General features: G+C 44.1%; 4 protein-coding genes across 4 annotated transcripts; 2 read left to right on the plus strand and 2 right to left on the minus strand.

Annotated features, from left to right (window-relative positions):
• Positions 1-16,819: 16,819 nt before the first annotated feature.
• Positions 16,820-27,460, plus strand: RNF215 (ring finger protein 215). Its single transcript, XM_054996622.1, has 10 exons — positions 16,820-17,141; positions 19,604-19,732; positions 20,615-20,686; positions 20,787-20,872; positions 22,589-22,643; positions 23,339-23,443; positions 24,572-24,688; positions 24,798-24,935; positions 25,620-25,722; positions 26,776-27,460. Exons 1-10 carry the CDS (start codon positions 16,836-16,838, stop codon positions 26,796-26,798), a joined length of 1,134 nt encoding a protein of 377 aa, XP_054852597.1. The 5' UTR covers positions 16,820-16,835; the 3' UTR covers positions 26,799-27,460.
• Positions 27,461-27,721: 261 nt separating this feature from the next.
• LOC129341435 (coiled-coil domain-containing protein 157-like) lies at positions 27,722-30,391 on the minus strand. Its single transcript, XM_054996626.1, has 3 exons — positions 30,019-30,391; positions 29,215-29,291; positions 27,722-29,109 (listed from the first exon to the last, which is right to left on the minus strand). Exons 1-3 carry the CDS (start codon positions 30,154-30,156, stop codon positions 28,809-28,811), a joined length of 516 nt encoding a protein of 171 aa, XP_054852601.1. The 5' UTR covers positions 30,157-30,391; the 3' UTR covers positions 27,722-28,808.
• Positions 30,392-30,598: 207 nt separating this feature from the next.
• On the minus strand, positions 30,599-40,565 carry LOC129341434 (coiled-coil domain-containing protein 157-like). Its single transcript, XM_054996625.1, has 7 exons — positions 40,290-40,565; positions 38,910-39,081; positions 36,758-37,466; positions 34,298-34,375; positions 33,303-33,502; positions 31,435-31,611; positions 30,599-31,110 (listed from the first exon to the last, which is right to left on the minus strand). The coding sequence occupies exons 1-7, from the start codon at positions 40,535-40,537 to the stop codon at positions 30,871-30,873; spliced, it is 1,824 nt and encodes a 607-aa protein (XP_054852600.1). The 5' UTR covers positions 40,538-40,565; the 3' UTR covers positions 30,599-30,870.
• Positions 40,566-41,887: 1,322 nt separating this feature from the next.
• SF3A1 (splicing factor 3a subunit 1) lies at positions 41,888-59,012 on the plus strand. The gene is made up of 17 exons (XM_054996064.1): positions 41,888-42,040; positions 44,052-44,164; positions 44,791-44,995; positions 45,292-45,549; positions 46,864-46,938; positions 48,716-48,866; positions 49,494-49,687; positions 50,862-50,979; positions 51,067-51,252; positions 51,933-52,054; positions 52,185-52,427; positions 52,516-52,726; positions 54,220-54,249; positions 56,173-56,327; positions 57,022-57,123; positions 57,711-57,782; positions 58,112-59,012. The coding sequence occupies exons 1-17, from the start codon at positions 41,978-41,980 to the stop codon at positions 58,211-58,213; spliced, it is 2,400 nt and encodes a 799-aa protein (XP_054852039.1). The 5' UTR covers positions 41,888-41,977; the 3' UTR covers positions 58,214-59,012.
• Positions 59,013-65,742: the final 6,730 nt, after the last annotated feature.

Below are 65,742 nucleotides of genomic sequence, written 5' to 3' on the forward strand. Positions count from 1 at the left end.
TTATTATTATCCTCATGACAATCACCTGGTGAGATTGGTGGGGTGAGAGAGCTCTGGAAGAGCTGTAACTGACCCAAGGTCACTCCGCTGGCTTCAAGGAGTGGGGGATTGACTGTTTCAGTTTGTTAAAGCTGCTTCTGGAATGGTGAACCCAATCTAGTTAACTATTCCTAGTTAAGTATTCCTAGTTAACTATTTAAATGTATGGTAACAGTGGCAAGGGTAGTATGTGCAGCAAAATGGAAGGTAGAATGCTGTTCAGACTTGACAGAATGGACGAAAAAGTATACAGATATGCATCAATGGCAAAATTAACATCTTATATACAAAATAGGCCAATCCTAAAATTTCAGGAAAAAATGAAAGTTTTTTTGATCATGTAGCTGAAAATTAAGAATAACTAAGAACAACTATTAGTAAAATAGATTAGTTATGAAACTTGTAATTTAAAACATTGACTATAAATGTCTCCTAATATAAGCAAGTATCATTGTATCTCATAGAAAGTGTTGCAGAAAAAATTTAATGAAGGGGAAATACTTTGCATTTTATATATTCTGTTATATATAACTATCTATGTTTTAGACAATTATGTTACATAATCCCGTTTTTTCCTGTATCCCCTCTTTCTACTGTTCTGTTTTTCAAAATAAAAATATATTACAAAAAAGGAAGAAATATTACTTTAATTCTCTTAGAGGGTAATTTAAAAAGACAGAGCCAGTGGCAGGGCAAAGGCTTTGCTATACACTGGAGCTGTGTGAAGGGGCTGTGAAATGCCAGAAGGGAAACTTCAGCCCATTATAACTTCTTCAAGTCCAAGCCTGGCTCTGGAAGGCAGCTCCAGCCCCATTTCCATTCCTTGCTGCCCTCTGGTTGCAATCCCATAAGTTTTAGACTGGAGAAGTGAAACTGACAGAGCCTTGGGGAGGCAAAGATGAAATTAACAAACCCTCTGAGGAGTGATCTCCACCAGCTCTGTCTTTTTAAACTACCCTTACACTTGATAAACATGCACTGAGGCATCTCATGTAGAGAGACTCACTTTCATTGCTTGGAAAAGGGAAAAGGGTATGTTAACAGGATGTGTGTGTGTGTGTGTGTGTGTGTGTGTGTGAGAGAGAGAGAGAGAGAGAGAGAGAGCATAGTTCACACGTGGAAAGGCAATGATTTAGAGGAAGGACTGTAGGGCAATGATTTAGAGGAAGGACTGTGTTCTTCGTACTTTTTGTGCTGTTAAGTGAAAAAACAGCTGCCCGAGAGCCTCATTTCCCCAACCACCCTTGAAAAGAACTGCATGTGTGTGCATAGGAGCAGCCAACCCTTGCCTTTTGCATGCACAATGGGCCAAAGTGCATGATAAAGAAAAAAAAGAGTGGATCCAAACCAGCAACGGCCCATCTGGAACAAACCAATAATGGAATGGAGTTTGTTCAGAGCCCCCGGATCTGAAACTAAAAAGGAATTTTTCTCAGTGCACAGCCCTAGATATTACTACTTTATCAACAGGACAATCTTATGCAGAGTTACTCCAATCTAAATCCATTGATTTCAGTAGGCTTAGATTGGAGTATCTCTGAACAGGATTGCATTGCACGTGTCCTTATTTTTATCTATGGAATTCTGGAGGTGTTGCCTGGATTGCAAGATATTGCGATGGAGAAGTTAATATTGAATCTTGCAAAGCATCCAATACCTATAACAATATTTGCATGCCATTTAACAATGTGAAAACCCTACATATGATGACTCCATATCAACTGGGCAATCATGTTTATCTGTTACCTTCTACATTGTGTTTCAGGAATTCACCTAATTAAAGCAACAGTCGTGGCCATTTAAAAAGAGACCGATCTTTTCGCTCTTGCAAGAAGGGATAGAGAAAGGCACAAGATAAGATCAAAGCAGAGCTTGTCCAGGTTTGAGTGGGTTGGAATTAGAAGATTTTGGGAGGAGCCTTCCATTAATTTAACTGAAGTGGTTTCAGGAGAGGCCACACATTTGGTTTTACCTCCACCCTTATGAAGCTGATGTCCATTCCAAACGTGCAATTAACAATCCTTTGGGGATAGGGGTAGCAAAATGAAAGATTCTGAGTTTCAGCAAATCTATTTGCCTGGGCAGAGATGCTTAAAGGAACCTTAAACTGCTTCCACATGAGGACAATTCTGTGATATGCCCTTATTGCTGCATTCACGGTAGCAATGGAAAGTCCATGAGGGGGGATTCTACGGCTTTGCTGTTTTGGGAAAAATCACAGTAGAGCCAGGATGGATGCCATGGGGATGGGAAAGTCCAGACTTTCCTGAACCCACCCACTTCTGTGCAATTTTCCCTGCCCCAGACCCTGTGGAGGCCACCCCCACCCCCTTGCCACTAGGGACTTTTTTAAAAAATCAGTAATTGACATACAGATATGCTAATATAATGGTATATTGTTATATCTTTTTTACATTTTTAAAATCCTCAACTCCCCCCCCCCCAGTGGTATGAATAAAATAGCTACAGATAAGACTTGGGTAGGCAAAATGTGGGGAAGCCTGCCATCTGGCAACCCCATTGTCACTGTGCTGTATTATCAGCGGCAATGGCAATGGAGAAACCACACAAGCCTGTCCCTGTATGGAAAATACCTTGGGAAACAGCTCTGCGGAAAGGCACGAGAGCTAGTCAATCAGAGCTGTGCATGGCCAGTTTCTGCGGGAAACAAACAAAACAAGTTTCTTCTGAGCTCCATTCTGCAGGGAGCATATTACTGTCTGACCAAACCAGGATGAGTGCGGCTCCACAGTGGTTCGACCAGTCTAGTGATACATGTCTATATGCACCCTGAGCTATGAAGCAAGAAATCTCTGCTTTAAATCTTGCCTGTGTTATGAATTTGCTAGGTGAAATTCTCTTTGGCCAGGCAGCCAACCATCTGCATAAGAAGAAGAAGAAACTCACCTGCCTGACAGGGTTGTTGTAAGCATTCATTTTGGAACACTCTAAAGTGCTCTGTAAAGGCCTAGATGATTGTTGTCCCTGATAAATTACAGACCCTATTGGGTAGATTTTGAGGGTGCCTTTTAAAAATGCTGCTAGCATGGATATTTACTCTCTGTCTTTCTCTCTCTCTAATAGCACAGCTCCTAGCCTATAGGCTGTGAGCTAACCACACTGAACTGCAAAACAGAATTCCTCTTTCAAATATTTTATTTTCTATAATTTGTTTATTTAACGTTTCTTTAGATTCTCCTCTCATATTCAAACAAACCCAAGATAAATTTCACTACTGGGACTGTAATAGCTGGGTCAAAACCACCAAGCAAAAATTGGAGCTTTTTTTCTGCAGGTTTGTATATATTGGGAATTAACGGATCAATAATTGCTCATAATTGCTTATATGTCAATTCTTTTTTTTAATTTATATTTTATTCAGTAGTTTTTCAATTTTACAAACATTAACAAATAAAAACATTAAATAAGTTTAAAACTCTTGAAATAGTAGTTCCTATCTCTTTAACATATAGTTATAAGTATGCCAACAAAGCAATATACATTTCTTACAAACCATTTACAAATATACAGCTATACAATACCATCAGAAAGAGTAAATTAGTTCTAACAGTATGGTCAAAGATATACCAGCCTTTGATAATATTTCATTTGGGGGGATGTTTGGTTTGTGGAATCGTTGCTTAGATAATCCAAAACTGGAAACCATTGCTCCAAGAAATGGGAATTGTGTTTTTGCTGTTCAAATTGAGCTAAATGATCTGCAAGCTTTTCCATTATGAAGTAGTCCCATAGGCGGTCTTTCCAATTTGTGATTGTGGGCAAACTTTTTTGTTTCCATTTAGAAGCAATAATTTGGCTATTGATAGGAGGGTTAAGATAAGGTTGATTCTAATTCTTGGTACTGAAAGAACCGACCAAAGATTCAACAGTGTAACCTCTGGTGTTTTAGGTACCATATAACCAGTAATAGCTTTTATTGTTTTAATTATGTTATCCCAGAAGTTTTTTTATATGTTTGCAATACCACCAGCAGTGCATAAAGGTTCCTACTTCACCGCATTGTTTCCAACATTTAGGAGAGCATGTTTTGCTTATATGATGTAGTTTAACAGGTGTCAAATACTAGTGTGTAAGAATTTTAACTGTTTGCATTTTGATATTAATAATCTTGGATGTAAAGTGATGTGAGTGCCAGATCTCTTTCCAGTTATCCTCTGAAAGGCCAATGTTGCAATCTTTCTGCCAAATTCTTTGATAAAGAATCAAAGAATTTTACTTCTAATAGGATGTGGTGTATTTAGGTATCAGACCTTTATGACAACCTATATCCCAGCTTATCAATCTTTCAAAACGTGTAAGTGATTTTAAAAATTTTTTTTAATCTGTTCACTTTCTATAAGGTGCTTTACTTACAGATATTCAAATCACAGAATTTGCGATTTAGAATTTTTTTCCAAAAGTGATTTTCATGTATTAAGCCTTTTGCCGTCAAGTCCCTGAGAGTTGTTTTGTTGTTCTGCCTCTACCAAGAAAATGAATTTGAGTTTTCCACTGGCCTAAACCACATTTGCCCAACAAAAGGTGAAACTGAGGAGATGGATGAGACTAATCTGGCTCTATTGGTATCCCAGGTTTTAATATAGCCAGGGCTTTTTTTCTGGGAAAAGAGGTGGTGGAACTCAGTGGGTTGCCCTCGGAGAAAATGGTCACATGGCTGGTGGCCCCGCCCCCTTATCTCCAGACAGAAGGGAATTGAGATTGCCCTCTGCGCTGCTCAGCGGCGCAGAGGGCAATCTCAACTCCCCTCTGTCTGGAGATCAGGGGGCGGGGCCACCAGCCATGTGACCATTTTCAAGAGGTTCCGGAACTCCATTCCACCACGTTCCTGCTGAAAAAAAGCCCTGAATATAGCTATTGAGAAACTGGTTGGTTGTGATGGCTTGTGCTCTTTCTATATTTTTGTTCCAAATGTTTTCCTGAAGGGATTTCCTGTGTCTTTCCAATCAGTTTTTATAGAATTTTTCATCATCACTACGGTCGGGCATTCTTCATTCCCCTCCAGGTTTCTACAAGTTAAATCTTCCAGGTGAGGGGAATGGATACGCCTTCACTCTAGTGCTCATATGTGTGCATGTCAGGAATAAGCTGCATGAGCCTCTGAAATTTTTGTGTATCAGGCAACTGATACACAGCAGATCCAGTTTAAAGAGTTAGCCCCTCTAAAGGATGTTACATACTGCATCAATGATATTCATAAGCAAATATGTTGGAAAGCAAAAGGCATCATTAGCAATTCTTGAATGAAAAACACCTGCCTCTTGATAGTCAGTGGAACTTTAGGTGGGAGGGGGGCAAATTTGATGTACAGTTGTTACATGAGGATCATTTTAAGTTCCTGGCTTTAATTGGTTGCTCAGGTTTCTATTTCTGCACTTTCTTTCCATGCTTCAGTTGCAAGAATGCTGGCTTGCCTGTTCTTTCTAGTTCCTGAAATAAAGCAAGCCTTACACACCTCACAGACTAGTACTTGCAGCACAGTAGAATCGTAGGGTTGGAATGGACCTCTAGGGTCATCTAGTCCAACACCCTGCAAAATGCAGGAAATTCACAACTCCCCACACCCACTGTGACCTCTACTCCATGCCCAGAAGACGGCAAAACACCATCAGGATCCCTAGCCAAACTGGCCTGGGGAAAATTGCTACCTGACCCCAGGTATTAAATATTTAAATATTAAATGCAGCTAGAGTAAATGCAAGGTCTGTTTTCATCCTCCCTCCTGGCACCTTGTGAGCACTCAAGGAGACCTTACAAATGCAGACAGTAAGGTCTGCAAAAAATAACACTGGCAAAATGAGCCCAATGGCTATACCAAAAGATCACTACTGAATTAAAAGTTTAAGCTATGATCTTATTTATTTACAAAATGTATATCATGCCACCTTCCTAATGACATGTTAAAGGAGGCTCACAAAATAAAAACCACAATCAAATGCATCTTTGAATACCATGTGAACTGAAACATTCTCACCCATCTTCTATGGAACACTGAAAAGTGCTGCCTTGTTGCCATCTTTCTAGCCTCACTGTGTGTGTGTAACATGCTATCAAAGTTGTTTCTCACTTATGAAGACCTAATGACTTCTAAAATGTCCTATAACTGACAGCCTTAGTCAGATTTAGCAAACTGAAGGCTGTGGCTGTCTTTATTGTCAAGCCATCTCATTTTGCATCTTATAATAACAACATTCAATTTATATACCGCCCTTCAGGATGACTTAACATCCACTCAGAGTGGTGTACAAAGTATGATATTATCAGGGGTTTTTTTCAGCTGGAACGCGGTGGAATAGAGTTCCGGAACCTCTTGGTCACATGATCGGTGGCCCCTCCCCCTGATCTCCAGATAGAGGGGAGTTTAGCTGACCCAAAGTGACGTCATTGTGCAGTCCTGAGTTCCACCACCTCATTATCCCCACAACAACAAACACCCTGTGAGGTGGCTGGAGCTGAGAGAGCTCCTAGAAGCTGTGACTGACCCAAGGTCACACAGCTGACGTCAAGTGGAGGAGTGGGGAATCAAACACGGTTCTCCAGATTAGAGTCCTGTGCTCTTAACTACTACCCCAAACTGGCTTTCTTCCTAGTGCCTTCAGCTTTTCCTAGCATTATCGTCTTTTCCAGAGAGATCTTTTCATAATGATACCAAAGTACAATAGCCTCAGTATAGTCATTTTAGCTTCCAGGGAGAATTCAGCCTTGATTTGATCTAGAACTCATTTATTCATCTTTTTGGAAGTCCATAGTATCCATAAAACTCTTCTCCAGCACCGCATTTCAAATCAATCAGTTTCCTTCATATCCAGCCTCAGTGGCCTGGAGCAAAAGTTCAGTCTGTTTGGAGTGAGCTCATAGGCAAGTGAATGTTAAAGAGTTTCCCAGCCCCAGAACATAAACAGCCATTTAGGGGAGGGAAGCTGAATGCCTTTAAATCTTTTTTGACTTAATTGAAAGTAGGAAAAAGAAGTGTGAAGTAAGTTAAGGACTAGCAGTAATTAATCTATTAAGAGATCTTAAGAATACCTCCGATTACCTGCAGCTCCAAATTAAAGGAATGAATCACTCCGTTTTGCTCGCTAGAAAAACCCTGCAAGAAGGGGAACTGTTTAATGAGCAAGGTTTGGGGAGTACCAAATGAAGAACAAGGGAAATGGAGCAACAGAAACAGAACAGTGATGCTATGTGATAATTTTTATCACAACCAGGAAGTGTAACACAAAAGAGTGAGCAAGCTTTTGAGTTCTGCCACGTTCTGTCTCAGGCTAGATGTTTTGTTTTGTTTTAAGTGTCATGCATTTGTGTACGGAAAGATGTTTCAGACCCTGCTCTTCAGACCCTTTGCCTGGAGCCTGTGTAGAATGTCCTGCAGACTTGGGCTGCATCCTCATGTATATTTTTGCTGACCTCGCTTACCTTCCAGCAGTGCTGTTTTCTGGATCATGCACACAGCATAATCCACTATTTGTGCTGCTGCCATGTGTCCCCTCCCCCCACATACACACATTTTGTTGGATCTTTCCCAAATCAGGTTTGGTATGATCTTTTGGGAAAGATCAGTCAAAGCGCCTTTACACATTGCTTGGATGGGAAGGTGCACATTTTTGCAGGTTCCACCCACATTGGCATCATTTTTCTTGCCTCAGTGTTCTCCACAGTTGCCATTTCTCCCCCTCTACCGCAGGGCTCTTTTAAATGACTACACGTTATGACATCATAATGATCTATTGCTATGTTCTACCTGTTCCCTTCTAGTTCTAGCCCTCGCTGCACTAGCCCTTTTCATCACAAAGTACAGAACGTAAATGTAACAATGTGACTTTTCTGTGCACTGGGCAAATTGTAGTTGTAAATTGCAAATGGAAAATTCTCCAGAGTGCATCACACTCCACCTCTGCTGTGAACTCCTGAGAGCATTTTTTAAATCAGTAAAATAAAATAGGTACAAATATCCAATGATAAGGAATTCCAGAGGGGTGTGTGTGCGTGTGTGTGGATGTGAGCCAAAAAAACCCCAGAACCATGAATTATAATTGCCAGTCAGGTATAGTGATTAATGCAGGGGGGTCTCTGACCTTTTTGAACCTGTGGATACTTTTGGAACTTTGAAGACAGGTACTGGGTGACACCAGAAAATGGCTGATATGGGGAGTGGCGCTCAGTCACAAAGTGACTGGCATGGAGGCTTGATTAAATCACCGAACACTGGGAGTTTCCACACAGTATTAGGAGATTCCAAGCCAATCATCTTCCTATGATGGAGCCAGCTTTCTCCAAATGGATATTCCCTGTTATACAAAGATGATGCCTACTAGGCTCTTCCTATTCAAGTGAAGTTAATCCAATTTTGATTCTGTGCTTGAGGCACAGATACCTTGCAAAAGAAGCACCTGTGTGCCACGAAATACATCACCTGGTGCCATACTGGAGATAACTGGATTAGTGTGTCGGATTACAATTGAGGAGACTTAGGTCCAAATCCCCACTCCGCTGTGAAGTTTACTGGGGAACCTTGGGCCAGTTGCGCTCTCTCTCTGCCTCTCCCAGCCTAACCTACTTTACAGGACTGTTGTGAATATAAACCGGGGGAAGAAGGAACCATGAAAGCCGCCCTAAGCTCCTTGGAGGAAGTGTGGAATCAAATAGGATAGGCAGATAGGATATCTTGGTGGGAGGTTACAACAAACTCCTCCAAGAGACCAAGTGCCAAAGCAAGGAAAGAAGGTGGGTGGAAGTTCAGTCTACTAGAATGGGGAGCCTCCCTCTGAAAGTGCAAGAGTTGCAGGTCTTTGGTTTGTGAACCATAAGAGATTCAAACGGGTGTTAATCTTAGTGGGCGTAGCTGAGAACAATTTCAGATTGGGGTGTTTCAACATGATGGTTCTTCCCTAGAAACTGCACTAATCAATTTCATCTTATGGGCTGACCAACAGACATTTGTGGTTGCTACTAAGAACACAGTTGCCTCTGTGGGAGTTAGAAGTTGTCTTAAGGTTCTGCCCATCATGTGTGGGTGCAATACCACTCATTTAATGAAGCCACTCCCAAAACACTCTCCCACGATACAAAACAAGGGCTGGATAATCATTAGAAAATGTTGCTACACTTTGGCTTTGAGGGAGAGTAATTTTTATTTTGGACTGTTAGGAAGGACAACCGTGTCTTCAGAGAACAATCCAAAAAGAGACAGGAACAGCTCCTTTTTTAGGAGCAATTTAAAATATCTCAGCACAGTAAACTAACCATTGAGTTCCTCAAAAGAAGCAAAATCTATCACCTGTTATCTCACCCTTCCTCCATGGAGTGGCTCACATGGTTTTCCCCATGTTCAATTTATCCACACAGCAACAATCACCCTATGAGGTAGGTTAGGGCAAGAGAATGTGACTGGTCCAAGGTTGCTGGGGAGGGGGGATTCATGGATGAGTAGGGATTTGAAGTTGGGTCCCCCCAGTTCAAGTCCAATACTTGAACCACTACGGAGGGCGGGGGAGAGCCCAGACTACAAACAAACCATTACTTTAAGATGCTTTGTTTATGGCATTTCAGGAAAAAAAGACATTTTTTTCTTTCATGACTCATGAGATGTTAGGGGGACCTGTCTGCCAAGGCTGTGCCAGGCCTAGAGACATGACACTGGGGGGCCAAACTATATATGCTTGTTTTTAAAGAGTTTGGTCTGGTTTTCCCAAGACCCCACATGCACCTGTGGAAAGCAGCAAAAAAATGGGGAAATAACTCTCCCCCCAGCACTGTTTTGGCAAGAGAGGAAATAGCTCAAGGGGAAAGGAGCCCTTCTTCCCTCATGGTGGCATTCTAAGCCCAAATGGGCTCTGCATTATTTTTAAAAGCTATTCCCTCCAGCTGCTGTGTGGCTGTGGGGAACCCAGACTGGGTCTGGAAGATCTGGACCCAGCTCTTTACATACAGGCACATCTAGTTTGGCCCTGGGGCTCTGGCGTTGTCTGTTTTGTGAGTGAGCGCAACCTGGCGTCTTTTATAGCAGGCACTATTTACTCAAAAACAAGCATCTTCTTGATAGTATTAGCAATATTTAGCCTTTGTTCTGTACGCTATTTTGAGTACATTACATTATCTTACATTATCTCAATAACACTTACAACAGAGGGACATATTCTTATCCCCATATTTAAGACAGAGACTGAGAAAGACCAGTAGCTTGCCTGTGGCCATATTGTACACAAGTGCATGTCTTGGGCAACAATGGGATATTGTTGTTATTACTATCAGCATCAATCATTATTATTCATTAGCAAATGCAATTTACATTCTTCAAGCATAATATGCCCCTTGCTGCTAATCCCCATCTGCAATCACCTGGGTACAAGGATAATCCCGCAACCCACCACCCCAATCACTCATCATTTCATCCTGGATATGAACACAAATGGGTATGCTACAATGTCTGATTGTTTTGATGCACAACCTATGCTATGGACAAGAGGCTACTGTGAGGGCAGAATATGGGGAAACAGAATGGGTTCCAATTGGCAAAGCTGTCAGACAGGGATGTATATTATCTCCCTATCTGTTCATCTTATATGCAGAACATATCATAAGAAAAGCTGGTTAGATTTAGATGGTGGAGTGAAAATTTATGGAAGGAATATTAACAATTTGAGATATGCAGATGACACCACATTACTGGCAGAAAATAGTGAAGATTTGAAATGACTGTACTGATGAAGAGAAAGGAGAAAGTGCCAAAGCAGGGTTACAGCTGAACATTGAGAAGAAAAAGTAATGACCACTCAGGAATTATCAATTTTAAAGATGACAATGAAGAAACTGAAACTGGTAAGATTTTCTATTCTCTGGCACAGTCATCAACCAAAAGGGACAGGAAGAAAATGGATTCATTTGAAATATGGTGATGGACAAGTTTTATGGATACCATGGACTGTCAAAAAGACAAATAAGTGGGTTCCAAATCAAATCAAGCCTGAATTCTCCCTAGAAGCAGATATATACATATACACATGTATGTGTGTGTGTGAGATGTTTATGTATATATGTATGTATATGTGTGTGTGATGTTTAGCGATTAATTAATTTATAACTATGAATGCCAATTCACTAAGTAGGCAAATAGGCTTCCTATTTGACTCTGTGTAAGCTATTATCTCGAAAGTGAAAGGTTGGATGACCTTGTTGATTTGGCTGAACCTCTCTGTGGCCTGTGTCAGGAACAATGGTATCCTTCTTTGTTTGCCTGGTTGGGTGGAAGATGGAAATGGTGTGCAGTAGTTCTGGACAGATTCCAGAACATAGTGATGATGAACAACTGCTGTGCCACATGGGATTTGTCCTACAGCATTCCTCACCTCCTTTGCTATATAGCTTCTGTGTGAAAGAACTGGGAAAAGTTATTCATAGATCGTAGGTGCATCTCCAAAAGAGGCAATGGAAGCTCTGCACAGATGGGAAAGAGCAATCTGACGGGAGAGCAACAAAGCCCTTCTATTTCCATATCCTCAACATTTAGCCATCATATCACTGATTAGTTGTGTAATAAGCAATCTTTTTTCCTGACAACCACCTTGTAAGAGTAGATGCTATTATTTCCATTAAACAGTCAGGCACTGGGGAATGGAAACAGCTCCTGAGACTATTACTGTGATAGCATTAGGTCTACAGCTTTCTCGTCACTAGGATAGAGACCTTTACAGACGGCATTCCCGTCTCTTTATGATTAAGACTAGCATGATCATTCCTGTAGAAATTATAGACTCAGCTGATGTTTTCTGACCCTGCCTCCAGCTGTACTGTCCCTCCTTTATCTTATGAGCTGCAACAGTCTTAGACAGCTCTTTACACCCCTTCTCACCACTGTTGCCAACATCTGCCAATTAAATTACTTCAGCCACCTCACCCCCTTGCCCTAGTCTCTCTCTAGTTTTCTGATCCAAGTTCCATCCCTTTCCCACCCTTCTCAAAATCCACTGTATAGTGGTTATGCTGGCATAATATTGTATACCTGTGTGCCAAGAAGTCTCTAGTTCAAAGCTGCTGTGTACACACTCAGGACAGAAGCATGGCTCAGTGACAGAGCACCTGCTCTGTATGCAGGAGGTCCCAGGTTCAGGCCCTGGCATCTCATTACAAGGATCAGGTATTAGGTGATGGGAAAGACCTCTACCTGCGCCTGGAGACCCACTGCCAAAGTAGACTGACATTGGTAGACCAATGGCCTGGCTCTGTGTAAGGCAGCTCCATCTGTATGTGTATGAGGCAAGCCACTACTTCTCATCTGATACTACTGACCTACAAAACAGTTGCTTTGAGGATTGCTGCTGGGTATGAAGTACTTCAGCTATCCTAAAACACTATATAAATACAAAGTATGCTCTGTTCACATTGCAAGGTACATCTAATACTGAGCCAGGTAGGCAGGGCTGAGTATCGTTATTTTTAGACCTCAACTGAAGTTTATTTTGGTTTAGCAAGGCACCTAATCCCATATGGAAAGATACTTGCCACCTTTTTGAAACATCTGATACAATCTGTGGTTTATGAAAGCCCATGCCACTAAACCAACCTGCAGAAGCAGCCATTATGAACACATGAAGCTGCCTTATATTGAGCCCAGGGCTTTTTTCCTGGGAAAAGAGGTGGTGGAATTCAGTGGGTTGCCCTAGGAGAAAATGGTCACATGGCTGGTGGCCCTGCCCCCTGATCTCCAGACAGAGGGCAGTTTAGATTGCCCTCTGTGCTGCTCGGTGGCTCGGAGGGCAATCTAAACTCCCTTCCGTCTGGAGATCAGGGGGCGGGGCCACCAGCCATGTGACCATTTTCAAGAGGTTCCGGAACTCTGTTCCACCGCGTTCCAGCTGAAAAAAAGCCCTGATTGAGCCTATTCCAAGCATTACCTGTTCTGATGGGCAGTGGCTCTCTCAGGCAGAGAGTCTTTCAGTTAAGATCTTTTAGCTGGAGAAGCCAAAGATTGAACCCAGGGCCTCCTGCATGCAAATCACATTTGCTACCAAAGATCTCCACCCTGATATCTTGTGATATATGAGGCTACGTCTATTTGCTCCTCATAAGTGAAAGCAAGAGTGGCTGAGGACTGTACATTGCTAATAATGGGTTGTTTATACTTCTGAAAGGATATGTTCTAATCTTGCACAACTATTTGCAAGATGAGGTTACAGACATCTGAAGAGATTTGCATTTGCAAAACATTCCTGGCACTTATAGTATTTGGGAACGTTGATTGGAGGTGCAGCCTTAAGCAGACTTATACCCTTTAGGTCTATTGAGGTCAATGGGTTTAGAAGGGTGAAACTCTGTTCATATGGAGACTGTTCTGGTCTCTGTATGAAGGCATGGGTACTCTGATCTGGATGGCCCAGGCTAGCCTGATCTCTTCAGATCTTGGAAGCTAAGCAGGGTTGGCCCTGATTAGCGTTCGGATGGGAGACCACCAAAGAGGTCCAAGGTTGCTATACAGGCAATGGCAAACCATATCTGTTTGTCTCTTGCCATGAAAACTGTGCAGGCTCATCATAAGTTGGCTGCAACTTGATGGCACTTTACATACACAACTCTTTTTAGGATTGCCAGACTACTATTTCCTGGGTTTGGAAATTGTATGCGTAGATCCCATGTGGGATCATGACTGCTGGAGCAGATGAGCAGGCTCTTCTCTCTCCTTCTCTTGCTCAAACATATCTACAGAAAGGAACTACTTATTTTTTGCCCTTTCTGATGAGTTACCCAGTATCAACAAAGGCATAACATTCAAATCGCAGGATGTCATTATCCCACTATATATTGCATTGGTCAGGCCCCACCTAGCGTTTTGTGTGCAGCTCTGGAGGCCTCACTTCAAAAAGGATGTGGACAAATTGGAACAGGTGCAGAGAAGAGCAACCAGGATGATCAGGGGCCTGGACTTGGGAATGTTCAGTTTGTAAAAGAGGAGGCTGAGGGGAGACATTACTCTCTTTAAATATTTAAAAGGTTGTCACTTAGAGGAGGGAAGGGAGCAGTCCTGTGGGCAGCAGAGGATAGGGCTTGAAACAATGGGTTTAAACTACACGATGGAAGGTACTGGCTGGATTAGGAGAAACTTCTTCACGTTAAGAGTAATTCAACAGTTTTTGAAGTAATTACTTCAAAACAGTAATTACTAATTACTCCTGGGAATTGGCTGTCTAGCGACGTGGTGAGTTTTCCCTTATTGGCAGTCTTCAAGCAGCAGCTGGACAAATAGTTCTTGGGATCTTTTTGGCTGTTCCTGCATTGGGCAGGGGGTTGGACTAGATGGGGTGTAAGACCCCTTCCAATTCTATGATATCCAGGTGTGTCCTGTTGCCAGGCAAGAGAGTAGGATGACAGGAGGGAAGGGGCTATTTTTTTTAATGTTGAAAGCCGCATCTTGGATAACTTGGCTTTAACTTTGTATTGTGATTATTTTTATTCTCTTATTATGTATTGTTATCTTTTAACTTTATTGTATTGTTATTATAGTGTTGTGACCTGCCCTGAGCACGCTTGTGGGGAGGGCAAAAAATCTAATAAATTAAATTAAATGTGAGATGCTCCAGACACTGACTCCCCAAGTTAGAACTGGAAGAGTCATGAAAGTAACATAGATTTGGAAGGGAGCCGAGTTCTAAATGTTTGAGAAGCACTGGAGTCTATTTTATATATAAGAAGCAAGTGATGCATTTTAATTTCTTGGCATGTCTCTCAAGTACATGGTGCTCATTTTATGAGAAAGGTAGGAGAGATCTAAAATGTCAGGATCCTGCTAGGACAGGTGCTTGCCAACATATGATGAGCTCATATCCATCTGAGGCCATCTTGCAAATTGAGTTCACTCAAGGCAAGGTTTCTGCTACAGATGGCCTAACAATGTGACCCTTTCAGGAGCTAGACTGCTTTTCAAAACAATAGGTTGGATCCTAATAGTTTTTCTACTCAATTTACCCTTGCACATAGCCTTTACTCATGGTAAAGGGGGACCCTTCCTTCCTCTTCTGCTTTGCTGCACAGTGATTTGTCTTTCTAACACCCTAAAAACATAAAAGATGCCCTGCAGGATCTGACCAGTGGTCCATCTAGTTCAGCATCCTATTTCACACAGTTGTCCTGCAGTACTTGCAGAGCATAGAGTATCCTTCCTCGATGTTGCCTCCTAGCACAGTTACTCAACAGTTTATGGCCTTTGGATGTCACCATGGCCTTTAGTCACCATGGCTAGTAGCCATAGATGGGCATCTCCGCCATGAATCAAATTCCTTTTAATCATCCTGCATTTACCTGAGCTTCATCTGCCAAGTTGTTGCCCACTCACCCAATTTAGATCCTCTGGGAACTCTTCACAATCCACCTTGGTTTTCATCATCCTGAATAATTTGGTATTATTTCCGAACTTGGCCACTATGCTGCTCACCCCCCCCACCAATTCCAGATTATTTATGAATAAATTAAATAGTGCTTGTATCAATACTAATCCTTGTGGGATTCCACTGCTTTCTTTCCTTCATTGTGAAAACTGTCAAGTTACTTTAACTCTCTGCTTCTTGTCCTTCAACTAATTTTAATCCATTATCTAAACAGGAAGTAGGAATAAATGGACAATTCTTACAATCTACTGTAACTGCCTCTGTGCAACAAAGCATTTAGTTCAGAGACTCTGTTCCTTCTGTGCCTTTAGAAGCCAAGCTGCCACCCCTGCTTTTGCAGCAAAAATAAACAGCTGTCCTGTGACAGTTTGAAACTAACCAAGTGTTATTTCATAGACCAAAGCCCAATACTTCAGTGGACTCTAGTCCACAACAGCTGATGCAGGAATAAAAAATTGTTAAGTCTTTAAAAAGTGCCGCAAGACTCCAGTTCATCCCTTGACTCTGCAAAGCTTTTCTCTGTTCACCAGCAAACCCCCCCCCCTCCACAGTAGTCGCATATTGCTTTTTACTCATCTAGGCTGCCTCCTAACTTTGCCCATAAATGACAAATCTCTGCCAGCAACCAGGTTTGGTTTTTCTGGATCTGACACTCAGAGGAATTAGTCTCTTTCAATCCCTTGCAAATCTCTGAGGTGAACTACTAACTTAGTGTGGTTTGCCACAGTGAGAAGGGGGGGGGGGTACAAGAGGTCTGTCTCATAGGGTTGCCAACTCCAAGTTGGGAAATTCCTGGAGATTTTGAGTATGGAGCCTGGCGAAGGCAGGGCTTGGGAAGTATAATTCCACCCTCTAAAACATCTATTTTTTCCAGGGAAACGGATCTCTGTGACCTGGAGATCAGTTGTAATTTCTCCAGCTGCCACCTGGAGGTTGGCAAACACGCAGAGTGGAAGGTTGTGGCGATACCAGGCAGAGAGAGGTGAGCGGCTTTCCTACTTAGATTGCCAACCTCCAGATGGGGCCTGGACGTCTCCCACAATTATACTTCATTTCCACACAACAGCGATGAACTCGCCTGGAGAAAATGGCTAATTTGGAAACTGGTATTATACCCCGCTAAATTCCCTCCTCAAGCCCTGCTCTCTCCAAGTTCCACTCCAAATTTCCAGACCCGGAGTTGGCAACCCTACGGAGTCGCCTCACACCAGCATTTCTAAAAATCGGCCTTGGTTCAGGGGACTCTTCCTAGATGGAGGATGAGCCCCCGTGAACCCGGCGGGGGGCTTCTCCCGAGCAAAGCCTCCCAGTCAACTCAGCGCTTCCTTTCTGGCGGGAGGCAGAATTCTCCTCAGCCGCCGCGGGCTGCGGAGGAGGCGGGCCTGGCTGGTCGGCTGGCTGGCCATGATGGCGGCGGCGGCGGAAGCGGCTTCGGCGCCGGTGCTGCTCTCGTGCCTGCTGGGCCACTTGGGGGGCCTGCTGGTGGCGGCCGGGCAGGGCTCGGGGGCTGCGGGCCAGGCCCAGGTGGAGGTGCTTTTGCTGCCGCCGCCGGCCGAGGAGCTGCCCGAGGGCGACGGGAGCTACACCCTACAGGGCGCGCTGCTGGGCAGGCCCGGCCTGGAGAGGGAGAAGCCGCAGCAAAAAGCCGGGCAAGAGGAGGAGGAGGCGGAGAAAGAAGAGCGGGAGGAGATCCGGGGCAGCCTGGTGCTGGTGAGAGAGCGAGCGGGCCTCGAGGCTGCCTGGCCCGGGGGGAGGGAGGGCCCCAAGTCTAGCCGGGTCGTCAACCTCCAAGTGGTGGTTAGAGCTCTCTCAGAATTACAGCTGATCTCCAGGCCGCAGAGACCGCTTCCGTCGGCAAAAACGGCTGCTTTGGAGGATGGAGTTTATGGCATTATGCCCTGCTGAGGTCCCTCCAGCCCCCAAACCCCACTCTCTCCAAGCTCGCCCCCCACCCCCAAATCTCCAGGAGTTTCCCCAACATGGAGCTGGCAACAGTAGGTCCCCTGCCCTCTTACCCCCACTCGAATTAAAAGGAATTGTCCCCTCAATTCCCACAGAAAATCTGGTGGCGGTCCTGGCATGCGGGACACCCTAATCTGTGTCCGTTGAAATGGAACATCGTTCATTCATCGTATTTACCTTACAGTTTTACAACAATTAAAACCCATCAGGAGGCCTCGGTGGAAGGGATATTCAGGATGTTTAGGTCTCTGATATATGATATATGATATGGTCCAGGTTCCAGACTCTTGTCTTTTTGAATGAAGGGAGCAGGAGGAGCAGCTACAGGTAGACTGGAGGGCTAGAGGCTGGCTGGCGAAGATGCCAATACCACAGAGGCAGCCCTTATTCTGGGAGGGCTGGAGTATGTGCCCCCCTTCTTGTCCACCCTCAACAAAAGGTCTGGAACTGAAACAATCTTATCAGGTGTTGAACTGCTCCCCACCATCAAATGGTACCCAGAATTGGAGGGGGGGGGGCGTGTCGCACCCTCTTTTTTCTCCCTGAAAATAAAAGTTACCCATTATCTGGACTTCTTTCTTCTTTTAGAGGTAGGATATGGGACCATCTCTTTTCTCTTTACAAAACAAAAGGCTGTGGCAAGGTCTGGTACCCCTCTTTCCCCTCTCTTCCTCTCCCTAAAATAAAAAGCAATCTTAAGGTCTATTCCTGCTCATGATTAAGGAATTTGGGCTCAAGCATACCACCATACATACACAGCAAAGGCATGAAGGTTGGGTTGCCAAACTTACGGTCCCTTTTTCAATACAGGGTCAGATCCAGGGTCAGACCCAGATCTGCCAGTCCTTGCCTTTTCTCATTTTCCTCTGTCCCAGCTTATTTATTCACAAGAGTTCCTACTAGTATTTGATAGCATGTGAAACAGACCATGTTAGAGATACACAATTTCTGGAAGTTTTGAAACCGTGGGAAAAGGTGGAGTTTTTTTTTTAAAAAAAATTGTTTTCCAGGAAGCATTTAATAGTGTATTATCTCAGAAGCTAAGTAAGAGTTGGCCTTGGTTAGTAGTCAGATGGGAGACCTCCAAAAAAGACCAGGGTTGCAGAGACAGGCAATGGCAACCCACCTCTGTTAGTGTCTTGCCTTGAAAATCCCAGCAGGGTTTAAACAATAAATTTTTGCATGAAAATATGGTTGTATATTTTTACAGTGTGCATAGGAATTATCTAATGATATAGCTCAGTGGTACTCCATGGCTTATGAAGAGCCACATTTGCAATTGCCATCAGCTAGGAAGCCACATATATCCTGGTATGAGGCTGGCACCTCAAAGGATGCTTGCAGCTTACCCATTTATCAGTGCTTGTTTCAAGGTGGGAACCACCTTCTAAACACAAAACTCTATTGGACAATGTCCTTGCCCATTTTCCTGGAACATGGGGCATGTGCCTCATTGGGAGCCGTGCAGAGAAGAGCCATAGGTAGTTCCTGAGCCAGTGATGTAGATTGTTGTACATAAAAATCTTTTACACTTTGAATGAATAACACCTTGTTTTTAAAAGGCATTTAATTCATTCCAAATGAGAGAATATTTCACAGGAAGCCCTAAGTGCTCTCCAAAATTTCCAGGGTCTGTATTGGAATTTTTTTAAATTAAAAAAATTCTTGGGGGAAAAGGGTTAAACAAGGATTGACATAGTTGCAACTAGGATAACACTCAGCGTCTTTGGATGCTGTTGGGCAACAGGCACTAAGGCCTGGTTCAGATATAAAGCACCTATCACATTTTTAACCCACCCTTCCTCCAAAGAGCTCAAGGGGATGTGCATGGTTTTCTCCCTTCCCTTTTTTATCTTCTCAACAACATTGTGAGATAGATTAGGCTGAAGGAGCGTCTGACTCAAGGAGCTTGACTGAGCCTGGGGGGATCTTTGAGCTCACATGTGTTCCCCTCCCCTACAATGCTCAATAATGAAAACATTCATCGCAACCTACAGCTGGTTGTTGCATCTGACTTCAAACTGGTTTGCTCCCTTACAAAGCAGGATTGCAAGCTGTGGGGTTCCTGTGTAAGTGGAAGCTTTTTGTTAGATTGTTGCACACAATGTGGGGAGAGAGTGTGCAAGCCCAGGGGTCTCCCAGACTTAATCACATAGCGACAAACTCTGGATCAGCCTGGACTTCAGTGAGAGCACCTTCCCTTTTTTTAGGTAGGGGATACTGACCCCAAGCTGGAGGAGGAGGATGACTGGATTGGCGTGGTCCCAGTGGGTGAGGAACAGGCTGAGATCCCCAGAGGGAGCAGAGAAGAATCCTTCACCACTGCTGTGGTCAACAAGGTAAATTTGCCACCCACTTGCTTCTCTTACCCTCATAGGGCTATCTCAGATGTGTGAATTTGTTTCTTGATAACTGCATCATGAAGGGATGATCTGCATGTGTGAATGACATACTGCAGATGTATTATCACAAGCAGAATACCTTTGTATCACCACACCTCAAAAGCAACGCCTTTCAGTGGAGCTGGGCCACACGTTCAGCTGCCAGTAATCAAATGTTGCACTTGTATTTGTGCACCACTGAAACAACATGGTCCCTCTAGGAAATTGGGGCGCTGGAGGGAAGAATGCTTTTAACAAATACAGGATTGTTTGTGGCTTGTGCTATTGACCAGAGTAGTGTATAGTCTGGGCCAAGATAACCAAAATGCTCTACCAAGAATGGGCAAAATTCTGCAGCTTGATCAAATTAAGCAGATGAGTGTTTCTTTTGGATGATTTATAGTGTAATCCTACACAGAATTAGACCCATGGATTTAGAAGGGTATAACTCTGTTTAGGAGTTGCACTGTTAAACTGCAATCCAGTGGATACTTCAGGGTAAATGTGCTTAGAATCAGGGTGCTAGTCTGCTTCTGCTGGTTGTGGGGATGGGATGAGGAGCGCCAAAATCCACTGAGACCACTACAATGTGGAAGAAACTGAGCAGAAACCAGTGCAGGCCTGGCAAGCTCGCAGAAGCAAGCAACAGGCTTGTGTTACTTTTTCTCTGGAGGAGTTGGAAGCTCAAGTGGGGCGCTGTTTTACCTTTCTCACAGAGACTCGGGGCAGATTACACAATAAAAGTCAATACAATCAACAGCAGGGACATTTAATAAACCATAGAATAGGGTATACAAATGCAAATATACCCTATTTTCTCTGTGGTGTCTTCCTCCGCAGATGAAGCGGGCTCTTGTGTTGGGTGCCTCAGCCCTGCTTATCCTTGCACTGAACCAGAATGCGATCCGAGAGGTAAGCACTTGCACCTCCTTGCCCTGTTGAGAGCCAGCTTGGTCTAAAAGAGCCAACATCTCAGCAGCCCCAGTTACTCTTTCTTTCCTTCCTGCTGCAGTTGGATGTATCCCAGGTTCTCTCAAAGCCTGTGATCGTTATCCAGACTTCGGAAAACGTTACCAAGCTCCTTGGAGCACTGCTGCGGTGAGAATGGCTGTGCTAGGCTTAAGGGGTGAGGGCAGGGGATATATCTCTATCTCACTTGCTACTTGAGGCCAGCTCAGTTGGTTACCTTTGGTGAATATGAATGGATTGCAGGTGGTTAGGCTGTAGTGAACTATTTTACTTGCATCCAGTCTAAAGATCTACACTGAATTCAGCTTTTGGAGAGTTAAAGCTTCATTAGGCTGAAGACAGACAGTACCATGTACTCTAATTAGGTCTGCTAAGACAAACTGCCTGAGAGAGACTTGTCTCTTGCAGCACAATGAAATATTATTGGTTAAGTGTCAGATCTTTTGTCAGCAGGACAAACAGAGAACTTCTTTAAGTTATTGATGTTATTTATAATAGAGCATAACTCCTGCCTGGTCTGTTCACTCCCTGAGATCAGGGATTACCCTTTCCTTTCTCTTCCTTCCTGTTCCCTCTCAGCCTTGCAGTTGTTATATCTTTCCATCTGGCTTCGCTTCGCTTCCTGTTTCCGATTCTCTTGGTTCCATCTCCTTTCCACTCTCCACTTGATGTCCCTCTCTATCCTATGGTTGCCAACTGCCTGGAAAAAAATCTGTCCCTTTAATAGAGGCTTAATGGGATGTGGTTTGCCAGGTGATGCTAACTGTCACGCAATGAACAGTTCCACTGCCCATTTCCACACATTAAACCTCTGTGAAAGGTTTAACCCTTAATTAAACCTTTGTTAAAGGATATTTTCCTCCAAACCTGTTGGCAAGCCTACTCTGCCTTCTACTTTTCCTCCCCCAGGCCCTCATTCCTCCCCTTTTCTCTAGTTTTCCTTGCCTGAAGCCATACCCATGTCAACCAGCCCCATCCCTCAGCAACCCCCCTTCCTCCAAACCCTTCCTACAGGCCAGACTTCTGTCTCTCCTCTTTTAGCTGTTTCCGTGGCCCCGACCCTATAGCTGCAGCCTGCCACACCCTTCAGCCTCAGAAGGTGGTCTTTTCTGAGGCTAAATGTGGATTATTTTAGTTGTCAGATCAATATGTAAACTGGACCTTTATTTGGTTTGTATTTTTCCCCATCAGTTGGTGGGGTTATTTTAATATTAGAAAAGAGCCAGGTTTATAATAAAATATAAATGATTAAAAGAGAAGAAAAAAATCTCCAATCCCCCTTTTAGCAAAAAGATTTTCAGGGTGTAAGCTTTTGAGAGTCAAAACTGGGCTCAAATCCTGCTGTTCTACTGCAGGCCAACGTGGCTGTCTACCTGAAACAGTCGTCCTCCAGTTTGTTGAGGAAGTAGAGCCGAGACGCAATAGCCGTGGTGCATGTTGGTAGGTTGTATTCAGGAGAATGAAGCTATTTAGGAGGCCATAGCTCCAAAATGAACCTTCTCTCCCTTTATCAATCCTAAGCCAGAGACACATTGACTTCCGTGGTGTAGCCCTGCTTAGGATTGCCCTGTTAGCTTTCTAACTCGTCCCTCTGATTTGGAGTAGAACATAATGCTTAAAAAGCTGAGTTCAACCCATTCAGATGCTGATTCGTGGTTACTGTGCAACACATTGTTTAAAACCTGTCTGAGCTTATGGGGCTGCTGTGGTATCCTTCTCCTTTGAGTAGGACTTTTGTGAGGGAGATTATTCTGTTCCTGGGGGCAGACTTTCTGTAGGTGGCTTTCAAGAGAAGGACAGAGGAACTGATCGATCTAACTTTTCCTCTCTTTTTTTGGCGTACAGAGGTCTCCGGGCAACAGCAAAGATCACATACCAAGCCGTGCTACTGGAGAATGTGGTATGCAGTGTGTGTGTGTGGGGGGGGGGGGAGGCTTTTGTCCTCTTATTAGGGGACTTGTTTAGTGTGTATTTGAATCTAGTCTTTCCACTTGTTTATTACTGCTCTGAGTGGGCATTAAATTGTCCTGAAGGGCAGTATATAAATCCAATGTTGTTGTTGTTATTTAAAATCGTTTTGCAAACCACTGGCTTGTTCTTGTGAACCAACATGCAGTATCTAATGAGGCCATAATATGGGATTGTATGTATGGCATGCTTTAAATACCAGCGTGATATGGTGGTTAGAGTGTCAGAGAGGGGAAGACTGGGTGACCTTGGGCCAATCACTCTCTGATAGCCTAGGTTACCTCACAGGGATCTGAGAACAAATGAAAGAAGGGAGAATCATGTTCGTTCCTTGGAGAAAGAGTGAGATAAAAATATGGTAAAAATAAGTTGCTGTGTGCTTATTTCTTTGCTATGAGGTGATGTCCTCCAGTTATAGATACACTAGAAGTGACCAGTTTTCTTAATGGTCACAGTTGCTGGGCAGGAAGTTTATATAGCCGCTCTTGTGTTAGAAACATGTTTTGAAATCCCCCTGTGTTTATGGGTGTCCGGATAGTCTGGACTCTTGCATGCTGATCGTTCCCTTTATCTTTTTGCATTGCCAATTCTGAGCCTGATGCATGCATCTTTGTGTTTCGTTTTTAGGGGGTGACTTTGACCCTATGGTCAACATGTGGACTCTCCCGGGGTGGCCTGTATGGAGAATGGCAGGGAGTAATCTGTACAGGAGAGAACAGCTCAAGAGTCCAGGTTTGTGCCCCTCCTAGGTGTCCTGCAGAAAGATTTGTCCTGGGTCATGGGAGGCTAGTAATGACATGACCCCCCCTCCCCATTTACAATAAGGGTAATCATATTTAATGTTATTGGTAATTGAATGCTCATTCATAACATGAGTTTCTTAAAAGATCCCTGGGAGCTGTAGTTTTCTGAAAGTGCAGTGAGTTCTGGGTTAGAGATCTTCCATCATAAAATTACAAGGTCAGGATCCTAGGCTGGGAAATTGGGCAGTTAACCTGTCTTGAAGATTGCTAAAAAGTACAGCAAAAAGTAACTCTTGCAACTCTTTTGAGCCGTTTTAGCACATTCATACCAGAGCTTCATCTGTAGAAGTAATTGAACAGCATTGTATTGCACTTAGGTACATATCATCAATAGATGGCGCTTTGCCTCTTCTACTACAGTATTGGTAAATTCTCTTTATAGTGGGAATGTTTCATTCTGCTACCCCTCCCAGCTTTTAAGTCTCAAGTTTCTTTAATAGCTCCAGGAGACAGGAGGCCTCACAGAAATATTCTGAAGGCACCTTAGGTTGTTTTGCTTCTCACAAAAAATCCCGTCATCATGACTCCTTAGAGTGCAGTTGGCCAACAGCAGGGGTGGACTGTGGCTTACCCTTTTGTGATATTTTACTTGATCTTAATAAAGCTGAGAGCTAGTGCATATGTTTCAGTCTGGGTCCACAGAGATCCAGTTCAGATCCTCAACCAGTCTTGAAATTTACTATGTTACCTTGGACAAGCCACACTCTTATACTAACCAACCTAACAGAACTCTGTAGTCCATGGAGGGTGGAATTAAAATGGGATAGATTACCCTTCTGCTGCTTTTTACTGTGGATTTTTACTGTGTATTTCTTTCTGTGTAACAACACTGCTGCCCCCATGTTCTATTTTAGACTAATTTATTTTTACAAAGTAACTATCACTGAATCTTACGGGGGAACCCCCCCCCTTAAAATCCCATTTAAATGAATTTTTTAAGCAGCCTAAGCAGCTGTACCTTTTAAGTCCATTTAAGTTAATGGGCGTAGAAGGATGTAACTCTGCTTGGCACAGCACTGACACTTTGAATCTTGCTCCTTATACTGCCTCTTTGCAGAAGTACCTCCAGCAGCTGTGGAACGCCATCCTGCTGATTGCTCTGATCCTGTGCACAGGAGTGATTGTGCAGGCCCAACGGCAGTCCCGGCAAAGCCAGCTGGACCAAGACTCTGAGGTGTGCTGTCCTTCCCTTCCCTTCCCCTCCCTTCCCCATCCTTAGTTCATTCAGAAGAAAGATTGCAGTGCATTGCTGGAGGGACCAAATCTGTTTTTTCCTTTTGTAGCTGGACCTGAAGCGGCATGTTACGCAGAGGCTGTCAGCACTGAAAACCAGGCGGTACCACCCTGGCAAGCTGCCTCGGAGCTGGGCTCATGAGATTGACAGCTGTGCCATCTGTCTGGACCAGTTTCACAAGAACCAGGTAATATTTTGCACAGGGCAAGTGTGTCTCACAGAAAGCAGTAGCGTTAATATGGAGAGGGCTCTACATACTCCAACCATAAAAAAACAAAATTCTAAACTAAGCATCTCCGAGTTCCCCAGGCCACAATTTGAAAACCATTGGGCTATGTAAGTAGACTTGACCCACGCCCCCACTGACTTGTGTTTGCAGTGCTCCTTTTCCACTTATAGTTGAGTCGTAGAACATCTGCTTTGCGTGCAGATGGGCCCAGGTTCAGTCCTCAGCATCTTTGGCTGAAATTAGCTCAGATAGCTGATGCTGGGAAATAACATTCTGTGCCTGACTGTGGAGAGCAGTTGCCAGTGACAGAAGACACCACTAGGCTCAATGGACACGGTGCAGGGCCACTTCCTAAGTTCTGGTCTCTCTATTTCTAATGGGAGCCAGAAACTGTGTGGCTTTCTTAATTTTTCCTGTGTCTGTGGGTTGACCTGTTTGGGATGCAAGGTACTTGTGGGTCTTGCCATGTATTTGGTGGGAGAAGCATGTGTGTCAAACTAGATGATGCCTTGCCCTTTCCTGTCGAGTGACCTAACAAATAAGATGCCAAACTCTGTAGGGAGCAGCCTGATGTTTTGCTACTTGGCTTGTGTAGTCCAAGCCTTCAACACAGCACTGAGTCCTTCTCCACTTGCTTGGCAGTGTCTTCGAGTGCTGCCCTGCTTGCACGAATTTCACCGGGATTGTGTGGATCCATGGCTCCTCTTGCAGCAGACATGCCCCCTCTGCAAACACAACATTCTGGGTAAGATTCTTCCCCCACTCCCACCTCCACTGCAGGAAAGTCAGTGGCCACCAAAACCATCTATCCTGAGCCTTCTGCAGGTTATCGAGCAGACTCACAGCCAAGAACAAGGCCTCTTGCATGGCTAAGACATCCACCTGCTTGCTTTCCATGGTTCTACCTTGGGGAGCTGGTACCGTGGTCATGAGAGCTGAGCAGGCAGAAGGAATGATGCTTGCTCCAAGCCTGCCTCACATCTATGTTCCTGAATTCCAAATGCGCTAAGAGATAGCCATGACTACCTGGTTATTGAGGAGAGAGACTCTATATATTCTTAGAAGCAGTTTTCTTTATCGTAGTTTCATACATTCTTTAGTGTCCAAAACAGGTTTCAGAGCTCATGACTTGCATTGAATACTGGTGTGAGTTTAATTCATGTGCTCTCCTAATTTTTGATTCCAGAACTTGTTCCGGGTAGTAATGTTTCCTAGGGTTAGTCCTAACAATGTAGCTGCCTAGATCTACACTACCACTGCAGACCTGCTTAACAAACAGAAGTGTCCTCCTCTGGGGCAGTTGCCAGAACAGGAGATAGCAAAGCCAGGATGTTTTTACACTCAACATTTCTACTTTGTCTAAGATGCACTTTAAAAAAGTGAGGCTCATGGGGAAGGGGGGACACTTTGCACATGCTTAGAGGCCCTCATCCTTATATATTTAAAAATGTGCTGCTTCCTGTCAAAAGGAAAGTGCTGTCTGCCTTTCTGGAAAAAGCTTTGCTTGTAGGTCTTCTCTGAGAACAAATCTGTTTTCTGTTCAGGAAAAGGGAACTGTGCGTGTACTCAGTGGTTGTGTGTTACCCGCACACAATCAACTTTCAAGAGATCCACATGACAATAAAGCACTACAGCCTGTCTTTCTCTATCCCTCCCCGCCCCCTTCACTGCAAAACAGAGAAAAGCAGCAGTAACGAGACCATTACTGGGGAGGCAGGAGGTTCATCAGTCAGTGACCAAATCACCACTGGGGTCCCTGCCCTTCTAAAAGAAGTCCTCTTTTCCCTCTGCTTTTCAGGAAACTGCTGCGAGGATAGCTAGCAACGCTGCAGCCCATGCTTGAGGATGGATTTGCCTGTGCTCCACGAAAAGGCAAGGCGGGAGGCAGTGAGAATTTAGAACCTGGAGCCTTTTGGCTTGGTGGCTGCTCAGGGCAGGAAGGCAGCAACACTCTTAGCACTTTGCGCTTCCTCAAGATGGGAAATGTATGTATGTAAAGTAACGTGTTCATCTGTTCTTGGACCCCATTATTTGTCTTCACTCTGGACTGAATTCATTGCCCTTTTGGTGTGCCCAGTGGTATATCCAGATGGCATGAATCCTACTGTGTCAACAGGCATAGCCTTTGGTCTCCCCCCTTAAAGGAAATGCGGCATGGGATGCTGCTTTTATCTTCACAGTCCCTTTACTTGGACAACTTGTGCAACGGAAGGGTTCCTAATGGGAGGGTCCCATGCTGGAGAGGGGTGGGTGGGTCAGACAGCTTACCAATGCTTGCTAATTTATACTAACTTATTGAAGAATGGCCTGGCCGTATCTGCGGGGCTGAGCAATATTGTGGAGGTGCTGAAAACCCAGCCCCAATAGGGTTGCAGGACTCAAGGCACCACTTGGGCACGTAAAGCCCTTCTACTAATAAAAACCAAGCAAGGAACAATGTGTGCTATTCTTTATATCCTCCCGCCCTTGTATTGCCTCTTCCCAGAAGATCCTGCAATTTATTTCTGTATTGCTCCTTGGTCACGAGACTTTGAAAGGCACATCAGAGGTCAGGTACAGACATTGACATGGTGTGGAAGGTAATAGGAGATCCCCAAGTGGGACAGAGGAAGTTCTTGATTGCTGGATGGAGGCTTACTTGAGGGCCAGTTTCCACTTTAAAACCAGGCCTGTGAATGAATTAAAGCCTAAATGTCCTGGTTTCAGGAGCCACCATCCCCTTTATTGGCTCCTTTTAAGTTTAGCAGAAGAAATCCTGTTTGGGGACAATGGCTAAATCATGACAGTGTTATTTGCTGGGATAAGAGGAAGGGGGAAATGTTTCTCAAAGGACTGAACCCTGGACATCCTTTATTTTCTGAATTCATAATTATACTCCAAATTGTTTACTTACGTAGTATGAAAATGTAAGAAGTGGCCATCGTCTTTGTTTCTGGATTACCATGCCTCTAGCTCAGAAAGATACTAACGTGAACTCATGCAAATATGCAACGTGCGGCCTCCTGAAATGGTGCCTATCTTCTCAGGCAGAAAGTCTAGAAACTTGCTTTTTAAAAAATTCTCAGCATATTGGTTTTTTTCCTTTGTCATTTTTCTGGACTTGGGCAGAATCTAGTCCAACAACTTCCTAACAAGTGGGGGGAAAGTTGCCTGTGAGGGAAGGCTGGCCGCCACCCAGGACTGCCAATCAATACTAAGCTACCCAACTTCTTCAGCAGTGGCATGCACTGGCAGATGTTGGTGCTCCAAATCTCCTTAGCAACTTCCTAGCCCCTAAGGGGGGCCCTGTTTAGAACCAGTGATCCCCAAGAGGAGATGGGCTAGGTAGCCAGTGGCTTCTGCCTACAGTAGTCCTGGATGTGACAGAGCATGAGAAGAAAGAGCTAATTTCTCTCCCCAGCCTTGTTTCTTCTGATGCTTACAAACAGCAATGTTCATGGCATACCAAGACCTGTCATTTTTTTAATTGAAACCCCAACTCCCAATCACCCCCACCTCTTTTCTGGTACCCCTGAACATTCTTTTAGGTCTTTTGCAGAAGGTAAAGACACTACTAAATCCCTCTCCATACCCTCAACAACTATAATGCTGTTCAAGAAATCCTTTGTGAATCAGGCACAGGGCGTTACCTTTACAAAGTGCCCCCCCTTCACCAACCAACCACAGCAACCTCCAAAACCAATGGTTCAGGGCAGGATACATCAGCTTGTTGCTCCCATGTGCTCCAGTCACCATGTGCTCTTCTTGACCACCAAGCTCCAGGCCCTGCCTCACTGCAGAATCCCAGTGACGTTCTTGGCAAGCATCCAAAATTGTTCCTCTTGAATACTTTTATTTCTGGTGGTTCCTGGTGCAATGGGCTGAGGATCTGCCTTTGCTTTTGCCCTTCCCTCTGGCGCCCCCAGCTGAGTCCTCGCAAGGAAAGCTGAACTGGAACGCTACCTTTGGGGCAGCCTGCATGGAGGAGGATGACTTTTCCAGAGGGCCAAGAGATGTCCTGTGGGAGGCAGAGCTGTCTCTGCTGGGGGTATGGCTGCTCCGAGATCTGTTCTGAGCTCTGCTTCCCAATCCATCTTGATTATTAGGAGACTTTGCTGATGCTCTCTGGAAACCCATTACTAAACGTTGCCTGCTGAATGAGCAAGATCGAGAACCAGCTGAGAAGGGGGCCTTTTCAATTCCTGCTAAGAGTTCCAACCCTTCACAGGCTGGGGAATCTACAAAGCAGTCCACTTACCCTGTGGGAGACTGCACTGTGCTGTCTTCATGCCCAGCTTCTGCAGAGTGAATCCACAGCTGGGTTGGAGGTACAAGCTAAGGAGAGAGGAACATGTTAGACAGCAGGATCACAGAGCTTGAAGGCACCTCCAGCCATACTGATAGGGGCCTGGAAATAGCAATATAAAGTCTTCTTTCCAGGGGGTGACCAGGAACAGGGGCCCAAGATTTAAGGAGACACAAGCCACATTGCATACATGAATCTAACTGCATTGTTACGAGTTTGAAAGCCTTGTGTAATGTGGACTGACTTCACTAAGTGTTTTTCCATACTTAGCAACTAATGGATGATCAGGGGCTTAATGAAAAGGAATTCGCTGAAGAAATTTTCTCCAACCTTCAGGAGACGACACAAATCATTTTGGAAGAGACACATAGACATCTGGAAGCAGTTTGAACGTGGACACGAAAAGCAGAGAGTTGAAAGTTCTCAGCTGGAATTGGATAAAATCAAAGCATCTTTGGTACAGGTTTGGCAGGTGAGCTGCCTGCTGTAAAAGTCTGCTTCTATTGTCCTTTGCTTATTTTTTTGTCAACAGAAATAACTAAGATATCCTAAGCCTCTACTGCTCCCTACCAGCAAAGGAAGCCAAATTCTATAGTGTCATACCTGGACCTCACTGCTCAATATCCTTCTGGTGGGATTGTGTCTTTTGCTTAAACCATATGTCCAGCTTGCCAGCTGATGGCATAGAATGCTTCTACAATGTGTGCCTGAGGGCAGGGCTCCCCTGCTGTGCTTCCTCTGGCACTGCCCACCTACTTTTGGCGCTTCCTGCTGTGCCACCTCCTTCATCTTGGCAACAGCAGTTCGGAGGCGCGAATTTTCTTCTTCCAGGATGCTGATGCGGATGTTGTTGGCCTGCAGCTGCTTTCCCATGTCTTCCACGATATCCCCCATGCCTGCATAGAAGTATGGAGCCAAAGGTCAAGCCGCTGCCTCTGCAGAAGGGCTGAGGATTGAAGGCCCTACTCTATTGAAAGAGACATCGAGATGGTCTCCATGATCAGGTCTTCACACCAACCTGAGTTCGTGGAAAGCAGCCTCTTCTTCCCCTTAGCCTCTCTTTCAGATCCTGAGTTAAGCTTTGGCTTTCATAGCTGCCACTGCCAAGGGGAACATCTTCTGAAGGACTGCTGGGCTACAAGGGGTTGATATTAACCTCTGTTCGTATGTTTGGCCCTTGGCCCTCTATTTTCCTGACAGTTGATGCTGTACTGTATCTGTGAGAGGTTGACCAGGAAGTCCTGCTGGTTCAAATCTTACTCCCTAGATGATGAGCCACAATCCGTCTCAGTCTTCTCCCCCACCCAAATCTACACAATCCAGAGTGGATTAGAGTCCAGTGGCACCTTAGAGATTTTCAGGGTGTAAGCGTTCAAGAGTCAGAGCTCCCTTTTTCCTGGAAATCTTGTTCGTCTCTACAGTGCCACTGGACTCTAATCCTGCTGTTCTACTGCAGACCAACATGGCTACCCACCTACACCTGAAGTGCCACATAAGTGCCAAATTTATTTTTTTCCATCCATCCAAAAAAAATCTATGGAGGGGAGTTGCCTCCAAGAGATTTGAAACCTGGTCCTGTAGGCCCAAGTACAGCCTCACTTGCTCCCGTCATTCTGAAGGGCATTTGCCTCTATATAGAGATGTCCCTTTGCTTGGCTTCTTGAGACCCCAGTCCTTACTTTCAAACTGTGCTTCCACAGGGACATGAAGGTCTGGGAAGGACACCAGGAGTCTTTCCCTCTCCTTCATCTGCTGGATCATTTCTCTGAACTCCAAGACGGCCCTCTGGAGCTCAGATGTGGACTGCTCCAGGCTCTGCTTTTCCTGCTGTGCTCTCTCCAAGAATTCCTGTGTTGAGACAGGACTGAGATTAAGTTTTCCTGACATTCCTGGATGCTACAGCTACAGACTGGAGCTGTATTACGTATGAAGTTTTTCTCAGAGGACTGTTTTTGATGCCCCAGGGGGAGATGGAGACTAGAGTGGCCTGGGTCAGGCCACCAGGGGGTAGCTTCAGCTAGTAGGCGAAATGTTGCTACCTTCAGTATAACCAGCTCCTAAGCACAAGACTGGGGTGCTCTTGGTTCCCCCCCCCCCAACCCTAATGGAAAGAGCACTGGGCTTTCTCCCTGGCTGGAGTTTGCAATCCCCTACCCTGACCCAAGTACAGACCTGCTGGGTTTTCACTTGGCCCTGGTACTGCCGCTTCTCCTCCTGGACTTCCTTCAACTGCTCCTGCAGCATGCACGTGTCGTCTTCCTTGTCTGTCAGGCTGGCTTTCAGCTGCTCACATTCCTGGTCCAGATTATCCAGCTGTTGCATTAGAGCCCTTTGCTTGACCTGGAGGGACTTTGGGAAAAGATGGAGAGAGTCAGAGTAAATAGAAGTAAGGCTGCAAGCTCTGGCAGTAGATTAGTCGTGGACATTTGTTTAGCTGATTAACTAGAAGGAACTAATACTCATAAGCCAGTTAAGAACTAATTTCCGGGCAGTGAATTAAAGGTGACTTGTGGGGGGATTTTGCAGGGGGAACTATTTTGGTTCTGGCGCACCCTCATCATAGGAAGTGCAAGACAATATTAGACAGGGCCCTTCCTTTCAAAGATGGTAAAAAAGTTTCTAAAATGGTAAGGCTGTCAGTATCTTGAAGAGACTGATACTGAGTTTTGACAATGTGCAAATTCATTTGAAGAAGTCAATTGGCTAAATGGCTGATGAAGAATCAACTAACAATCTTTTAATCATCTGACAATCTTATGTATTGTCGAAGGCTTTCACAGCCGGAGAACAATGGTTGTTGTGGGTTTTCCGGGCTGTATTGCCGTGGTCTTGGCATTGTAGTTCCTGACGTTTCGCCAGCACATCTTTTCCACACTGTGACACTGAGAGACCTCTGTCTTTTGGTGCTACACCTCTGAAGATGCCAGCCACAGCTGCTGGCGAAACGTCAGGAACTACAATGCCAAGACCACGGCAATACAGCCCGGAAAACCCACAACAACCATGACAGTCTTATATTTAAAAAAAAGATAAAATTGTATCATTAACAAAACAGGAAACCTGTAGGGTGGAGTATAGGGAGAGGATCCTGTAATGAGGAACAAAGTTTATCATAACACAGCCATGTGTGTGTGGCAGGGAGAGGAATTTTGTTCTACGCTCAGTAAATGTGGGTTCTCTATTTAGAATAAATGATGCAGATTTTAAAGAAACAAGAAACAACAAATGTTTGGTTTTCCTCACCCCTGCTTTATTTAGACTAACAGTGCAATCCTATGGAGAGTTACTCCAGTCTAAGGCCATTGACTTCAATGGGTTTAGACTGGTGTAACTGTGCATAGGATTGCACTGTAAGGCATAATTTTTACAAAGTACAGAGAAGGTAGGAAACCTGTGCCTTTACTGTACCACTACAGATGGCAAGTGGGTGGCTCTCCTGACTGAATGCCCTTCAGTTAAAATTTCCTTCTATAAGGAGAAGGTGATTCGAAGCCAGAACTCTTCTTTCTGGGCGCTGTGCATGTTTTCTATGAGTAGGGGATGTTTTTCTATGGAGAAATGTTGGGTCATGTGAACACCGCACCTGCAGCCCAGACACAAGTTGACCACCTACCTCCCCTCCGCTTTTGTGGCCTGAGTTTGTACAAGATGGGAATAATTTTTTGACAAGGGAATGTTGTAGTGTTAGAATGAGTGATACACACAGAAGTTTTAGGGCAATAATGAAAATAAAACATGTCATGTTCCTCTGGTATTCTGCACAAAGTAAATAGTAGGACATGCACAAGTGAGGAGAAATTATTTCACATGAAAACCAGACTTTTGTCAGCATAGAAAAATGCCTAGAGGAAAGCAAATATTGGGGACCAGGAGGAAGCTGGTCTGAAGGTACAGCAGGACAGCTCTGCTTATGCTGAGCAGCTCTGGCCACGAGAGGAGCTGGGGAACCGTAGGTGAACTGCTGAGAGCTCCCTGGCCAGAAAGAAACATGACATATAAAGAGACCAGGGAGCAAAGGCTGGCCTCTGCAGCAGCATCACCTCTTTGTGACGGAGCATGCTCTCCACTGTGGCCTTCTCTTTGTCCAGCTCAGAGGTGGTCCAGTTCAGCTGCTGCTTTGTGCTGTCCAGTTGACTAGCAAGGACTGCCAGCTGGGCCTCCAGGCTGCTCACTTGGCTCTTGTCCACCATCTCGCCCATCTTCACCTGCATTTCCTGTAGCAGACTGCTTTTGGTCCGCTCTGTGAACACACAACAGCTCAGGAGTGATGGCCAGATGGCTCAGATTTGTGGATGGGTGGGATGGGAGCAGGATTTAGTAAAGCCAGGCTCAAAGCTAAACTGCAAAAGGCAATGAACATTATCCACAGAGACTCACAGCCTGATCCTGTGTATGTTTACTAGAAAGCAAGGGCCATGGGATTCAACAAGGCTTACTCCCAAATAAATATGCAAAGGATTACAGCCTTTGGCATCCCTACATCCGCAAATGTCAGTAGACTGTTGCAAGTGTACTTGGTTCTTGAATTGCAGTTAGTGGATTTCTGGAACCTCAGGTATAGATATAATTGCATGTATGTCGTACATTTAAAAAAAAATCCTAATAACAACAATGGGACAGTCACTCCCTTTCCTCCTCCTAAAAGCAGAAGGATTGATAGTAGGAAGCCCTTTTAAGTGTGCAGAACTAGGAAGATGGCCAGAAAGGAGTACTCTTGAGGAACATATACTGGAACATCCCGGCTGGAGGGGGATAGAAAAATAATGCACTAGCAATGAGAGGCTCTTGGGCCAAATTTGGCCTCTATAAATGGTGCTGCCCGGTCCCTTTCCCTCACACTTCGCTGAGATGTGGAGAAAATGGCATCTGGCTGACAGAACTTGGTAGTGGGGTATTTTCAGGAATGGGAGTCAAGATGTGGGTCAACATTCTTGTAGCCCTCTTGGAAAGCCAGCTGTCGGCCAGGGTGCTACACAAAATGCAAAATGAATGGGGGTAGGACCAATGGAAAAATCAGGAGGGTGGCCTCTTTTACCCAGCTCTTGGAAAGTAGCTTGCTGCTGTTGAAGATCCTCTTTCAAGGTGGAGATGTGTTCCTCCAAGAGAACCTGTCCTACCAAAAAAAAAAAAAACATCCGATGTAGTCCAAGTAGCTAATACCATAATACAAATGGGCAGGATACTCCAAGCTGCAGAATAGGAATACTGAGGAAAGTTACAAATGAGCAGGCAGAAGTCTAGGTAAAGAAACACATCTTGGATTTAAGAGTTGTATATGGTTCCAGCATTAAAAACATTTCACTCATTCTAAAATATTTCATAGGGTTTTTTTTAATATTCCCTAAAATCTTCAATTTTTCCATCAGAAAAAATGGAGGGGGAAAAAGGAGGAAAGGCTTTCTTCTAGAAATTTGCTGGTTTTTCTAGTGGGCCTTCACCTCTCCAGGCAGAAGTAGGGTATAACAGTTGTGAGAACAAAACCAGAAAAGCTATGCTATCACTTCAATGGCTTCCCTCAAAGGATTCTGAAAGTTGTAGTATGAGGAGGCCCAACCTTACCTCCCGGAACTAAAATTTCCAGTATTCCCAGGGACAAGGAATCACTGAACCCACTTAAAATCTGTAGTGTGGATTTCTGGAATCCACTTGCAATGTAGAAATGAAACTGCTCTGAAGAACATCCTCTTTCCTGCCATGAATCTGTGCACAACTTAGATTCCCTCGACCAGTGCCTCCTTTCTGAGCTTCCTAGAAGGAAGCCTGTTGAGTGGTGGCCCATCCTTGGACATGAACACATGAACCTATCGTAGCATAAGGCCTTAGCTATGCTCTTGGTCTATCAAGGTCAATATTGTTTACTCTGGCTACCAGCAGCTCTGGCAGAGAGGCCTTCCACATCACCTGCTCCCAGATCCATTAACGAGAGATACAGGGGATTGAACCTGGGACCTTCTGTGACTGAGTAGAGGAGCATTTGCTCTACCCCCGAGCTACGTTCCCTCCCCTACACATTTTCAGCAGTTGCTCTGGCCTCTGTAACAGGCTGCCAGTGCAGATGAGGTCTGTGACCACCTCGACTGTGGTCAGAACAGCAGGCAGGAGTGCTGTTTCAAATGACCTTTGACTATAGGAAGGGGTTCTGAGCTAGGCTACTCCCGTTTTTACTGTTGGCATGTTTGTATTTACTGGATTTTAATTGCTTGTCTATGTACAGGCACTCATTAGGCATTTCTTTTACATTTTTTATATTTAATTATATTGTGTGAACCACCTTGGTTCCACTTTTGTGAAGCAAGGGGATACATAAATATTTAATACATAAAACTGAAGGTAGTAAAGCCCTGTACCTGATCTTTTAAAAGACAGACTAATCTCTTTCCATCAGCCATCCAAACACCCCTGGAGTCTCCTAGCAGGGCATGCAGGTGATGTACATTCCTTTATGGTTTGTCCCCAGCACCTGGCTCTCACTGCATCTGCACATGGACGTTCTAGTTGGCTGTCATGGCTCATAGCCATTGATAGACCTGCTTGAATTTGTCCAGTCCTCTCTTGAAAACCATCTAAGCTAGCAGTTGTCACTGCATCTTCAGGCAATGAATTATTTAAGTTGTAAATTGCAACACTAGCTAACATCTCTAGTTAAAAAGATTTTATGCTAGTGGTGGTGGACAAAACCCCTGGCCTGAGGCGTTGGAAAGTTGCTGCCCATCAGAGCAGACAGGATTGGACTAGAGATAGTCTGATGCTGTAGAGGGAAGCTTTGTATCTTCTACTAGTAAGTCGTTTATGTGACTATCAGGGTACAGGTTGGATTATTACAGGTGTGCAAAGACTAGAAAATTGAAGGATGGAGTTTAGAAGGGACAATTCACTTACAAGTTTTTCAGACTGAAACCTCAAATGCCTAGAACAGTAACTCTCAGAATATTTCAGGGGCATATTGATGTGCTACAGGAGAGGCTGAATTGTGCCTTGAAAAATTAAGTCACCATGTTGGACCTATCAAGCCCTCGATGCCCCTTGGAATAAGGAGGCCCATGCCAGACTGATCCCCACCCCCACTCCTGCCAATACATTTTCAGTAATGTCATCTCAAGGAAGAGAGGGAGTAATGATGCGCCAGGATCCCCTGATACAGCTGTGCAGCTGCTGCTAAGTACAGGGGAATCTCAAAAGCACACCCATGGCCAAAAATGCATGGCTCCACTCCAAAGCCCTGAATAATGAGGCAGAGGAGATTGGCAGAAGGTAGTATGAACTAGGTGGTTCTATTTCTTTCACTGGTTCTTTAGAGCAAGCCTCAGTCTGCTCTCTTCTGCAGTTGCAAGGATGATGTTTTCCTGTTGTTCTGGGAGCTGAGTGAGACTGTGTGCGCGTGCATGTGCGCGTGCGCACACGTGTGTGTGTGTACAAACACACGCAAAACTAGGCCCCAGCTTTCAAAAGTTAGGGAAATGATATCCCAGGGAAAGAAACAGGAAAGGATATTCACTTTTCTGGAGCTCCTCCTTGTCCTTCTCAAGCGTGGCCACGAGCCGCAGACTTTCGGTATTCTTTTTTTCAAACAACAGCTCAGCCTTCTTCCTCTGCTGCTCCTGGGCGTCTTTCTCTTTCTCGAGATAGCTCTGGAAAGTCTCCAGCTGCTTCTTCAACTCATCCTTCTGTTTCTCAGCTGCTTCCAGCTCTTCCTTCAAAGGATTAACGAGTTCTGTCAATGTCCGGAAATGCTTGTTGATGCGGGAGAGGTCCTTGCTTTGCTCGGATGCCCAGTAGCCTATGTCCGTGGTTGTGAGGGGTTTCTGACCAAGGGTTTCCTCAATCATCTCAAGGAACCGGCTCAGAGATGATGGGAGGTTCTGGCTGCTACAGATGTGGATGATGGCATTGCCCACTTCCCTGAGGCTGGCCTGAGCCCTCTCGCACGCATCGCATGGTACCAGGGAAGACTCGATGGTTTGTGAATGGATGCTCCGGACGTGCCCAGCAACATCCTGGCTTATCTTTGCCTGAGAGGAGACTCTGGTGGCACTGTTCAGGAGCCCACTGCTGGTTGACATGGTCAATGGAGAGGACTGGGAGCTTGGCAAGGTCACATCTGATTCCGAAAGGGCTGATGAACAGCTTTTAAAATACTCACTCTCTGCCCTTGCCATCTGTAGGGAAGACTTCAAGCTGCAGATATCTTCCTCATTATGCTTTTTCTAAGCAGAAGAGGAAAAGGAAGAGACTTAAACCCTAGATTTGGATGGCACTGGGAAGAAGTTTGCATGCCACAATTCTGCTCTGAAAGCAAGGAATTTGGTACTGGACATGGAATTCGGCATCTTGAGAATGCATAGATTTCATGGCACATTAACAGGCCTTATCAACTGAATAATGGCTTCAAAGTGGCTCTGAATAGATCTGCTGTAAGGCAAGGGAAAAATCTAGGTTTGCCCTGCATGTCTGCCCCACCCTGAGGCCCAGCCGAGTTCTGGGCCTCAGGGCAGGAACAGAGTAGACATGCTGAGGGTGAAGGATGCAATAGGCAGAGTGGTTCCCATTCCCTCCCCATATGATCAAGACTAAATAAACTCTGATGGAAATGCTAGGAGAGGGGCTGCTGACAGCATCTTTAGGAGCCCAGAGGTAGTGTTGCCCCCCATGACGAATGGAAGCCAAACAAATGCACCAACATACACAAACATACATAGAAAGAACTTTGGAAGTTTGGAAATGTGACATATTTTTCCAGCTTGTGGAGGGGGGTGGCCATTACTGCAAATCATAAACCACATTTCTGTGATGAAGAGCAATTTTGTGCTCCTACATGGTCATGATGAAGAGAATAAATCTAACTTCTTACACAAATATATGCAGTAGCTATTTTGCGATGAACCCTAACTCTGTCAGCAAAAGCAGATTCTCTGGGCAACACTTCAGGGTACATCTCCATACCCATCTTGGTTTTAATAATATCTACCAGTGTAAATGAGGCAGTCTGTCTGGCTACCACATTTCTATACCACACTTTCCCCTCCAAGGAGCTCAGAGTGGCATAGATGGGATCTTCTCATTTGTATTTTAACCTCACAGCAATCCTGTGAAGTAGGTTAGGCTGAGGGAGCGCACCTTTCCCCACTGGCCAGGTAAGTGAGGGTGGGGGTGGTTTGTGAGAGCGGGGACTCGCAACCCTACCTGAGGCAGCAGGGAGGCCCAGCGGAGGCCTTGGCCACTTCACCACACTGGGCCTTCCTACCACCTGCAGCGGTCTGCTGGGACCTCCTCGGCAAGCTGTGTTGCCGAGGACTCACCTTTCATCCTAGCAGAGGGGCGTGCGAGTGCGCCTGCGCAGGGATAAAAGGTGAGTCATCGCCAATACGGCTCACCTTTTATATGGTAGGATTTTTTCTTTCACAAACGAAGGGTCCTTTACAATACAAAATTTAAAACCGCTCACATTAAGAGAATAGCGTTTAATTATTAATTAATTAATTATTAAAACCGAATGCCTTTTATTCCTGGGATTTGCATGGGAGACTGCCTGATCTTTTCTACTACTTGCAAATAGGGGAAACCCAAAGAGAAACTGCAGGCAGGTAAAGCCACAATTATCAGATTGCACGGGAACAGATGAAGAGGATGAGTCATCCCAAACAACCTACCTCAGCCACAAGCTGTTGGTAGAGGGTTCCCAGTTTCAGCATGCTGTTCCAGTACTTCCTCACCGCCAGCCCGATAGACATGCAGGGTCCTGTCACTCTGGATGGGGGTACAGCTTGTTCACTGATCACATTCTCAGTGTATGCTGTGAAGCTCTGAAGCAGCAACAGAAGCCTTCAGAGGGCAGACAGGAAATCCAATTTTGTAGTGTACAGATCAGCACAATCCATTCACTAGGCCTAGAAATCCTGGGCCATCTCAACTAGCCATGCAATTGTCCCCTTGATTCTTGCCCACCACCCACCCTACTGCCTGTCTGCTCACACCCCACAGTGTGGCTGTGCTCCATTCCCCCCGTCAGGAGGAGTCCAGTAGGGGGCATTGTCTGATCGACAGAGATTACCAAAGTTGGTAGCTGTTAGGGAACTCTGCACCCCCTGCCTTTGGCTCTGCTTTTGCTTTATCTTTGGCAGAAAGAGGAGGGCTCAGAGGGAGAGAGAGGGAAAGGAGTCTCCTCCTTTAGAGATGGTGATAGCAGCAGCTGCATCCTCGTTCACCATGCCAACTTTAATCCCCTAGGCCAATGGTGATCAATAGGAGGACCCAACTCCAGATGCAATTTTAACAGGCCTCTGGGGGGCATTACCACATCTTGATTAAAACTGGCTAGGGGTGGCCAGAGGCCATATAAAATTATTCAGAGGAGCCAGACTCACTTATTAGTACGACTACTGCTAAGCAGTTCTATTGGAGATAGCTGCTTACCTAACCCTCCACCCAAGGGTTAACGGAAACTTCCTAATTTCTCACAAAGACTTTTACAGTGCAATCCAGCAGAATTGTTCCAATCTAGATTTCAGTGGGCTTAGACTGGAGTAACACTGTATAGAGTTGGCCCAAGCCAAACAGCTCTCAAAAGGCCATCCCAAGTCTAAGGATGACACAGCCTCTAAAGGAGACAGCACTTGGGCAATTTAAAGCTTTATAAGTTTCAAATAGTCAAGAAGACAGTGGGGAATCCAGGCAGACACCTGAGCCTTTGGGAAGTCTTACTGAAGCTGTAATTTGTGCCAACAACCTTTGATTAGCTGATCAGATGGCTGCTTTCACACATTGTTGGATAATACACTTTCAATTCCCTATAGTAATCATTTACAACTGAAATTTCCCATGTCGAACAAATATCAACTTGTGCATAAACCCAGCTTTGTATGCTTCTTGCTTCCTCTGTACCTCCCAGCAGGGAGGACACTGTCTCTCTAGACTGACATTTCTGTGGCCAGATAGCCACAAGGTTACCAACTGCAGCTTGAGTAATTCCTAGAGAGATGCATTCCAGTACCGTGGTTTGTCATGACATCCACTTCTGGACATGCCCTCACCTGTCAATCACCAGTTCCAGGAGAACCACATGGGAGTGCTGAGTAAATTCTGAATCATTCTCAGCATAGTCATAATGGTCCAGCAAAGCCACCAGGTCCAGGTCACAGGACACCTTGTCAGGAAACTTCCAGGAAGGGTAGCGTACCGCCCCAGATCGGGAGAAAACGTTAATGACCGTCCCTTGCAGATCTGTGATGTCTTTCCTCAAACTTTCCATGCAGTTTCGGTCGCCCAGCAAAGTTGCCATATGGCCACCCCAATGTCATTCCAGAGCAATAAAACAGATGTGCCTGCAGTAAGGAAGACACAAGTAACATATGGCCAGCTGTGCTAGTGCTTCGTCTTGCACACTGTGCTTCCACCCCCACACCCCCGTGCTCAGCCAGATTGGGGCTACCAGATTGTTGCCTGGCATCCTGTTTCGTTGGCCAGCTAGTTGCCATGGAGGGTCAGCCAACAGAGGCGAAGATGCTGCTGCCTCCAGCAATGGGAATCAGAGGCTTACATAAAAAAGCACCGTGCTGAGGACCAGCATCTTGAACAGCTTGTATAGATGGGTATAAAGCACAGGCTGTGCCTGGTAAAAACAAGGAGGGACTTCCCGGCAGGGTCATGGGGAGAACCTTTCACTCCACGCCAGCCAGCGCAAGACTCACCTGCCGAACAGCCTTCCGGGATCTCAGGACAGGTCACCATGGCAACCACGAACGCCCTCCGAGACTCCGCCCCCAGCAGCGCCACGTACGCGTACGCCCTTAGAGGTGGAGAAAAACCGTTACTGGTGGCTCTAAACGTCAGGCTCTCATTTGAGCTCTCCGGCCATATGCGGGGCAGCAGAACCTTAGGAAGTGCGAGGCTAGAAAGAGGCAAGAATAGCGCACATACCATCGTGGCCCTTATTGGTTTTTGAGGGCTAATTTGCCATAGAGAAGCCAAGGAATAAAGTAGCGTCACCTTGCACCTATACAAAAAAGGTTTGTTATTAAAAAGATGTTTTAACGGCGATGGTTAACAGTGGCTTTCAATTTTTGCCGGAAGATTGTGTTACTGTAACCTGCGTTAGTTGTAAAGTTTGGTAACTGAAGGGTTGCCAGGACCCAGTTGGGAAATTCCTGGAGATTCGGGGGAGGGGGAAGAGAGGTTTGAGGAGGAGAGAGATCTCATCGGGGTAATGCCATAGAATCCGCCCTACAGAACAGCCATTTTTTCCCCAGGGGAATTGATCTCGGCCGTCTGGATATCCAGGAACCACCTGGAGATTGGCAATCTACCCTTGTCTCTATGGCCTCCACGTTGCTTTTTACGTCCCCATTTACATTTAACAGGGAGCCGGACGTGCCGCTACAGCTTCTATACCTCCCTCTTTTTTCCCCGTCAATGGAACGAACCCTCTTCCGGTGAAACGTTCCATTAACTTCTGACGTCGCAGATCTTTCCGGGAGGGAGGGGAAACGGGTTGTCTGCGCACGCTTTCCAGGAGTTTGCGCATGCTCATTCCTCTCATTTCTTTGGTCGCCATGGCGTCAAGAAAAGTCCCTTAATAGTAAGAATGCGCATGCGCCAATACGTCTCTGCGTCTGTGACGTGATCGCGCGTATTCTTCGGAGCGCCGACATTTTGTCGCTTTGCCACGGAGTTGGGTGTGTTGTTATCTGCTGCGTTTGTACAGCCGGATTGAGGAGGCACCATGCCTGCCGGGCCTGTGCAGGCGATGGCGCCTGCCCAGCCAGCGCCACCTGAAGCGAAGCAGGTACAATTCTGCCCCTCCCCCTATGCTCCTCACTCCCCCCCCCCTCCGCTCTTCACTCGGAGTTGAAGTCCGGGCCCACCGAAGGGGCGGGGAATTTGCGTCTCGTGGGGCTTTGTGGAGGAGAACGTTGCATTCTGGGGATTGTAGTTCTTGATGCCATCATAGTATATGGTATACTGTGCTTACTGGACGGGAGGGCGAGGGTTACACGCTGCTTCCCAGTGGACGACCGATAAGGCCTGTTGCTATAACTGCCACTCGCTGTCCACTCTCTCTCCTCTCTCTATGTTAGGTGGAAGGAGCCGGGTCTAGTATACCTCAAGGGAGTTCTAGGTCTCGAATCTTGGAGGTTGGAGAGGGCGGATTTTGGGGAGGGTTATAATACCATACACTGCAACCTCCAAAGCATCTGTTTTCGATCTCTGTGGCCTGGAGATAGGTTGTTCTGGGAGGCCTCCAGCCACCATCTAGAAGTTGGCAGCCCTAAGTGGGGGGCTGGATTGTGGCAGGGCTTCCAGGTGCTGTGGAACACAGTACCATTTCACAAAATATTTTGCAAAATCTGTACACAGAATAACATTGCATGGGTGAATCCTGGCCTGTAGGGCCCAAGAGACTGAGATTGTGATGCGAGAGGTCCACAGTTAAAATCTCACCACTGACACAAACTCATCCGGTTACTTCAGGCATGCAGCCACTCAAACTTTCCACCCTCAGTTTCCAAATACAAGGGTAATAATTCTGGCCTACTGTATAGTGCTGAAAGAATTACAAGAAGAGAATGCATATTAAGTCTTTTAAATGTTAGAAAAAGTTATAAAACAGTACATATTTATAAAGTTTTGTCTGCTTTTCTCAAAAAGACAAAAGATAGCTCATCATGTTTGTTGTTTAATAACCAGTTTATGTTGGGTTGCTAAAGGTGGCAGTGTTTAATGTTTAGCATTAATATAATGGTTGGGACTAATGTCTAGAGCTTTTCTTAAAGGTACTTCTATATTATTTTAGTTAAGGAGTTTTTAACCTGTTTCACAACCGTAGTTTTTAGGATAGCTGACAAGATGCGTTTCAAATGAGGGAGGCAGCAAGGTTAGCTTGCCTAAAGATCATGATGGTGCAGTTGTATGCATTGAATCAGTGGGTGTAGACTGGAGTCGCTCTGAATAAGATTGCTCTGTGGTAGAGGTGATGGGGTATAACAAATGTCATTGGAAAATAAGATACGTCATTGTGTCTTTCTAGTGTTTTTAATCTGTCTCAAAATGGTGCTGGTTGTAAAAGTCTTTAGACTTGGCAGTGACTATATAGATATTTATTGTTTGTATTTGTTATATAGTAGTTAGCTGTACTGGGAATCTTTTAAAATATTTGAAATAAATTTGAACCAAGTGCTTCCTGGTTTGTAGCTCAGTCTACACTCATGTGTATGAAATAACTTTTCGTACCCAGACTTTATATCATGAAGCAACCTTTTGCAAGTGTTATCTGCAAAAAATAGAAGATTTACAGTGCCATTCTAACGAGTTAAACCCTTCTAAGTCTTTTGATTTCAGTTATTAAGGAGGGTGCAATGCTGCATAGAAGAACATTGTTATTTAACATGGTGTTCTGTTCTTTCTTTTGAGAGTTTAGAGCTGCTTAGGTCTCATTCCTGAGGTATTTCCTATCTTGACAGCTTAAGGGGCCAAACCTCTGATGAATTTAAAATTTCAATGGGGAACAGTCATGTAACCATTTTTCATGTAATACTCAGAAAAACAGGGGAATGCCTGACTACCAAGAAACAAATTTTCTCACCTGCACAATATTGCCATTTGAATACTAATAAAATGTTTCCACAGGAAAAATTCTGTGTTTAGGGAATACTTCTGGGTCCCACAAAATAAGTGAATGATAGCTGTGCATATATGTTTGCAGCAGAAAAATAGATCACTTTACCTTTATAGCTTGATAACATGTAGATTGAGGAGTGTGGAAAATATAGTTTTTTCAATTTATTCTCTTATTGCAGCCTGAGGATGAGCCAAAAGAAGAAACCACACCAGCCAAACCTGTTGTGGGAATTATTTACCCACCACCGGAGGTTAGGAATATTGTGGACAAGACAGCCAGCTTTGTGGCTAGGTGAGTCACCATAAATTGGCTTCAGGTAACATTAGAGCTTGCAAACATGAACAAGAGATGTATTCTGGTAGCATCATCAGACTCGGTGGGACAGATTATTATTTTATTTATTTTTACATATACGTTTTGCCTTTTAAAGAAAAAAGGTGCCCACAAGGCAGCTCACAAATTTAAAATAAACGGATAGTATAAAAACATAGCAGCTACTCACAGCTAATGGACAGCAGCCTGGAGTCTTGAAAAAAGCATTATGGAGCAGAAACAGTTACCTGCTCCTCACAGCCTTTATTTAGAGAAAAGAATGGACTTGACTGTGTAAGTCTTGCTAAATTAAAAGCTAGGCAAGCCTCTTTAGGGAGAGAGTTCTAAAGCTGCGGTATCACTGTCCTGTCTCCTGATCAAATATGAAAGTATGTGGAGGATAGTTTCTAAAGATGACCTTGGAAATCAGACAAGGAGTAGGTACTCTTTGAGAAATCCTGGCTATGAATTATTTGCTTGTGTTATGTAAGAAGGTAATGAGGATGTAAACATGCCCTGTTGTTTTGGCTGACTCTGTATGATAATCGTAATGGTTTTCAGGGAAAGCTTGTTTTGGCACTGATTTCTGCTTTTTATCTTTCCAGAAATGGTCCTGAGTTTGAAGCCCGAATCCGTCAGAATGAGATAAATAATCCCAAATTCAATTTCTTGAACCCTAATGATCCTTACCATGCCTACTACCGACACAAAGTCAACGAGTTCAAGGAAGGGAAGGCTCAGGAGCCCTCTGCAGCCATCCCGAAGGTCATGCAGCAGCAGCAGAGTGCTCAACAGCAGCTCCCCCAAAAGGTAAGTGGGGTCACCTTTCTCTGGCTGCAGGAAGTCCAGGTAGTTGAAGTTTTTCACAGCCTCTTTTCTGTCCCCCCTTGTAGAAAGGCACCCCAGTTTGTAGAGATTACTAAGAATTATGGCTTTTTAAATATACATTAAGTCATTCTGATAAGAGTCATTTTCTTTATAATTAAGCCATTAGAAATCATCACTATGTTACTTTAAAATAATGCATGCTCAGGCTCTATGACCTATGTGCTTACTGAGGCAGAATATAGACCAGCTGGCGTTCAATTTGTGTGTTCTTCCCATAGGTGCAGGCACAGGTGATTCAGGAAACTGTTGTTCCAAAGGAGCCTCCTCCAGAGTTTGAATTCATTGCAGACCCCCCATCAATCTCTGCCTTTGATTTGGATGTGGTAAAGCTGACAGCGCAGTTTGTTGCTCGGAATGGCAGACAGTTCCTCACCCAGCTGATGCAGAAGGAGCAGAGGAACTACCAGTTTGATTTCTTGCGCCCACAGCACAGTCTCTTCAACTACTTCACCAAACTGGTGGAACAGTACACCAAGGTAACTCTATTCTTGGATGCAGCCATACTCTTGAAGACATTGAGCTCAGCAAGTCCAAGGACAGTTTTCTGTCTTAAGGAGGACAGCAAATATGTATTTCAAAGAGAAATAGAAGTTAATGTATGTTTTTTATCTGTGAAGTTGCAAAGAAATGCTGCTATGGATGCTGGGCAAAGAGGCTCTCATTCTGATTGCGTGTTCAGTGGTCTAAGAGGGAAGTTGTTTCCTAATGTCTAGGGAAACAGTTGGAGTAGCAACACATTAGTTCTGTACTTGAAGTAAAATATTAAAGGTAATGCCGTATATCTCTGTAATATGACCTAGTTTGCATCAGCAGACATAAATAGCAATTGTGCTTGTTGCCATCTCATCTTTACTGTGTACAATTGGCATTGTTTTTAGAAACTCTTGCCAGCTTTCGGCACGGTTGCATATATTCTCAAGGAGCAACTGTGTTAGTCTGTTATAGCAAAATAAAGCAGAAATCCAGTAGCACCTTAAATATTTCATTTATACCCTACTTTTCTTCCCAGTGGGGCCCCGAAAGTTATTTCCATAGTTCTCCTCTCCTCTATTTTTTTCTTACAACAGCCTTCTGAGGTGGGTTAGTCTGAGTATGTGTGGCTGGTTCAAGGACACTCAGCACTCTTCCATGGCAATGGACATTTGAACTTGGGTTTCCCAGATCCTAGTCTGATGCTTGTAACCACCTACCACAACACCCTGGCTCTCCCACTTCAAAGATTAACACTATTTATTCCAGCAGCAATTTTCATGAGTTGAAACTCGCTTCTTGAGATGCTTTCTTTCATTCTGCAGGCGTGCAGAAAAGACGTGGAATGTGGTACTAGGCACAAATTTCACCTTCCTCAGAATGACGGGATTTTGTTTTGTTTTAAGCAAGTTTTCTAGTAAATATTGTTGTAATGAGAATAGGAAATATATGTACAATGCTTGCTAAAATCCCAGCAGAGTGGTCTCTAGTGATCAGAGATGGGGTTCCAGTACCCTGTATAGCTCACTGCCCCTAATTATGACTAGCAAAGCCAGAATTAGTTATGTAAAATGTGGTAAATGTGTTTAGGTTTCACAATTTATACAGTTCACTATGTGGCTTTTCTTGAGAGAGAATTTGGATTGCAAGTACATAGAATTTAAATTCTCTTAAAATAGTTATATCCCATACTTTGAATCCCAAACCTCATAAAGTAGCTTGAATTAATATGGATTCTATGCTGTCTTTTTTTAGCAGTTTAGAATAGAACCCTAGTTAGGATTCTAGCTTTCAGTAACATCTTGAAAAATTTGTTTCAGATCTTAATCCCACCTAAGGGCTTAATTACAAAACTCAAGAAGGAGGCAGAAAACCCCAAGGAAGTATTGGACCAGGTAATTAAGAAATAATTTATGATTTTTCTTGCACACCTTAGGTCATTTTTGTGTTTTGAACCTGTAATTTTATTTAAAATGTTTGTTCTACAGTGCTCAGCCTGCAAAGGAGCTACTCATAAAACTGACATAAAAACTTTGTTGTGATGTCTGAATTCCAGGCTAGTGTAAATTTTCATGTCAGCAAACTTCTGTTTCTTTGTGACAGGCACAAAGTAAGGTTCATTTGCTGTGCTTTCTCTTAGTTGTGCAGATAGCAATGGAAATTAAATACTTGCATTTGACAATTTATTTTTCAGCATTTGTAGTTTGCCTATCTCTAAAAAAAGCAAAAACTGCTCAAAACCAGTCACATCACATCATACTGGAGGATGCAAGTGGAGGAGTGTGCAGTTGTGGTTGACAGGTCATAGTCATGCCTGTTACAAAGAAACAGAAGTTTTAATGTCTGAAACCAACTCCAAGCCAAAAATTAAAAGATATGAAATACAGTGTATCTGAATGGCAATACTTATAGCAGGGATAATACCTGCATTCAGCTGTTCTTTTTCCTACAAATGCAGCACTTTGTTTTTGTGTTTTTTCCCTCCAAAATGTTTCAACGTATCCTCCTGTTTTTAACTTTCAAACAAGTCAAGTCCGTGAATATAGTATATAAAGTCTATTGCTGTCAATGGTTGTGGCTTATTTAGTTGCTTCTGTTAACCCAGGCTGGGATCACAACATTTGTCGTAATAATCTCCTCGAAACATGATAAACATTTGTTGAAGATTCTTAGTGGCCAACTAAGGAGAAATAGGCAGGATGTTTGTCTAGCACCATTCATCCATGCCCACAGTGGTGCAGTTTAGATAGCTTTAGATTCCGGTTTTAGTGGTCTTATGGCAGCCCCCCCCTTAAGATTGTAATGTATATAGGTTAAATGCAAAGCCATTCTTTTGAGGCCACTATGCTGAGCCCATGAGCTGAAGCCCTGGATTTTGGCCTGAAGGTCAGGCATCAGTGGCACCACTGCATGCCCAGCTGATGGAAGGAAGGACAGACATCTCCATGACATTATTTAGAGGACCTCAGGGAAGCAAAAAACCAAAAAGTGGGAAAGCAATGGTTGCTCTTTTGATACATAACTGGAGAGTGAAGTGACTTTGTGTTCTCTGGCTCAGTGAGCTTCCAAAGAGGGGAGACTGGACTGTTGTTGATGCTTATTTGGGGAAGCTACCTGTGCAGTTTTGATGAGCCACTGGCTTAGTTGAATTGCTCCTTATTAGCTAGAGGAGCCATCTGCAGTCTAAATATATTTATCCTTTTGTGGGAAAGGTGCTTATAAATCTCATTCATATGCTGCAATGCTATTTAGTTTTCAGTGTTTTGTTAATGTTGCCTGTAAGGCAAAGTTCATATATAGCATCCTATCATTTTGGAGCAGAGGGGCCCTTAGGGATTATTGATCTGATTATGAAATTGATTTCTACATATTTTGATCTAGATCAGTCGCTCAAAATCTATAAAGACTAATTCTGCAAGTGTATTACAGAACATAGAGTCTGGCATAGATGTAGGGTAAGATATGAGATCCTAGCTAATGAGTTTATTAAGAGAGAACATACTAATGATGCAACAGTGTTTCAGATTTGTTTCTGGTGATGTCCTGAAAGTTTTAATTGACCAGCACTTTCTTCATTTTAATCGCTGTGTGATACAATGTGAGAATAGGTGACAATGCCTTGCATACCATAACAAGATTTCTGTTTTTCGGGCTTTTCTCTTTCCTGAGCAGGCATGCTACAGAGTGGAATGGGCAAAGTTTCAGGAGCGAGAGCGGAAGAAGGAAGAGGAAGAGAAAGAGAGAGAGCGTGTTGCATATGCCCAGATCGACTGGCATGACTTTGTAGTAGTAGAAACTGTGGACTTCCAGCCCACTGAACAAGGTTAAATAATCCGTTGCCTTTTTTTTTTTTTTGCAACTAGCACTTATTTATTAAAACATTTTTACTCTTCCATTTTCATTCTGTAAGGATCCACAGGCAGCTCAGAAGCAGACTATAAAAACACATAATATTAAAAACCACAATAATAGAGCAAGGAATAATTACTGTGTTCAGCCATATAAAAACCAGACACAAAACCAAACAACATGACAGAAAACCCGATACGCAAGAATCAGAAAATCTTGCATAATTATTGTATTTAAGTGTATTGCTTGAATTGACACAAAGGGGCATTATAAATTGAGTCTGTGTGAGTTGAAGAGAAAATACCACCCACCTTGAAGACTAGGAAGTAAATTATGCTGTAGCCAGGATGATAGCGGAACTGGGAAACAGATCCAGCTGAGATACAGATCCAAATAAAGAATAAAAGGTTGCTTGCAAACAGAAGCAGAGCTCAGATCCTATAATATTGTCTCACCTTCACTCTTTCTATTAATTACCATCCCAGGTGGACTCAAATATTAAAATAATGTGAAGCTTGTTATAATATGCATTGTGTAGGTCTCATCGCTGGGAGATTAAGCAGTGGTGAAATTGACGCCCCCCCCTCCCTTTCTGTTGTAGGGAACTTCCCTCCTCCCACCACACCCGAGGAGCTGGGAGCTCGCATTCTGATCCAGGAACGATATGAGAAGTTTGGTGAAAGTGAAGAAGTGGAGATGGAGGTAGAGTCGGATGATGAAGATGAGAAACAAGAAAAAACAGAGGAGACTCCATCCCAGTTAGACCAGGACACTCAAGTGCAGGATATGGATGAAGTGAGTAGCTGACCAAAGGCATTTAAATGTGGCAGGGCTTGAAAGTAGACTGGCAGATATTTTGGAAATGTCATCCTCAGCCCCAGTGAGGATTTCAGTGTTTTAGCTGCATAAATAATGTCCTGGATCTTCAGTGCTATGCTGAAGTCATATGGTCAAGAATTAATGTCTGCAACATAATTCTGAGAATAGAAATTAAGAAAACGATCGGAACATTTTGTCACTGTTGGTGAACCTCCTATGGACAGAAGAGGAATCTGAAAAACAGCTAGTCTCAGCTCATACAAGGATCCATCAAATAGCACTTTGCAGTCATGCTCTGCATCAGTAATCTTGACGAGTTATCTCCAGTGTTCAAAGGATAGATTTCCATAAACCAGGAATTAGGACAGCCAGTGCCCAGGGAATTAGCCTGAATTGTAAAATTACTCTGTTGTTACATAAGCCAGCTCTGTCTTTTTATTAAGCAACCCAAAACCTTCAGGAGAAGGAGAACCACTTTCCCTTGCCACATGACTACTAACCCAATCTGGGGAAATGCTCTTCTGACCCCCACGTGAAACAGCCTGAACATCAGCTATGTTCCATTCATGAACTCTCCCCAGAATAAAACATGGGTTATCCCTCTTGCTGAGCATCTCTGGCTGTATTGGTTTGGATTGGGAATGGGCACATTATTACTTGTTCCTTAATCTTGAGACTATGAAATCATGGCTTCAAATCATGGCATTCACACGCAGGGCATCTTGCCTTGTGTGTGAATGCCCTTTGTCCTTCGTTAAGGCTTGCTGTTGTGTGTGCACTGATGTTAACAATGGTTAGTGCTAACCACAGTATACTCCCAAGATTTGTAACTAGTGTTTAAAGCTGGTTTCAGAGCTTTAACTATGGTTTCGAGTGGCTTATTCCAATCAGGTAACTATGGTCAAGGGACAGGAAACATGCTTACAGTAGCTCTGTCAGGTTGCTTTATCAAAGGTAATGTATATAGGAATTCTGCAGCACAGGAATATACAGCTGAGATTAGACCTACAGTCTCTCAGAGGACTTGGGGAGCCAGATTCGTATTTACCCACAGGTGCAGAATTTACCCTATTGGTTAAAAGTTGGTGTGAACAAACTAGACATCAATCTATGTTGCAATTTTATGATGTCTCATTTATAAATGTTAAAGGGCTCTGATGAAGAAGATGAGAACCAGAAAGTTCCACCCCCTCCAGAAGCTCCAATGCCACCTCCTCTTCCCCCTACTCCAGATCAAGTTATTGTCAGGAAAGATTATGATCCTAAAGGTAACTTTTGACTCCTATATCTTTGCATGCGTGATTCGAAGGTTCGATAAAGTCATCTCTAACAGTGTGGCTTTCTTCCTTCTGCAGCATCCAAGCCTTTGCCACCTACCCCAGCCCCAGATGAGTATCTAGTTTCCCCCATCACTGGGGAGAAGATTCCTGCCAGCAAAATGCAAGAACACATGCGAATTGGGCTTCTGGATCCTCGCTGGCTGGAGCAAAGAGATCGTTCCCTCCGGGAGAAGCAGACTGATGATGAAGTTTATGCCCCAGGTCAGTCATACGCAGCTGGTTGTAGAAATATTCTGTTCTTCTTTCAACCTTTATCCAGTTTACTATTTCCTACCAGCATGTATTTCAAATGGAGAGTGTGGTCAGGTCCTTTAAAAACACCTGTGTTTTGTAAAAATTGTACTGTAAAAATGTGCATTACTAGATTGACTCTAACTTCAAAAAGGAGAGTTACTAATTGGCAATTGAAGGCCCAGCCGTTCTTCAACAGTGAAATCCTAAGCAGAGTTACTCTGGTCTAAGCCCATTGAACTCTGCTTAGGATTGCACTGAAAGGTAGTTTCAGGGCAGTTGTTAAGTTGGATTGCAGAGACAACACAGTACTTCATGATGATAGCCCATAAAATGTTCTAAAGGCACATGACACTGCTGCTGAAGATCATTAGATTGATTCCTGTGAGATTCCTGGATGAGAGATCATTTGAGAGCCATATGTAAACTGCTTTGAGCTCTTCGGAGGAATTGAGCATAAAAGAGTGTTCTCTCTCATGCTTGAGTTATGCAGAACCTTTAAAGTAGCAAACAGAGAAGGCAAAATGCGCAAGAACATCTCAAAACCTTTTTAGTGGGTTCATTTTAATCTGGTCAATCTGGAGCATTCTGATTGATGCTGTGTTTTGTAAGATAAAACCTGATCAGCAGTTTTGTTCCCGTCTATCTAGGTTTGGATATCGAAAGCAGTTTGAAACAGTTGGCTGAGCGTCGTACTGATATTTTTGGTGTGGAAGAGACTGCTATTGGCAAGAAGATTGGGGAAGAGGAGATCCAGAAGCCAGAAGAAAAGGTACGGTAAGAGCAGGCTGGTTACTTTCTATATTGCCATAAATGAGCAGGAATTGAAATTCTTAGGTAACAGGCTTGCCGTTATTAATCTTAATGCATTTCCTTTCATATTACCTATTCTCTTTCATTAGGTGACCTGGGATGGTCACTCAGGCAGCATGGCCCGAACTCAGCAGGCTGCTCAAGCCAACATCACCCTGCAAGAGCAGATAGAAGCGATCCATAAGGCTAAGGGGCTGGTGCCTGAAGATGACAGCAAGGAGAAGATTGGTCCAAGCAAACCCAATGAGATGCCCCAGCCCCCACCCCTTTCATCAGCTCCAAACATCCCGACAAGTGCTCCACCAATTGCATCTGTACCCCGCCCTCCTTCAGTAAGAGTTGCTGCTTGCTTATGTGGAATGTTTGGTCCCCCCCCCCAAAAAAGTTGAAGTTCTTAAATAACCCAAGCATGTCTTCTAGATGCCACCTCCTGTCCGCACAACTGTTGTCAGTGCTGTTCCTGTCATGCCTCGTCCTCCTATGACTTCAGTGGTTCGTTTACCACCAGGCTCTGTTATCGCTGCTCCCATGCCACCAATCATACATGCCCCTCGGATCAACGTTGTTCCAATGCCACCTTCTGCTCCACCCATAATGGCTCCGCGGCCCCCTCCTATGATTGTGCCCACAGGTCAGTGTTGAACAATCTCTCTCTCTTAATAGTAGCCCTGTACATCTGTTTGTAAGAAAGAGCCTGTGTGTGTTCACTTTACAAATGAAACCAGGCACGAGGACCTGGATAAATGTGGGGTTTGTATCACAGGCACATACATTGACTGTAACATGAGAATTACTCAACACACATACGAAGAGCAATCAAGTGTACACTATACATGAATTGTACATGCATTCATTATAACCTGTAACAGGGCTAGTGTCTTTAGAGTTTTGTAGCTTCTCACTTGCAGAGAAACGAGTGCCTGTCAATCACCATTGGTTGGTCAGAATCCACTTCCAGTGGCACATTCTTCACAGCAGCCCAGTGGCCCACTCCAGCTGTTGCATTTAGAGATGCCACAGTGTCATGCAAGCTTTCAAGTTTCATCAGGGCTATACTTGGCTATTTCTGGAACAGAATCAAGTCCAGAAAATTCATGTGAGGAACTCCTTTGTTTAACTTAACTTAAAATGTGGCTATCATCATTTGCTGAATTTAGTTAGTTAGTTGTTTAAAACATTTCTGGCTCCCATTCTACCCAAATAGGGTTCCCCAGGCAATTTTGTGTCAAACTGGAAATACAGCTTGGCTATAATGACATTTAGTTGTACTCCTGCAATTTCTAATGGATCAAGAGGCCACTTAACAAAAAAGAAACCTGTAGCTTGCTTCAACCTAAAGTTTGTGCTGACAACAACATTATTTTTGTCTGTGAAGAGAAGGGCATAAAAAATAGGCAGAGATAAAATTGCTCCTCTTCATTCCAATTTGATTGTCCTTTCCCCCAAAAATTGAGCTGTCAGTATCACCTCCATCCTGTTAATCTGTCTGGCTTGTCCCTTTTTTATTCATGGAGAGCCAGACATCTAGTAACTCATTTATTATTTTCCTTAACCTCTTCTCTGATTAGTTCCTGTCCCACAGATTCTTGATGCGAATTGTTTCAGGTTTCTTCCTTTGCCCAGTACCATGTTTCTCATAACAGCTAATTCCCCACCCCCACCCCGCTGCCCCAGTGTTCTGCAGTTGTGTAAAAACTAGATGATTTAGCACTTCCAAATGGCCCATTCCTTGAGCACTCTAGAAACTTGACATTCCAAAGCAGCCGAAAGAGTATAACTTGCAGTGATTATTATTACTTCTCTAGGATGCTTTCCCAGCATGGAAAACCTTGTTCAGACTTTTATGTTTATAGGTTGTGCCTACAAAATTAGAAGTCAAATTTGTACATTCCAAAGCTGCTCTTAAATATGTATGGGTAGTTGGGGGCTAGACTTAAATACTTTTTACTCATATCAAAGTTATACTGTGTTACAGCATGCAGTCCAGTATCATGTCGGCCAGATAATGACCTAAGACTGTCCCGTATGGTTTCAGTTTAATCTAAATAGGCTTTCTATGAATATCATAGGTTGCAGCTGAGCGAAGCCATTGACTAACTATTGTATCTAATTGTTACAATATAGGATACAGACAGGGACCAGTCAGCAGTCCAGGTAAACTTCTTAAGTGTCATTGTGACCTCGGAGGTAATTCAGCTAATCACTAACCTTCAAGCCAAGCTAATTTGCATGCATTCACTTCTCTTGTCTGTCCAGATTGGTACAAGGGGGATCCTGGCTGTGGTGTGCGTCTCTGTGTCGATAGTTTTGATCTTGTAGACTTCTTGGCCTGAGTGCCGCTGCTCTTGAAAGGTTTTGTGGCTGCATGCTAGCTTGGGTGCTGGTGCTCCAGGTACTCTCTCTGTTGCTAGAGAAACCAATGCAGGAATCCAAGAAGCACCCTTACTAAGTACAAAATTTGTTGGTATGCTTTTTAGGCGCATTGCGCCACAGCAGTTGATATGTGACAGTAAACCCAGCTTATCTAGCCGGTGAGGTCTGGCTGCCTTTGTGTGCAAATCGATCTGTCCTCCAAGTTTCAGATAAGTAGTTCAAGGTTGCTACCGTGTTGGTTCAGGTCATCAGCTGTCACATGGTGGTGCTCTTGTCCAAAATTATTCTAATGCCTTTTTAAAATACTAAACCCCCAGTAACTCCAAGCCAAAAAACTAACAGTGAAGTTGGGTGTTGGTACTTTAATGTTGTACAATCTCCGAACCAAGCATTTGAAGCCCAAGATATCTAGAATAACGATGAGTTCATGCACTGTGGTTTTTAGAGACATATCTAAAAGTATAATGTGTGAATGAGACCAAGACATGTACTGTCCAGGTATGTTGATCAGAATCAGAATTGCTTGCTTGCAGTGCCATGTCATTTGTGAAATGGCCCTTAAAGCTGATCATAATGGATATCTAGATATCTGGCAGATACGGATAGTATGAGCAGAGAAAGCGTGTGAATAGCAGTAACTCCTTCTAAGAGTGACCATACAGTTGGTGGAAGCCCAGGAGTCCACTTTTCAGCCTACTTTGATAAGAAGACATAATTTGGGTTGAAACACATTATTTGTTTCCATATGCATAACTTTCATGTGATTGCTTCAGAGCAGCTTTCTGTTGCTCCAACTTGGTCACTTCAAGGTCTAATGATCAGTTTGAAATTCATGCTCAATGAATGCAATGCTTGGCTCTGAGAAACCTGCAGACAGTGTCCCTATGTTTATAGGTCAACTGCTTTTTGCCTTGGAGTTATCACTGATGACTTTCCTTCTTTGTGTCTGTCTTTCTCTTTCCCTAAGGGCAGGAGTGTCAAATGTTAGTCCATAAAAGAGAGCTACATTTCACTGTGGCCTGACCAATGTGTGTTCAGGTTTCCTATTCCTCTTCTGTAGCAATATCTGATGTCAGTCCATAGTAAAGACACATGGTTGCTGCTGTTTATATTTAGGAGTGAATAACTATTACTTTTTTCTCCATCAAGCTCCTTGGAGGAAAGGCCAGATATAAAACTGTGACACCCTACATGATGTCATTTTATTTCTTACAAACAACTTTCTAGAGGGAGGTTAGAGAAAGAGAAAAATTAAGAGAGTTGAAGCCAGTTCTCCCCAGTCCAAATCCAGTATTCTGTCCACTAATGCCACACTAACTTGCCTGCAGTTTATTCTACATTGTTTTTTTTCTGTTTGGTAAGTCTTCTGCTACTTTGTTCACATATGCATTGTCCCTTAGTGCAATTAGGAGGCATATAGATCTTATGGCAAAGGGAGCATACTGCCCTCTTTGCTGTTCTAGCGTATATTAAAGTGATTACTGAATTGGTTTGCCCTTGTAAGAGCACCACAAATGCCAACCAAGTGCTAGAAACTCCCCCCTTCCCTGCACATCTACTCTCCCCCCAGGGAATGTAGATGGTATGCTGTGCTCTCCAGCATTTTCTCCATTTGACACTGCTGCTTTGAGTTGTGCCAATCACTGCTCCAGAAAAGGCTGTTAGCAATTTCATGCAAAATTAACCCTTTTGCCATTACTTCAGCATTTGTTCCTGCCCCTCCTGTTGCACCGGTTGCTGCCCCAGCACCTTTGCCTCCTGTTCACCCTCCACCGCCCATGGAAGACGAGCCATCTTCTAAGAAGATGAAGTCTGAAGACAGCCTCATGCCAGAGGAGGAGTTTCTTCGGAGAAACAAGGTGCAGAACTAATAGCTTAATACAACCTTAAAGAAATAGCACTGCTTTTATTTCAGGTCATAGGAGAATCTTCCAGACTGCCTTTGTGGTTCCATGGGGTTGGGTTGGGCAGTTGTCAGTATCTCTTTCTGTTCAGAGTCAGAACGAAACTTCAGATGCTTCATTTTCAGCCGGAACATGTTGCTTAACAAAGAGCTATTTAATTACAATACTATCCGGAAGATGCAGGGGGAAGCAGGCTGCAAACAAGTTGTAAAAACATTTATCTGTTGCCAGCATATTCCTTTGGAGCCTGCCTCTTCCTGTCTCTTACATGACAGAGACAGCTTTGTTCTGCAGTCAGCGGACCTTTCAGAAATACAGTCATTAAAACGAAAGCAATTGTACATGTTTAACAAAGTTCTTCAGCATCCAACTTCTAGTCTCGATGGCTACATCAAAAAAGAGCCACTTTCTCTGTGATCTGAGTATTCCCCCCAACAAGAAGGGTAGCGCGCTGTTCAGTTGAATGGCCTGTTACCATAGCCAGGAATGGAGCAATTATGAATTTGAACATTTGAATGTGTACGGGGATGTTATTGAAGGCTCAAAGCCAATAACATTCCTCCGTGAAGAAGCAAAAGGCTGTATATTATCTGTTCTCTTTCCTTCCCTCTGCTGCTCCCTCTCTAAATTTCCATATTTACTCCCTTAGGGTCCAGTCACCGTCAAAGTTCAGGTTCCCAACATGCAGGACAAGACCGAATGGAAGCTCAACGGCCAGGTGCTGGTGTTCACCCTTCCACTCTCTGACCAGGTACGTGCCACAGGACTTTACTGAAACAAGGGATGGCCAACTTCTGTTTTACGAGTGCCACTTTAGTCCTCAGACTAGCCTGTGTGTGGTGGTATTGCACAGACACACATCTTGAGTGGTGGAGCTCCATAATAAAGCAGGCACTACCTGCCAGTAAAGGCAGAGTGTACATTAAGAGTGTATTTAGAGTGTACATTCAGGTATAGTATTAAATATATGTCTTATACATAACATCAACTAGATGTATAGATTATCTTCACCTCATACAGGTTGAAAACATTTTTCTGGAAAATGAAGCCTGGGCAGACTTTTAGCAGTGCCTCCATTGAAAACTCAGGTGCAGATCTGTTTCAAGTGAAGGGCTGGGTGTGGCTAGTGGGCCCCTTGTTTCCTACCCCTGCCCTAAACTACGTGCTAGCAAAGTGCACAGTTGGGGCTGTTTGCTAGGCTCTCAATATGTTGGATGTAGCGATGTTGGAATAAGCACTCTTTTCATGGGGGGATCGCATTGTTTGGTCTGAGAGATTCCTGTGCCTTATTAGAAGCAGGATTGGATTCCAAAAGGGATGTGTTTCTCTGGTTTCCAGGTTTCTGTTATAAAGGTGAAAATTCATGAAGCTACTGGGATGCCTGCTGGGAAACAGAAGCTCCAGTACGAGGTGAGTAGTGTGGTCACTGCTGCTTTTCCAGTTGTAGGTGAATTTCACTTCTTGGTTTAAACATTAGCATGCACCTGACTAATGATCACTGGACTCTTCCCCTGTGTGTGCAGCCTTCCGTTACTTAACCATTAACTCTGTCTGGAACCTTCTTTCTTTCCTTGCTTAAGGTTGCATAAAAATAACCCCCTTTACCTTTCATGCCTGGACATAAAAGGGGGAGGGCAACTTTTCTCCTAGAGCAGAGTAGTTATGTGAAGTAGTAGATGCTTTCTTGCCTTTCCCTTGCTAAGTTTTGGGTACTGTCACAACTCTCTTGTTTTTTACAGGGCATCTTCATCAAGGACTCCAATTCTCTGGCATACTACAACATGATAAGTGGCTCAGTGATCCACTTAGCACTCAAAGAAAGAGGAGGCAGAAAGAAGTAGTACCCCTGTGGCAAGAAGTTGTCATATTGGTGCAGCTCTGGAGTAGTATCAGCATGGAGTTCCCACTCAGACTGGATTTTGGACCTTAATTTTGTATCTGGTAGATCCTGGGCCCTGAGAAAGTTGGTTTTGCCCATGCAGTAGCTGTGCAATTGTGAGCTGATAATGTGTAAAGCTGAACAGCTCATGCTATAGTCAAAATGCTGCCAGAATTATCCCTGTGTTGATATTATTGCCAGTGATTCTCCCTTTGTGGATGAGGCCTTGCCTAGCTTTGATCTAATTCCACAGTGTTTCACTTTCGGAGGGTCTTGCGGGCATACAAAGAATTTTACCTGTCAGACGAAACATTTCAGTTAACCTTCTCATACCAAGTAATTTTTTAAAACCAGCGTAATAAAAGCATTCATTGTTTTGTGCAGGATATGTGATTAGGGTTGCTTTGGAACAGCCAGATGGAAGAGAGGGAGTAAACCAGGTTTCTGGGTCATACCATAACTTGTCAGCCCACCTATTGCAACTCCTCCATTTGGAAGCAGTTTGCTATGATGTACAGAGAGGACTGCTATTTAAAGATAAACATCTTGAAACTTATGGAATCAATTTCATTGTTTTTGGATCTTGGTGTTTTAAAAATATGTTTAGATTGAGATGAATGAGCCTCGAGGGGGTGAGCTTAGCTTGTGGTCATGTGCTAGAATCTTCAATTTTTGCTTCTTCTCCCATCCCAAATGGTTTTGAAAATTTGTTTAATGTGAAAGCAACAATAAAAAGAAACAAGTAACATGTCCAACTATAACTTAGCATATGTAAATTACTTGAAATCAGTGAATTGCAGATTACTCAGTCATTTAACCCAGCCTGTATTTCAAATTTAGCTTAAAGAAGCAGTTCTTCAGAGAACTATAGTATTGAATGTAGTTCCTATTTCTTTATTTCCCTCTGCAGTGCAGCTTCACTTGCTTATTGTGTATAGAGGTACAGGTTCCAATGTCCGAAAGATCAGTGTTAGAAGTAACTGGTGTTACAGTGTTCCTTACGAAGGTCTGAGTGAGTCCAGGAATAAATGTTAGAAATGTTAGCTTATCTCAGTTCACCCAATAGCCTTTACTCTACTGCAAAGTACCAAAGCCTGTGTGTGTAGCTTTTCCATCTTCATAGCTATAGATGGAGACCTCTCTTCCATCCTTCTCCTTGGAGGCTGAGCTGCTAGGGTTTTTCTTTCTTCCCTTGCATCAGTGTCGTAGAGTAGAAAGCAAAACCAGTGATGTCAGGCTGTTCTGCTTTTCATTTGGGCTTGGCTGTTTTTCTTGGCTCTTAGTTTTGACTACAAAATCATTGATATCTTGGGTTTTATGGCATTTGCCCCAAGACTTGGTCTACTGCCCAAGGAGTGGCTGGAGGGGGCAGAATTCTCAAAACACTGTATCCTTATGTAGGAACCAGGTAGGACTAATAAATAGCCTAGCTATGGGAGGAGAGGGAGAACATTGGAGGAGACTGCAGTCACCACTTGAACTGCCTTGAACAAACACTGCTGATGTGCATAAGATTGCGCTGTCCCCAAGGAAGTATGGAATGAGTCCCAGTAGGGAGGGAACTGCTGAGTGAGACAGCTGCCTGAGTTTATCCAAAGCCACCCAGAATCTTTTTGTTTTTGAAGGCTTGGCAATTGATTCCAGTTGTCTTTCCCAAGCTGGCCTTGTAACCACATTTCTTTCCATCTACCCTACTGTGGTCCTCCGACTACAGATTTCTCTCCCTAATCCCCTTGCCTCTTTTTCTCAATCAATATTTCAGTTCACACAGCTTAATTGCTTCCAGCTCTTCCAGGATGGCTTGAACATGTGTGGCTGTGTTATACCAAGTCAGACCAATGGTCCATCTAATCTGCTTTGAGTGGCAGTGGCTCTCCAAGGGTCTTTCCCAGCTCATCTACCAGCATCCCTTTAGCTGGTACATGCAAAGCTTACTTTTTCCCCCGGGCCAGTGTCTGCTTCCCTTGCCCAGAGACAGCAAATTCAGGCATGCCATGGTTTTTGGAAGGGGCAGCCTGCTATCTGAAAATGCTAGCTGTTAAGATCTGGTATGTGCAGCATTATCTTAAAAACATACACAATTTAACCTTTGTTAAACTATTGATTCAACTAGCCTGATATTGTCTGTTCTGACTGGAGCAGCTCTCCTGGATCAGAGGTCTATCCCAGCACCTGCTATCTCAGAACCACTATGGTGTAGGGATTAGGGTGTTGGACTAGCCTTGGGGAGAGCAAGGATCAAATCCCTGCTTGCTGTAAAACTCATTGGGTGAACTCAGGCCAGTCAGCATAACCTACCTCTCCCAGGGTTATTAAGATGAAAAGGAGGAAGGGAGAACCATGTAGAAAAAATGTAATAAACTGGAGGTGCCGGTGATTGATCCTTGTAGTCTTCTGCCGGCAAAGCATGAAACTGACCCGGCTTCCTGCTGCATATCTGAATGGGGATTCCTCACACTTGTGGGACAATATGAGTAATCAAATACATGTGATGTTTAAGAGGGCAAGACCTATACAGCTTGTCCAACATTCTGTTTTCTACCCAGTTGGGTGACTCTGGAGGGCAACCCTGCTAGGAAAGTCTTTAGGAGGAGGGGGAAAATAGAGGTTTTCCAGAGATGGAATTTCTAGCTGTTTGACTTGCATTGGTAAAATTAACAATGTCTGTGTCCTCCCCCCCACCCCAAAGTTAAAAAGTAACCCTAACAAATACTTTAAAAATATGCTCCTGTTTGGTAATTTTGGAACAGGATCTGTGTTGCCACGTTTCTACTTAGAATCTAGAAGAGTGTTCCTTGGTCCTCCTACCTGTTCCTGCAAACACCTGCAAGCCAGCATTCTTGAATTTCCATGATTGATTCTGTGGCTTAAACTCTGACAAGTGAGTTTTTGTGGGAGGGTGTGTTTGTTTTTCAATAAACAATGTTTACCTTCGTCATGGGCTGGTGTTCATGCAAAACGTTTTTACGGTTTTATTCAATGCATTATTTTGGCCTCCTGTGTCAGGTATAAGCAAGACCAGCAGGTGTGGAGTCGAAGGGCTTTCTTTAACCCCTCCAGGGGCCTGGATGATTGCTGGCTGGTTGGGCTTTGGATCCAAGCCTACAACTACAGAAATGTCAGATGGCTAAAGATAAAAACCTGGGAGAGGTGCTGGAATATAACCGCTTATATTATGAGCAATTCACACATGCAGAAGGAAGACTGGTGAAGACCAGCCCCTAGAGCAGAACCTAAGAATGATTCCTATGTGTCAATGCTGCAGTGGGGCCGGGAGGAAAGGGATTCAGTTAACACTCTTCCCCCTTGTCTAGCCTCATTTTTCACTCAAGCTTCAGGTAACAATCCCTATCTTCTCGTACATGTGTCCCCAATGTTGCTTTCCCCTATTTTTCCTTTTCAGGTGGTGGGTGGGAGAGGCTGTTCCGGTGGTGGTTAGAGCAAGTTAATGGATCTGTCAGTCTTCAGCTTTTCAGCCTCATTTTCCTCTTCAAGCTGCAGGTCATACACCAATTATACTTTAAAATCTGTACAGAACAGGCTGCTATAGAATAAGCGAACATGAGTATGGATCAACAGGCATTGACGAGTTTTGAGATGTGTAGGCGGTTTTACCTTCAACTACTGATCCTGCTCCCTTAGTGGGAAAAACAGGGTTTTGAAAAATGGGAGTACTCTTGTGTCTGTAAAATGAGAGGGTATGACTTTGGCTGAGAAGAAATGCTGTAAAGAGCTTCAAGTGCTGTTCCAGTGGCTTTTTTCAAAGATCATGTGCAATCTCTAGAACAAGCCAATCAATCTGCTTGCAATGTATGATCTTGCCAGATCCTTGGCCTAAGTGCATTAGTGCTGCAGAACAAGGGGTCTGATTCTGAATGCAGGTTATAATATAAAGAGAAGCTCTCTGTTAAAATAGTTTTGGTGGGTTGCTGTGTTTGTCTGCAATAGAACAGCAGAATTATGAGTCCAGTGAGAGAGCAACAAGATTTTCAGGGTATTTTCAGGCGCTTTGGCTCTTGAAAGCTTATACTCTGAAAATCTTGGTTTCAAGGTGCCGCTGGACTCAAATCCAGCTGTGCTGAAATGAGTGGGGGACAGTCTCTGTGAGAGAGCTGCGGTGGGCATTATATCTCATCCTGAGTTCCATTTGGATTGTTCATCTCCGGCACACAAATGTTTTTGGCCAGTCCTGAAAGTAATATGTACTGGTCACTGCCTGCCACTGCGTAATGACCCTGGCCTTCCAGGTCTCCCATCCAATTGCTAACTAAGGCTGACCCTGCTTAGGTTCTGAGATCTGATGAGACTGGGCTTGCCTGGGCTATGCAGGTCAGGGTAGTAATAGTCTAATGTTGCTAAAAATAAGTGCCCTTGTGTTTGTTGGATATTATCTGTGTCCTTGCTTTCATTGACTGAAACAGTCAATGGTCTTCCAGTGGAAGATGTAATACTGCCTGTACATTTTGGTTCATATTTAAATCAAGAGAACTAGAGGCTTAATCCTTCCTTTCAAATTAAAATAGGATATTGAGGGAAAGATCATGGAATGTTCTTGAGAGCACTAAAGTTTCTTCACTGCTGCCTTCTCCAGCTATAATCCCAGGTGTTCTGTTGGAGGAGGAGAATGGCATTGGTCCATTCTTTGGTTCAGCAGCATTTCCTCTGACTGCTGACTAGAAAGGATGGGAGTAGCCATGTTTGTAGGCCACATAACTGTTCCACAAAACATGAGGTGAGAGTCTTAGTTGCAGCAAATGGTGAGCATAGATTGGAGAGATGATGCCCACTCAGCCTTACTTTGGCACTCTTGCTTCAGTCACAGATTTCTCCCCATGCCTGCTCACTTCCAGGTGGAGAAAGATTGAGAGAAAAGGTAATACAGAGATGGAGGTGAAAGGCTGATGTGTGTGTGGGCGGGGGGGCTTCAACTTTTTTTGCTTCTGTGCATCTTTTACGACAGAAACTAAACCCCATACAACCCGTTTTCTTCATAAATGGAAACTATATACAGGAGTAATCGACTTGGCCCCCATGTCAAGTATGATTTAGCCTCTGATTTAATTCATGCAGGGTCTCGGACAAGGTTGTGCGCTGGCAGTTGAAGAACAAGCGGGGAAGCTTTCTGTGAAAGCTTGTTGGCTCCTGCTTCTCCGTGAGGAACCCCTAATAAACTTCTGAGGAGCACCAGGGTTCTCGAACACCGTTTGAAAACCACCGAGTGAACGAATGCATTTAATCCACAAAAGAAATCCAACGAAAGCTCCCCATTGACTCACTTTGGTTCTCTTCCCCTCTCTCTGCTGGCAATAAATTGTCACCGTCTTACAACAATGCACCCTGGCAGTGTATGGAATTCGTCACAGCCCTGCCATTGGCCTGCAACTAATTTGGAGCACAATGGAACGGAGTCTCTCTTCTCCCTCTTTTCTTTTCTCTCAGCCAGTTGGTCATAACAAACACCATCTGGTTTCTCTTGCCTTTACATTCCAGTCTGCATAAGACCCATCAACAAAAAGGGGGGGGGGGAGATCAAATCTCTCTGACCCTGCACCTTGCTCTATGTGTGGTTTTCAGTTCTTTCAAATATTTCCTCTGGCAGGGTGTGTGAGAGTTCACTGTGCTTCTCAGTTCAGAGAAAGCAGGATTAAAAAGCAATGCATGGGGCAAGATACAGTCAAAGTTAAGCACTTTATAAAGTCCCGTTAGTTTCAGTGGAAAACTTCAGCACCTGCTTAACTCTCCTTATTGCACTTTAAAGAGCTTATCTTGACTGGTTTGTGTCCATATGAAAGGATTTAATATGAAGTATAGCACAGCCCTAGGATAGGGATTTTCAAACTTTTTTAGGGAACCGTGGGGTTGCTTAGATGTTTTGGGGGATTTCTCAGTGAGGAAATCTGTAATGGTGGACATAGTCATTTATTAAAAGCGTTCGCAGATGATGCCTTTTGTCTTGGGTTTGAGGCAGGTTCCATACAATATGAGAAACAGTAAAATCCATTTCAAGTCAAAAACAACTCCGTAAAATCAACCTGTCACAGAGTCTATAATAAAACTAACCATCTCTACAGTGAGGCGTTCCAAAACAGCGCTGATTTAGAAGCTCTCAAAAGGAGAGTAAAGGTAGACTGCGCAGTCCTCACTTGACACATGAAGCTCGCAGATCAATGGCCTGTCAAGGTCTGTCTTGTCTAGTGTTACTGGTGGTGACTCTCCAGGGCCTCAGATGTGTTTCACATCACATCAGGTACTAGCCGACCCTTTTAACTGGAGATGCCAGCATTGAACCGGGGGCATGCAAAAACCATTTTTTTTAAAAAAAAAGAATTGAGCACTGCCTTTCACTTGGTATTCTATTGTACAAAAGCAAAGGTGTGGCCAATACAATTTCCTGAAGAGAAAGGTTAGAAAGTAGAGGAATTGCAGAAATAATGGAAGTTACATGAGTTCAGATAGCTAGCCTGCCTCTATCAATCTGTGCAGCCACAGGGGAATGTTGGGAGTGTTTTAAGACATGCTCTCAGTTCATGCATATTCATAATGAAGGCTGACCTGAATGAGCTTGGAACATTTCCCCAGAATATGAGCAAGGAGTTTGTCTGACAAGTCAGTTTAGAGAAGGCGATGGTGTTGTGCTTGTAGGGCATAGTGAGGCAATTGCCCCTGGGGACACATCCCACCGGGGTGGCTGTTGCAAGCGTTTGCTCTTGGCTGCTCTTGTACCAGGTTTATTAGTTTCAGGTGAGTAACCATGTTGGTGTGTAGTAGAAGAGCAAGATTCAGGTCCAGTAGCACCTTAAAGTGCAGTAAAATGTCCAAGGTATGAGCTTTTGAGATACCTGACGAAGGGAGCTTTAACTCTCAAAAGCTCACACCTTGAAGATGCAGTTTGTCTTTAAGGTGCTATTGGACCCCAATCTAGGTTTATTAGTATAATCCTAAACCTAACCTTGACTGGAAGAGAGACTGCCTGCAGTGACTCCTCCTCACCCGTAGGGGTCAGAGAAACTAGCTAGGCGTGGCAACCCTGGACAGGCTATCAAAAGGAGGGTCACAGCTGCCTATTAAAAAGGTAAGGGAGGTTGTTTCAATATGTGTATGATTTTTAAATGCATTGTGGAAGCATTTACATTAGTATATTCTATAAAGCATAATTTGTCCTTCGCACTGCATAAGAAACTAGATAGGGTAAAGTCTTTGTAACTTGGAGTTGTGGTTTGTAGTTTATATCATGCCTGGCCCTACTTGACCAACAAGTGGGCACCAGGGGAACCATTAATATGCCTTGGTCCCTCTGGCCCAAATGTTCTATTTGTGCCATTGAGAAAGAGTTCCTTGAAGAGAGGAAGTTTGAAAGCTGCCATCCTAGGCAGCTGGATTGTTTCATTAGAGACAGGTTACCCCAAATGGCTGCCTCATCTTGCTTCATGGCAGGGCTGCCTCTGGAAAATAGAAGGCTGGCCAAAAGCTTCTCATAAACCTAGGTTTTTA

Source organism: Eublepharis macularius, chromosome 13 (genome assembly GCF_028583425.1).
Source record: "Eublepharis macularius isolate TG4126 chromosome 13, MPM_Emac_v1.0, whole genome shotgun sequence".
In the NCBI taxonomy this organism is placed as follows: Eukaryota; Metazoa; Chordata; class Lepidosauria; order Squamata; family Eublepharidae; genus Eublepharis; species Eublepharis macularius.

Coding starts and splice junctions, on each gene's coding strand:
- RNF215 (XM_054996622.1), top strand. CDS start 16,836: ATGATGGCGGCGGCGGCGGAAGCGGCTTCGGCGCCGGTGCTGCTCTCG. Junction 23,444..24,571: donor AGAACAGCTCAAGAGTCCAG/GTTTGTGCCCCT, acceptor GCCTCTTTGCAG/AAGTACCTCCAGCAGCTGTG. Junction 25,723..26,775: donor CTGCAAACACAACATTCTGG/GTAAGATTCTTC, acceptor TCTGCTTTTCAG/GAAACTGCTGCGAGGATAGC.
- LOC129341435 (XM_054996626.1), bottom strand. CDS start 30,156: ATGGGGGATATCGTGGAAGACATGGGAAAGCAGCTGCAGGCCAACAAC. Junction 29,292..30,018: donor CACAGCAGGAAGCGCCAAAA/GTAGGTGGGCAG, acceptor CTCTCTCCTTAG/CTTGTACCTCCAACCCAGCT. Junction 29,110..29,214: donor ACAGTGCAGTCTCCCACAGG/GTAAGTGGACTG, acceptor TTGCTCATTCAG/CAGGCAACGTTTAGTAATGG.
- LOC129341434 (XM_054996625.1), bottom strand. CDS start 40,537: ATGGCAACTTTGCTGGGCGACCGAAACTGCATGGAAAGTTTGAGGAAA. Junction 37,467..38,909: donor ACCAACAGCTTGTGGCTGAG/GTAGGTTGTTTG, acceptor TCTTCTGCTTAG/AAAAAGCATAATGAGGAAGA. Junction 31,612..33,302: donor GCATGCTCCGTCACAAAGAG/GTGATGCTGCTG, acceptor CTTTTCCCAAAG/TCCCTCCAGGTCAAGCAAAG.
- SF3A1 (XM_054996064.1), top strand. CDS start 41,978: ATGCCTGCCGGGCCTGTGCAGGCGATGGCGCCTGCCCAGCCAGCGCCA. Junction 45,550..46,863: donor TGGTGGAACAGTACACCAAG/GTAACTCTATTC, acceptor AATTTGTTTCAG/ATCTTAATCCCACCTAAGGG. Junction 49,688..50,861: donor AAGTGCAGGATATGGATGAA/GTGAGTAGCTGA, acceptor TAAATGTTAAAG/GGCTCTGATGAAGAAGATGA.